General features: G+C 43.5%; 1 protein-coding gene across 1 annotated transcript; it reads right to left on the reverse strand.

The window, feature by feature from the left end:
- Positions 1–36,514: 36,514 nt before the first annotated feature.
- SLC35F2 (solute carrier family 35 member F2) lies at positions 36,515–59,229 on the reverse strand. Its single transcript, XM_042868455.1, has 9 exons — positions 59,224–59,229; positions 55,189–55,724; positions 49,961–50,136; positions 49,297–49,424; positions 44,018–44,177; positions 42,654–42,810; positions 41,811–41,863; positions 41,024–41,178; positions 36,515–37,798 (listed from the first exon to the last, which is right to left on the reverse strand). Exons 1-9 carry the CDS (start codon positions 59,227–59,229, stop codon positions 37,580–37,582), a joined length of 1,590 nt encoding a protein of 529 aa, XP_042724389.1. The 3' UTR covers positions 36,515–37,579.
- Positions 59,230–72,089: the final 12,860 nt, after the last annotated feature.

The following is a 72,089-nucleotide window of genomic DNA, read 5'->3' on the forward strand; positions in this document are numbered from 1 at the left end:
ATCTGTGCTATTAATGGTGCCATGAGGGAACAGCTGTTCCATTTATGGCCCATGAAATGTTTGCAAAATAAACTTATGGAAAGTGATAAGAACATTTAATAGTATGTCACCTCCTGGGATTAATGGGGCACTGGAAGAGCTGCAGGTCATAATCCTGCTACAGAGTGGATCTGAAGGAAGGCTCACTGCTCCCTTCAGCTGGTTTGGCTTTCATTGCTACAGCACATGGTCAAGAAATCATTTTTGTCAAGCATCATTCAAATACAAAATGAGCAACGGGCATATACACAGACTGCCATGGTTTTATGAATTTTGTTATCCACATCATAATATGGAGTGCACTGGGAGTTAAAGAGTTAATGCTCCAGTTCCATGGATGGTTGATAGTTCTGGGTATACCTGTCTCAGAAGAGAAGAACTACGTATCCCAGAGGACTGTTCACTATTCTGTTTCTGTTTTCTGTTCAGAGGGAAAGATAAAACAGGTCACAAGACATCCCCCTTGTCCCTTTTGGCTTGTCTGCAGTGTGTGCTCCCTAGCCATCTCGTCTTCAGCATTAGAGTAAGACCTTTGGTTTTGGACCCTCTCTCATTTTATTTGATTTATTAGCCTCAATTCCAATTATACTGTGTTCTCTTGCATTCTGCTATCATATTAGTAAATTAGCTTTCCTCCTCAGATCGCTGCCACTGTTCTGTTTTTAGGCCCATCTGCTACCTTTTCCCCTTTTTTCCCCTTCCCCCTTTCCTGGGGTGTGGGTCACACCCCATTAGTCACAGAACTGGGCCAAACTGGGGGGTAAACCGTTGACATTTCTGGTGGAGATTGTGGGCAGGTTACATTGGCTGGGAAAAGAACAAATTTTAGAATAAATCTCATTCTGCTCTCAGAGAGTTTTGTTGGAAATGTTATCTGTACTGCAGCACTTGTACTGAAAACAGGGCCTTGAAGTCCGGGCGGACTGCCAAGATTCTGGGATATTTGTAAACTTTCTAAGTGCTGCTAACTTGCTTCAGTGAAGAGAAAAAAAATGTATTTGCTTTCTCTCATGAAACTGTTCTTTAAGAGATTGCATGCAGTCATTTTTTCTCTTTTAATACCCAGAACGTACTGGGCCTTAATTAAGACTGCCACTGCTCTATGGAGCTATATGTATATATGATAAATTGAAAACTCTGATGGAAGTATCAATCCGGTATCTGCATACAATGTGGCATATGACTCCATAGGGAGCTGCTAATTTTATAGAACCTGCTTTTAAACAGGCTTCCAGTCTCGCCCTTGAATCCCTTATGCATTTTTTGAATGCTCATCAAAGTGTATCCATCATCATTTCACTCAGTATCTGTATTTATAATATTTTGAGAAAGCCTTCCCCAAAACCAGAGAATATTGAGTGGCAGGGAATGTGGAGGGACTGGAGAGAGACTTTAGAGAGATGGGAATCACCAGTGTCATGGAACTTTACTCCTGAACACCTGCAAGATCCTGAGAGCCTAAGCAGATATCTGAGACAGGGATGTAGTGGCTCAGACAGATCTGAGGAACCACAAATGATTTGGGGCCTGGCCTATGCTTATAAGGCCTTATTCAATACTATCCCAGAGAGGGAGAGAGTCTCCAAAACTGAACAAGAGACTTTCAGAGCCAAAAGGGAGAGTCTCCAAGAGAGAGTACAAAATGAGCAAGAGAGTCTCCAAGCTGAAAGAGAGAGTTTTCAAGAAAGAGTCCAAGCTGAGAGGGAGAATCTCCGTGTCCAGAGAGACTCCTAGTCGAGAAACAGAGTCTCCATGTAGAAAAAGAGAGTCTCCAAGCTGAGAGGGAGAATCTCCAGGTCAAGAAAGAGAGTCTCCTAGTCAGGAAAGAGAATCTCAAAACCTGGCAAGAGTGTCTCCAAGCTGGGAAAGAAAGTTTACAAGCCGAAAGGGAAGATCTCCAAGCTGAGAGAAAGAATTTTCTATCTCAACAGGACTCCAATCCAAAATAGACAGTCTCCAAACTGAACAAGATAGCCTCCAAGCCAAACAAGACATACTCCAAGCTGAACGAGACAGACTCCAAGTCCCCTGTGAGAAGATGGAAACTGAAACAAACATCACCTCGTTTAGAACAGAAGAGGTGGCAAAGAGCCTCAGGAAAGATCTGAGGTCGACCCCTGGGATTCTGGAGTCAAGTGTACAGGGAGTCTGAAGAGTGCTACACTCCAACTGAGAAGGAGATCTTAGCCGCGTATGAGGTGGTTCGGGCTGCTTCTGCAGTAGTTGGTACTGAAACTCAGCTCTTTCTGGCACCTCAACTGCCAGTGCTGAACTGGATGTTTAAAGGAAAGGTTCCCTCCACCCATCATGCTACTGATGCCACTTGGAGTAAGTGGATTGCACGGATTACACAGCGAGCTTGGATGGGGAACGTCAGCCATCCAGAAATCTTAGAAGTGATCATGGACTGGCCTGAAGTTAAAAAGTTTGGAATATGACGAGGAGAAGAGACACTGTGTGCTGAAGAAGCCCCATGCACCAGCTTCTAGTAAAATCAAACGTTACAATGGGTTGTTAAAAACCATGTTGAAAGCAATGGGTGGTGGAAAATATAAGCATTGGGAGAAGCATTTGGCAGAAGCCACCTGATTGGCCAATACTCAAGGATCTATCAATCGCGATGGTCCCACCCAGTCCACATACCTACATTCTGTACAGGGAGATAAGGACTCTGTACTACAAGTAAAGAACATGTTGGGAAAGCCTTCCAGCTTCTGGAAAGGGCAACTCTGCATGGAACTGTTTTTCTCTGGGACCTGGTCCACTTGGTGGGTGATGCAGAAAGATGGGGATGTTCAATGTGTACCACAAGGGAATTTGATGTTGGGGGAGTGCAGTCAGTAATTCCATGTGTATATATGTATATTGATATGTGTGTGTGTTTAACGAATGCTAATTATTGTCTGTCTATATATATAATATATCAAGCATGATGTAGCAATGTGGAATAAGATGTGGAATTTCATGGTTTTATGATTTTTGTTATCAGTATTCCACATCATAATATCATGTAGTGCACTGGGAGTTAAAGCATTAGTGCTCCAGTTCCATGGATAGTTGATAGTTCTGGGTATACCTGTCTCAGAAGAGAAGAACTACGTATCCCAGAGGACTGTTCACTGTTCTGTTTCCATTTTCCATTCAGAAGGAAAAATAAAACTCTTCACAGGTCACAAGACATACCCTTTCTTCCCTTTTGGCTCATCTGCAGCCATCTCGTCTTCAGCATTATAGTGAGACTTTTGGTTTTGGACACTCTCTCTCATTTTATTTGATTTATTAGCCTCAATTCCAGTTATATTTATTGTATTGTGTTATATTGCATTCATATTTAGTAAATTAGCTTTCCTCCGTTGACACAGACTTAGGATAGGGTCTTTTCCTTTCTTAGGGAATCAATAGGTGTTTGAATGCACCTGGCTTTCATACACTCATGCAGGATACAAGAGCCTCCTCCCAAGGTAGGCTATGAATTCATCCAGCCTCCCATGCTAGTATTCAGCCTTCCTGAGACAGATGGAGAAGGGACTCACAGATTAGCCCCGGGACAGCTGAAGCAGACAAGGTGGAGTAAGGCACAACCCCAGCATCATTATGTTCTGCGCTCTAAGTACCACTGGGCTGGGAACAGGCCCACACTGTTGACACAGCACCTCAGTGGAGAAAGGTATTCAGTAACTCAAATGTTGCCTCCGTGTCCCTTGTAAGCAACACACTAAGGGGACTTTTCAAGGGGTATAGTCTCTCATTGCTGTAACAGCCAGTTTTAAATTAGTGCTCACCTGCTTGGTGCATGTATGAGAGAACAAACTGTTTCACCCAAATCTGAAGGAGATAAACATGAATGCATTCACTCTTGGCACAACTAAGTCAGATCTGAAGACACAGCCGAAGCGATGCAAGAAGGGTGCAAAAGATATACTAAGAAATAGGGGAGCTCTGCTCTTACTGCATAGGTGTTCCTCATAAGACACTAACATTGTGTAGCTACAGGTATAAAGCAGATGACTTCTTGCCAGTGATGACTGCTGTGTCCCTTTTTCTGCATTCTACATAAATCTCCATAGGGGTCATTACCACATATGGTGCCTGCAGGACTGATGTGAGTGTGGGCTGATCTGAAGGGGACAGCATGCGAGCCATCGAGGGTGAAGGCTGCTAAAGGGAATGGGAAACTGCCCAGTGTTCAGAGAGTCTACCTGATGGTTTCATGGTGGTGTAAAAGGCAATTTCTAGCTCAGCTATCAAGGCATTTTCTATCAAATGGCATTTTCTCATCTCTAGTGCAGCTACTAAATGACATCCAAAAGTTCCTTCCAACTTCAACCATTCTGCAACTCGATGTGATGCACTAATGAATGCATAACTGAGGAGGCAAATCATTCACACCTCCACTTCCAATTCCAAACATTTATAAAAGGTAGCAGTGTTATCTGGGTGGAAATTTGTACTGGAAGGCTCTGCACGACAAGAACATCCTGGCCACAGAAAGTTCGTACAAGCAGAGCAAGGACCAAATGAACCAAAAAGCCAATACCCACCCAGCATTCAGCCCAATATGTACATCACAGCCTGAACTGGGCCTAGTGGGAGGGAGTCAGTAAAAGGAGGCAGGTCCAGAGGTGTGCTTGCTTAACTTGCACTTGGACTGCATCCTGATTTGCCTCATCTCATATAATCCCAGCTACCAGAGAACATCACAGGTGTTAAACTGGCACTGTGCTTCCAGTACATCATTTCCCATTAGGAAAACTTTACCAAACTGTTGGTAAAGACTATCTTTTTTAAACACTGTTCCATTTTGCTAAAAGCTAGAGCTAAGAAAGCCCTGGGGAAAATCTCCAGCACCTTGGGTGAGATTTTAAAATGCCTCTTCTTCTTCATAGGGTGGGGAGGAATTATTTACAGTTTAATTCTCACTACACATCACGAGAACTGTTCATAGAGGTAATGAACATTTATATCAGCTGTTCTGTCAGTATGCCACTTTGTTTTCCTGTAGTTTATTTATGAGTAAATGTGAAAATTGTAGTAGAGAAGCAGTTAATGTTTGCTGCAAATAGCAGTTTCAGTGTGCTGAGGGAGAAACAGCTGCAAAATAACATTCCTCAAGGGTCTGACTTAAATCCCAGGAAAGACAGAGAGGCACTTCTATGCTCTTTGGTTCAAGTGATGCTCATTCTGCCTATGTCTTGGACCACTTACACTCTTGTAAAACTTGGATGGACCTGCAGGCCAAGAAAACACGCACACAAAAAAAATCACAGGTCTCCTTATTTCATTTGGACAAAGATCTTTGAAATAGGATGTTGGATTTTTATTGCACAGACAGAAAGAGGAAAACTTGGAACTACTGCTACCAAAAAAAAAAAAAAAAAAAAAACCCTTTAAAACAATTATTTATTTACTTTGCATACAGCAATTTCCTTTGCTTGAATTTCAGGTTTCCTTATTATTACTGAAGACAAAGCTCCGTTCTGCTATCAACAGTTTGCAGACAATGAAACAGTGGCATGAGATGTTCTTTATTGCTAGATAATTCCAGAACAAAGAGAGGACAAAACGATGACATTTACACTGAAAACCAGCATGATACTTTCTTTGCTCACCTGTCTTCATGATTAAGGCTTAGGGGCATACAGCCAAAGCCCATCATCAGCCCACAGAGACCAACCTTTGTGATGCCTCAGCAGTCAGCGGAAGGAGGGAGACCTAATTCAGTCTCTTTGGAGCTCCAGCTCTCAGCTGATGCAGAACACCAGCCACAGGGAGGTGATGGACAAAGAAGTGATGCTGTGGGCACATGAATGCCTTGCTCCCAACCACCCATTGCTGGTAGAGTCTATAGCTGCTTGGGATTGGGGAAGGAGTTCCTGAGTGCTCCTCTAGTACCTAGTGAAGCCCATCACTGGGATAGGAAGCTCCCTGCCTGCCTTGCATTTTCAAGGAATGAAAATTCTTGCTGCAATTTGTAGGTTGCCCAGAAAAGCCAAAAACAAGTCCTGAGAATGTTGAAGGCTAGCATAGCTTTGCTTTAATGCCATTGCTGCGGAGGCAAGTAAGACTGCACAGAGCAAGGGACTTAAAGCAAAAAGGCCAACCAAAAAGCTCTTTTTAGGGCTTTTTTGAAGCCACAAAAGCATTGTGCTGGGGAGGGGGCTAGCAGCCTATAGGCAGGCTGCTGAGCCAGCAGGAGTAGAGCTGGCAGTGCCCACTCTTATCTCTTGAGTTTGACCTTGACCCTTTACTGTGAGGCTAAAAGCAGGCCTTGAGAACTAGCTTCTGCCTATGTAATGTGCCAGGTGAGAATAGGGTGCTACCGTCCACTGACAGCAGGGAGGGAAGTCAGAGTATGAGCACAGCCCATATGTTACTGCAGCAGCAGATGTTGGGGGGTGGGTCTTGTGGCAGACCATGAATGCTTTTGTCTTTGCTTAGGAGACCAGCTCTCCTACTGACAAGCCCTGAGACTGCATGTTCAAACATGGTCTCTACCAGATAGTGGGCTTGCCCCAAGAAGAACTGTGGCAACTCAGATAGAGGGCCTGCCCAGAAATGTGACTGTTCAGGTATCTGGCTGCAGAGGGTGCCTGAGCCTGCTGCTGCCTGGGGAGGATGGGAAGGATGCCACCTGTATGAGGTTTGAGCAGGTGGATGAGCTGCTCAGCCTGATGGTTGAGCTTAGGGAGGAGTAGAGAGATTAAGGACCATCAGGAAGTGTGAGTGAGAGATTGACTGGTGGAGTGATTCTCTGCAAGAAAGACACAGGGATTGCATCCCCTGAACTGTAGTGGACCCTCTCTCTTGCTGTAGTTGATCAGAGAGAGCCAACTTGAGAGGAGGAAGAAGTCCCAGCTCGGTGATGCAGGCAACCATCAACCAATCCCAACCTACCTTGGTTCCCCAGGTGCCTTTATGTAATAGGTTTGAAGCCCTGAAAGCAGAGGGAGAGGTGAGTGAGGATGAGGTGGGAGGACTGCTTCCAGGCTTGTCTAAGGTGAGATGGTCAGCTTTACATTTGAAGACTGCCTCCTTCAGCAAAGAAAGGAGGGTGGTAGCCATAGGTGACTCCCTTCTAAGCACACCACCCTGTAGGGAGGTGTGCTGCCTCTCTGGGGCCCAGGTAATGGATATTTCTAGAAAACTTCCCAGTCTGATCTGCCTCTCTGATTTTTGTCCTTTATTGATAGTTCAGGCTGACAGTGATGAGGTCACTGACAGAAGCCTGAGGACTACAAAAAATGATTTTAGGGGACTGGGGATGCTAGCTGATGGAGCAGGCATACAAGTAGTATTTGCCTGTATTCCTACAGTGGCAGGGAAGGACACTGAGAGGAGCAGGAAAGCCCATTTTATAAGCACATGGCTGAGAGGTTGGTGCAAATGCAAGAATTTTGGATTCTTTGATCATGGGGCAGTCTACTCAGCACCTGGCTTGAGGTCTGGTGGTGGGTATCACCTGTCTCAAAGGGGGAAGTGGATTCTTGCCCAGGAGCTGGCAGGGCTTGTAGAGAGGACTTTAAACTAGAGGTGAAGGGGGAAGGGGATAAAACCAGGCCTACTAGAGGTGAGACTGGGGGAGCAATAAGGGGATTGGGGCTGAGGTGATGGGCTCAGCTGAAGTGCGTCTACACTGGTGCACACAGCATGGGCAACTAACAAGAAGAATTGGAAGCCATTGTATGACTTCCATAGGTAAGCTAAGACCTAGTTGCCATTATGGAAACATGGTGGGACTGCTGCCATGACTGGAGTGCTGCAATGGATTGCTACAAACTCTTCAGGAAGGATAGGCAAGGAAGGAGGGGTGGTGGTGTGGCTCTCTCTGTTAGAGAGGGCTTTGATGTTATTGAGCTCATGGCTTGGGATGATAAGGTTGAATCCCTATGGGTAAAGAACTGGGGAAGGGCTCACAAGGCAGACATCCTGTTGGGTTTCTGTTATAGACCGCCGAACCAGGATTAAGAGACAGATGAGGTGTTCTACAAGCAGCTGGCAGAAGCTGCGCAATTGCCAGTCCTTGTCCTCATGGGGGACTTCAACTTCCCTGACATATGCTGGGAATACAACACAGCAAAGAAGAAGCAGTCTAGGAGGTTTCTGGAGTATACTGAGGATAAATTCCTGATGCAGCTGGTGAGAGAGATGATGAGAGGAGCTGCCCCGTTAGACCTGCTGTTCAAAAACAGAGAAGGTCTGGTGGGAGATGTGGAGGTCGGGGGCTATCTTAGACAGAGTGACCATGAAATGGTAGAGGTCTTGATTCTTATTGGAGCCAGGAGGGGGAACAGCAAAACTGCTACCTTGGGCTTCTGGAGGGCAGACTTTGAATTGTTCAGAAAACTAATAGGGGGAGTCCCTTGGGATTCAGTCTTAGAGAATGAAGAGGTCCAAGATGGCTGGTTGCTCTTCAAGAAGGAAGTCTTAAAGGTCTCCTGCAGGAGCAGGCTGTCCCCATGAGCCACTAAATAAGCTGTCAAGGAAAAAGACCGGTGTGGATGAATAGGGAGCTATTCTTGAGGCTCCAGGAGAAAAAGAGAATCTGCCTCCTATGGAAGAAGGGACGGGCAACTCAGAAAGAGTACCGAGAAGTTATTAAGATGTGCAGAGAGAAAATCAGAAAGGCAAAAGTCAGCTTGAACTCAACCTGGCCACTAGGGTAAGAAAGAACAAAAAACTCAAATACATCAACAGTAAGAGAAGGACCACAGAGAATCTTCATTCTTTACTGGATGAAGCTGGGAATATGACCACTGAGGATAAGGAAAAGGCAGAGGTTCTGAATGCCTTCTTTACATCTGTCTTTAAAGGTCAGACCAGTTATCCTCAGGGTACTCCACTCTCTGACCTGGTAGTCTCGGCTGGGGAGCAGACAGAACCCCCCACGATTGAGGAGGACACAGTCACAGACCTACTACTCCAGCTGGACTGCCACAAGTCCATGGGGCCGGATGGGATTCACCTGAGAGAGCTGAGGGAACTGGCGGAGGTGACAGCCAAGCTGTTCGCCATTATCTATCAGTGCTCCTTGTTGACTGGTGAGGTCCCAGAAGACTGGAGGCTTGCCAGTGTGACTCCCATCTGCAAGAAGGGTTGTGAGGAGGATCTGGGGACCTGCAGGCCTGTTAGCCTGACCTCAGTGCCAGGGAAGGTTATGAAGCAGATTGTCTTGAGGGAGATCACACGGCATTTGCGGGACAACCGGGGATCAGGCCTGGCCAGCATGGGTTCACAAAGGGCAGGTCCTGCTTGACCAACCTGATCTCCTTCTGTGATCTAGTGACCCATCTGGTAGACAAGGGAAAGGCCGTTGGTGTAGCCTACATGGACTTCAGCAAGGCCTTTGACACTGTCTCCCACAGTATTGTCCTGCATAGGCTGGCAGCCCGTGGCTTGGACAGGTGCACTCTTGTCTGGATAAGGAACTGGCTGGAGGGCTGGGCCCAGAGAGTGGTGGTGAATGGAGCTAAATGCAGCTGGCGACCGGTCACGAGTTGTGTTCCCAGGGGTCGGTGCTGGGGCCTGTCCTCTTCAATGTCTTTATTGATCACCTGGATGAGGGCATTGAGTGCATCCTCAGTAAGTTTGCGGATGACACCAAGTTGGCTGGAAGTGTCAATGTGCCTGTGCGAGGTCCTACAGAGGGATCTGGACAGGCTGGATAGCTGGGCTGAAGCCAATGGGATGAGGTTCAACAAGACCAAATGCCAGGTCCTGCACTTTGGCCACAACAACCCCAGGTAATGCTACAGGCTTGGGGCAGAGTGGATGGAAGACTTCGTAGAGGAAATGGACCCGAGGGTATTGATTGATGCTCAGCTGAACATGAGCCAGCAGTGTGCCCAGCTGGCCAAGAAGGCCAATGGCATCCTGGCTTGCATCAGGAATGGTGTCGCCAGCAGGAGCAGGGCAGTGATTGTGCCCCTGTACTCAGCTCTGGTGAGGCCGCACCTCCAGTACTGTGTCCAGTTTTGGGCCCCTCACTGCAAGAAAGACACTGAGGCCCTGGAGCGGGTTCAAAGAAGGGCGACAAAGCTGGTGAGGGGTCTGGAGCACAGGGCTTATGAGGAGAGGCTGAAGGAGCTGGGATTGTTCCGTCTGGAGAAGAGGAGGCTCAGGGGAGACCTCATTGCTCTCTGTAACTACCTGAAGGGAGGTTGCAGTGAGCTGGGGGTCGGCCTCTTCTCTCGTGTAACTGGTGATAGGACTGGAGGGAATGGCTTCAAGCCGCACCAGGAGAGATTCAGGCTGGATGATAGGAAATGCCACTTCTCTGGAAGAGTGGTCAGGCACTGGAATGGGCTGCCCAGGGAGGTGGTGGAGTCACCGACCCTGGAGATGTTCAAGGAATGTTTGGATTTTGTGTTGAGGGACATGGTGCAGTGAGAGCTATGATTCTAACACAAGTTGAGATCTCCAAGCTTCACAGGGAATCTGCTTCAGTCTTAGATGGAGATGAATAGAAAAAAGGCAGTAGTGTGCGTGTATATGAACAGAAATTCAAATTTCTGGCTGCATTAGTCCAAAATAGAGAAGTCATTTTTATTGTTATTCATGGAGGCAGAGAAAAATCAGAAGGGCTGGACACCACTAAGGGCACAAAAGTAGCCCTCAGCTGCGCATAACAAACATCATATTCCAATGCGAGCCTTCCTGCCTGAGAACAGAGAGATGGCAGCCATGGAGAGAAGGAGATCTCAGTATGAAGGCTGTGAGTTTGTGCAGGGTTTACTGTGAACCCATTTGTAATGGCTGAAATAACTTTGTTTGGAAATTGCAATCCCAAATAATCAGGGATGAGTCTTCCTTGCCAAAGTTATGTTAATAAGTATTTTGCATTGTGTATATGCTTTGTGTACTGTAAATGTCTTCTGTAGTAATAAAGATTTTATCTATTTCAGAATTATTTTTAAAAAGAAGAAACGTACCATTCATAAATTCTCTGCCCTTGTACTACTTGGTACCATTGATTCCCCTGTTACATTGGTACCACAGTCTTCTGTGTTCGTGGCCTGGGGTCTTTTTACTACAGTCCTGGAGTTCATCACGGATGCAGATACTCTGAATCCGATGGTGTTTTCAGACAGGTAAGCAATAGTTTACTGAGGATTGAAAGTTAATCTTTATGGATGCAGAATTCCGGGAGAGCTTGGCTGTTCAATTGTTAGTCCATGCTGGAGCAGCCTTTAAAGTATCCCTTACAGCGCGTGGTTATATATATATTCACACCATCCCTGTATCAATATGGGCTTAAGGTCTGGCAGGTTTCCCAGATCACCATAAGTCTCAAACAACAAAGGCACAATGTGCAGCCAGAGAAAGCTGTGAGCCAAGCAGACGGGGTCATGTTGTGCCACCACTTGCTTCAAAACCTCATAAAGGAAGGGCTGGGCATTGTCTGATCTCAGAGGGACTTGTTCGGATAAATTATTTCTACAGAGAGGATCCTGCAGTATACTGTTTCAGCTGTCCTTAGTCTTTCAGATATGGAAAGCAAGAGAACACGTCAAGCAGGATTAGACAAGTCCTCACTCAGAGGACTGGTTAAATAATCCACTGTTATGTTAGGGTAAAGAAGGTCATGGTCTAGTTGCAAAGGCAGCGTCAGAATGGACAAAGATGATGAAATTGATTTAACACCAAAAAATCACCCTGCAAGTGGTCTGTGTCTGAAAACTCCCTCTGTACACAGTGTAAAACATGTTTCAAGGCAGTTAAAAGGTCCCTTCATTATTCAGTGGAAGGAAGGTGGATCTGCAGTGCAGCCCGTTGGGGGCATGCAGCCAAGCAGACACTGATGCTTGCATTTAAATCCACAGAAAGCTTCTTTCTTTGAGAGCCTTCTGAGAGCTGCAGACCTGTTTGAACTTAGAGATGATGAGGAAAGAGAAGGAAAGCTCAACAGCATCCCTAGCTTTTAGATACCAACATCTTTTCTGCCCAGTGGCACATGATGATAATAATGAGTGCATAAGTCTGGCGGGTGGCCAACCCATGCACCCCCAGCCTAGCTGTGCACCGAGCCACCATAGCATCCCATCCAGTGCTTAAGTGCTTACTTCACTCTGCATGAGTCAGCTGCTGATTTCAGAAGAGCTCTTCACATTTAGGAAGTGGAAAGCACTTCAGGGGTTCTGATGAATCAGCCCCCAGGGAAATTGTCACAGGGATGTTTTAAATTCAAATAGGGACCTTTTTAACAAAAAGATTAGTCTTATTTTGGCCATTTGAGGTTTTGCCACTGACCAATATAGGAGCTCTCTGCAATACAAGAAATGACAGGGCAATATAAATGCAAATACAACTGAAGTGTAACCGGTCTCGTTATTTTAAAAGCTTTTTCTGTTTTGTTAGGCCTAAGCTGCACGTGTATCCGTTGTGTCAAATGGTAGCAATGAGGAGTGCGCCGCTCTGCTCTGTCTGTGCATCTCTGCTCATCCAAAAGCTGCATCATTTGTTGAAGGGAAACACAGATGGTCTGGTGTGAAGTTGGTACATTTTGTTTCACAAAAGGACTGCAAATTCCTCAGATGTACCAAGATGCTTCAGTTTGGAAACTAGACACAGGGGAAAGGATGGAGTGATGCAGCCGTCTGTGGGTGTGGGGTGCCTTTCCCAGCACACTTGCAGGGGTCTGTGCTTACCAAGTGGAAGAGATTAAACCAACAGGATTTCTGGCTCAAATATCCTCTTTCTCTGCTGATATCACCCTTCCTATCATCACCTTTTTGGGCCAAATCCTGTGATCCACACTCTGCAAGGCTGAAGAAGCAGACCCTTCTCTGGGGGTTGAAGGATGCTGCACAGTATTAACTCCCATTCTGCAGGTGGGTTACTTTCTTTGCTGAGGAGCTGTAGCTCTGAACTGGCTGAAACTCACTGCTGTCCTTAGCTTCCAGCCCTGGCAGTAGGAGGAAATGCTACATAACTCAGAAGCTGACTGCTCTATGAAGAAAGAGTGTTTTCAGTTTTCTATTTTCGAAAAAGAACAATCAGGGGTTTCATCTAGAAAAGGTATGAGGTCAAATGGAAAACAATACCTGGTCACCTCCTTTCTGCACTCAGCACATGCCAGCACTTCTGTTGAGGTGAGATGTATTTCCTCTCTGTATTCCCAGAGAAAGAAAAGCACTGAAGTCTACTGTAATCTTTGACAAGCTCACAGCTGAAGAAGGATCGCAGAACCACAGAATTTCAGGGATTGGAAGTGACCTCTAGAAATCACCAAGTTCAACCCACTGCTAAAGCAGCTTCCCTACAGTAAGTAGGTCTCACAGGTAGGCATCCAGATGGGTCCTGAAGATCTCCGTAGAAGGAGACTCCACAACTTCTCTGGGTAACCTGTCCCAGTGCTCTACCAACCTGACTGAAAAAAATGGTCTTCCACATGTTTGTATGGAACTTCCTGTGTTCCAGTTTTTGGCCATTGCTCCTTGTCCAAACACTACACACCACTGGAAAGAGGCTGATTTCCTCTATATATCTGTGAGTCTTGCTCCACGTTTAGGCTGTGATAACATCTCAAGGAAGTGTAGAACAGGAAATATGAAACAGACACCTAGCATTCTGGCCCCACGCTCCATCAGGTATTTAGCCAAGCCACTTGAAGGACACTTCTGTCATGGATTACTGTCCTGACATTCTCCCAGTACCTCTCATTTCATTAGTCCCAAATGCCTTGCTTTGCACTGCTGGATGAAAAATGTGCCTTATAGTGGGTGCAGAGATCAATGTGTGGATCCCCAAAGGACCCACATGGGACAGCTGGAGAGCTCCAAATGAGTTGCAGTGCCAACCTGCACATCCTGCACAGAGTCAAAGTTCCTGCACCCAAACAGTATGGAGCCTGGTGAGCATGGGCGGTGCACAGGCACTTACTGGGGCATGGCTTGGATCACTCTGATGGACACTTCAGGTCTCAGTTTTGGGTTGTGGTGACTCAGTTCTGTCTCAACTCCTCTCCAGATCCCAATGATGACTACCACATGTAGCCTGCAGGATATTATTTTGGGATCCCAGAACGTTTTTCCACAGGGCTTCGAAGTCGTTCTTTGTTCTGGGTGCCCCATTCTGGTGGTGGATCAGGAAAGGAAGTTACTGCCATTTGGACCACTGCTTTATCTGCTTTAGCACTGATACCCACTAGAAACACCCAGGAGGATACAAGAGGTGAATCTAATGCTCTCTCAGGACAAAGTGCTCCAGAAAGTCACACAAAGAAAAAGCTCCCAGGAGTCTCCATTAAGCTTCAGAAACAGCAAGTCCTGCAGCCAGGCTGGTCTTGCCAGAAGAAGGAGGCTGAAATTGCTAACAGAAAATCTGATCATGGTTTCTAATTGATTCAGCCTCTCCTCAATTCTTTTTTTCTTTGTGAGTCTTTGGATTCTGATGTGTTTTGTGTTTCTGTTTTTTAATTACTGTTGTATCTACTTCAGTCTCAGCTTCTTTACTACCTTAGTTATAGAAGGGCATAATTAAACGTTCAGGTTAAATCATATCCATATAGTACAGCACAGACAAGATAGGGGCCTGTGGCATGTACAGAAGTGCACTGGTCAGGATATAATTGATATTACTGTGCCTTCATCATGAATGATAAAATGGTGTAATAAACAACAGCATACAAGACAATCACAAGGACCTAGGAATAGGTAGGACAAGCAGTATTAATAGCAAGACAAAAGCAAATGAGATAAGCAGTATAGGAGCAAAGCCCCTTTTTGGAGAGGGGCAGCAGTATAAAAACATTAGGAATAAACAAGAGCCCCAAATTCTCCTACTCTCAAACCTGATCTTGGTGACTCTGAGTGATGAGGAACCACTTCCGAACTATTAGCTCCTTGGTGCTGTGCCATCACAGCTAATTTAGGCTATGATTGTAAAGGACTAAGAGTTTTCTCCATGTAGTAATGATGGTTAATATTGTGTAAGAATTGCCCATTAGGAAATGTATTGCTAATGAATGAATTAACAGGCAGTTTAACTGAAGAGTTTAAGGTTGGCCTGATCTGTCAGCCTCCTGAAGGTTCCCATCACAGAGATCTTCAACAGACTAGCTAATACAAAGGTGTACTCAGATGTAAAGGTAGGACCTACCTAAGCTGCTGCTGAACCTTGTTTCAGCTATATATAAGTACAGTTTTATTTGCACACTAAAAGCTGCAGTGCAGCCAGAAGCAACCTGTGAACTTCCCAGCGTTATTATTGCTGCCCCTTGTTTAGAACCTGAAAGACTTGAAAAGTGAAACACCAACTGCTGGGGCAGGAGGTCATTTGCTTGATAGTTTCATGCCCTAGGAGTCCTATTTTCAAGCTCTTCTAACTACAGTAGATGCATATTTGCTTTTCAGTTGAAGTGGAGTTTTCTTGTTTGTTAGAGTGACTACATGTGATGGAGCTGCAAGGAGGAATTCAAACACGCTGTGATCATCATTGTAAATCACATGTATTGGCAAGTCTATCCCAACTAAAAACCCAGTTTATTAAAGATTTAAACTGTTCTTTGACCGACAATGAGATTACAACCGTTACATTTTCAATCTCTTTTAAGAAGGGCAAGAAATGTAAGCAATCCACTGACTCAGCCTCAAAATGAAGACAATCCTTTATTTCAGACTAAGCAACGCATGTTTCAGACTCAGTCTTTTATGCTGGGAGTTCACGGATCAGCCTCCTCGTGCTGCCCTGCCTACCAGCTTGTCTAGAAACCTTGTTCTGCTGCACTGCAATTAAGCACAGAACTTTTTCTTATGCTCAAGGTGAGCTCGATGTTGCTAAAGATGTTTTGGCCCCGGTTCCCCATCAAAGTAACTGTAAGCAACTGTAGCACACCTTCAACATTTGCAAGAGAAAATTGATAGAGAAGAATGCTATTTAAAAAGGTGTTATGCTTGTGTAAAGGCCAGCTTGAGCTATAATTAGGCAGCACTCAGCTGAATGTGGAGGAGGTCCCTGAGCTGTAATATAATACCTGTGTGGAATAAAAGTAGAAACAAATCTATAATGACGGCCCACAAAACAAATAAAACTGAGAATAAAATCGAGCAATTAAAAATAAATAAATGCAGGACTGCAATCTGCATCAGATTTACAAACCATATTTTAGGCCAATGCTTCCTTTTAGCTGACAGATGACCTCCTTCCATGTTTGAATGTTTCTGTCACAGCGAAGAAAGAGAAGGAAAGACAGAGGCAGTTGGGGTGGCTCTGGGAGAGCTGAGGCCACACCAAGGTGTCATGAAGCACTGAGGGCACTGGCGGAAGCACAGTCACCCTTGGAAGGAGGCAGGAGTATGGCAAGGCAGAGTCCTGCAGGTCCACCCCAGCTGCCCAGCACCGTCCCTCCTTCCCAGGAAATTACTGCCAGCCAACAGCACCACAAAAGCTGTGCATTGCTGGTTGGTGTGATTTCAACCAGATGTGAGTAGCTCCAAAGTTCATAAATGGGTTCAGAGAAGACGAGAATTAAGGAGGCACCAAGGAGAAGCCCCATTCTTAGCACCTGCACCTCCTGGTGGCCCTTTGGTTACTCATTGATGTCCTGCTCCCTGGAGATTCAACTTGGTGCAGACGAAAGGGAAGAATGGGAGCTGAAATTCTTAGTCAGCAGGGTCACTCCTACCAGTTTGTAGGGCCTGTGGGCAGCTGGAGCTGGCTGGGAACAAGCATGAGCCAAAGAGCTTCATTTCCAGGAGTCAGAAACCTGCTTGGACCAGCACAATCTATGCACTGATCTCAGGTCTGAAAAAGAGGTCTGCAGCACTGTGCCTACAGCTACCCTGCCCACACATACCCTGTGTTTCATTAGGAAGTGTGAAGAAATATCAAGTTGCAACTTCCTTTTTAGTCTCATTAACTATTTCACTTTACCACAGGATACGTAAATAAAAAGGCATCTCTAAGCTGTACTGCTGTCTTGTTTCTGCCAGGCCAGGGAAGGCTCATGACATCTCCCCACCACAGAGAGGTCTCGAACCACATGCAGCGTACAGGTCGCAACACATTTGGTAAAAATGGTGATGAACCAGGAGAATGTGTACTTAGAGACTAAATCCCCCATTTGTTTTATCTCTGTGATTCAGCATATTGCACATTTCTGACCTTGGATCAATGTCTGGTTTTAGTGAGGATGGTGTTTACAAGAACCAATTGTAACTTGACCTACTTATGCTTTCTTGGTCTAAGAATAGCAAGTCCTGGACTGCTGCTGCCTGCCAGGACTGACAGCTGCTCATGAGATCACTACCAGGCATACTTCAAGGGTGTTTTCCACTTAAGGAGATCTACAAGATGTCTTTCGCCTTTTTTAGGTTTCACTTATTGAGAGGGAAAGAAAATTCATCTAAAAAGGATTGTGGCCTAAAAATGGCTTTACAAAACATATCCTAAGGGTTAGTAAAGCAAAGTGAGAAAGAGCAGTGGCAAAAGAGGAGAAATCTATGCCTATGTCTGCTTTATTTTTGATTTCTAGAGTTTCATTATCAGCTGGACATCTCTGCAGCCTGTTCCCTTCCCAGGCTCCTCAACATACAGAGCTGTCTGTGTGTGTAATGTGGGTCCATTTTGGGGGACATTTGTATCCTCTTTTTCCCGCTCTCCTAACCCAAGCCCACGCCATCCACACAACTCTGGCAAAACGTGGGGCACTTCCACTCAGCAGTCGTGCTTGGACCCTGCTGGTCCTGCCTCACTGCCCACCTGATGCCAGCAGGGAGCAGTATGGGGCCCATGGCTCCCATCACTTCACTGCAGGTTTCAAGTTTTTGGGTTTTTCAACTGCTGCCAACATGTTTTTCCAGAGCGTGTTTGCAGGATTTCTGGTTATAGCTGAATGTCTTTGATTTTCTATTTTTTTTAGTTATAACTTTTATTAATTTCCTACCCTTGGGGTTATAACACACCTCCTGGGTAAGAAAAGCCCCACTACGCTGCCAGGACTTTCATGGAAGCTGAACCACGGACATCAATAATGAATAGGACTCTCACAAAGGCTGTCACCAGCTTTTCACCAGGGAGCACAGCTTAAAGCATTATCTGACCCTGTTCAGAGGTCTCCTGATATCAGGAGCTGGGGTGTGGTGCTCCTCCAACTTTTTCTTCTTGCTTCCACTGCTTTGTAGAGACTCAAGGCGGCCAAGCACATATCCTGGTAGGCCATGGCTAAAAATCCATCCCAACAGCTAAGACAACAGCGGGAAAGAAAGACTGTATTTAAAATATGAAGTACTCATCAGCAGAATGTGAGATTTATTAACGTGATATTTATTTGCATTAAGCCAGTGATATTTATTAATACTCATCATTCATATTAGACGTGTTTTGCAGAAACACATTTTTAACTACTGTTCCTTGTCCCCTGACTGCTGTTATTGACTGCTGTGGCTTTGTGATTTGCTGCTTTTGCATATCGTAAATCACTTGAATCACACATGATTGTCCATCTTCTTAAATGAGCACTGCAGATTTATGGACAGGAATCCCTTTACGTTCTCAAGTACATGAGAATAAATTCAAAATCTTAATGGCTATTTCTAATTTATAAAGTCTCTCAACCATTTGGTAAATAAAAGTTCTTCACAGCACCTGAAAAGCAATTTCCACATGTGCCCTTTGAAAGGCACTATTTTATCATTATATTTTACTGCAACAATTTTCATCATTATATTTTGTCAGGTCATATCTGAAGATCAGAACACCACTTGAAAAAGTGCTGAGCAGTTAAATAACAACATTCCTAACACAAAGAATTTAATATGTATGCCAGAATAAAAATATACAGAACATAGAATATAGAGAAGTTATTTGATGCAAATATGTCAATGAGGGAACAAAAGAAATCTAAAGATGCTTCTGGTTGTGGGACTGGGAAATAATGCTTTTCTACTGACACAACTGAATATAGCATGCTTCATTCAAATCACTAAGCACAGAAAACCTGTACATTCAAATATCTGGAAAATATGCAACTCACCTGATGTGTATTGATAATATCTCTCATATCTTTTTTTTTTTTGCTCTGTTTTATCAGTCCTGATCTTCAGGACAGTCTTTTCTGCCCCATCTGACACTTACCACACTTCCAGAACGATCTCAAGTAGTGCAGGGCTAGACTGTGGTGACGAACAAGAGAAATCCACCACTGAGGGCCCTCTCTGAATGTCCTGATCTGGAAGAGACCCACAAGAACCATGGAGTCCAACCCATGGCTCCACACAGGAGCACCCAGAATGCAAACCCAGTGTCTGAGAGCGCTGGCCAAATGCACCCTGAGCTCCAGCACTTGGGGCTGTGCCCACTGCCCTGGGCAGGCTGTTCCATGCCCACCGCCCTGTGGGGCTTCCATGAGGCCTCCCCTCTGCCTGCTCTGCTCTGGGCTGAGCACATCCAGAGCCTCTCAGCCACTTCTCACACACTTGGCCTTCCCCATCTACAGCCCTCTTCAGAATGCTTTCTAACATGGGAAGCAAGTCTGCGCTGAGGTATATCCAAATGTGTGCTATCTCCCTGTATTTTGGTGTGAGTTTCTTACAGCAAAAAGACAGTGAGGAAGCCCTTAACATTAAAACTCTTGTTCTGCTTTCTGTTAACAATTAATGTGAAGCTCAGTGAATGAAAACAAGCCTTCATAGAATTACATTATGAAAATTGTTCTAATGAAAAAGCATATGTGCTTTATTAGAGTCTATACTGGCTGCTCAGCAGTCATGTACTTAATCAGACTAATTGCTCTAACTTCTGCAGTTTAGAGGAAAGCGAGAGATGCACACAACTGTTAATGTAGATGAAAACTAATTTACAACCTGAAAATCTGCACCATGTTCTGCAACAGCTCAGCTGAGCTACAGACACCTCCCCTCCTCCGCTCAAGCTTGATGAAATGGAGAGAGGCAATGGTTTCTTGCAGGAATGCTGCAGTGTGGTTGTGCTAATGCCCTCGTACGCTTTTTTAATATAATCAGGCTCTCTCTCACAAGATGACAAGAAAGTGCCCCAGGAGTTGAGGAGGATGTGTGTGGATGTCTGCTGGATACAGAGTAGCAGCACTGGGTTAAAAACTGGTACCATAGATGATGAGAACTTCTGAAACAAATTCACACATGCAGAAAACTGCTGTGAACTGGCACAAGCACAAGGTGAATAAACTGAATAAACAGACAATTGTCCCTCCCTGCACTTGTATGTATGGATATGGTGATTTTTATTTGGGAGTGTTGACAAAGAGTGCTACTCTGGAAGAGCTATGGTAGTGCTAATCAATTTGCCATGTGCAGTAGAAGCATCTAAGTGCTCACATACGTACTCAGTTTACCTAAAAGGACTTCAATACCAAACCAAGTCTCTCTGTGGGCCTTCCATGTGAGAAACAAAAGCCAGCTCAATAACTTTGGATCTTTTAATGCCTAAGTATGATACTGTAGTGATATTTTATGTGGCAATAATCCTAACAGTACTCATTTGGTATCACCAAAATAAGTTATCTGCAAAATGACAAATGACTGTCCTTCATTCTACTATCTGGCACTGAAAACAACATGAGAAACTTTTTATTTCCTACATACAAAGTAGGCTTGCTGCTAGAAGAGCTGGATCTCCATTCGAGACATGAAGAAACCTTCAGGTCATCAGGGCCAGCCCTCTGCACTTGCAGTAATTTACTTCCCTGGATCACGAGGAGGTCTCCAAGCCAGTAAAATCACCATACAATCAGAGCTGGAGATTAGCTTTGTTTTTCTTCTCATTCGGCTCTCAAAACACCAAGGTCAAGGATGTGCCACTACTGTGAATTCCTGCACAAATAGGGAAGACTCAGGTCCCTGCGTGTCGTCAGTACTGTGATTGCAGAGAGCCTGTGAAAGTTTTAAGCACAGAAATAAGAGATTGAGTTAGTCCCGCTAGCTCCAAACATTTAAATACCGTAAGTCAGTTCCTCCCAAAACCAAACAAATAATTTTCTTCAAAGAGCAGCAAATATAGATCTTTTTTGAGTTAAACCATTATTATTCCTTTGGATCACATTTCTTCAGCAAGCACAAGAGCAAGAAAATTACTCTTTTGAAAAGGCAAGACCCCACCTCGTCTCAGGTCACCAGAACCCACAGGTGTAAAAAATTACAAGAATTAGAATCGTAGAATTATAGAATCCTTAGAGTGGGAAGGGACATTTAAGGGCCACATATTCCAACTCACCTGCAGTGAACAGGGACATCCACAGCTAGATCAGGTTGTTCAGAGCCCCGTACAGCCTGACCTTGAGTGTCTTCAGGGATAGGGCATTCATCCGTGCAAGTGCCTCACCAACCGCACTGTAAAGAACTTTTTCCTTATATCCAGCCTAAATCTTCCCCCTTGGAGTTTAAAACTATTTTGCCTTGTCCTAACAGACTCTGCTAAAAAATCTGGCCTCTTGTATTGCTCCTTTAGATACCAAAAGGCCGCTGTCAGGTCACCTCAGAGCCTCCTCTTCTCCAGGCTGAATAGCCCCAGCTCCCAGCCTGTCCTTGCAGGGAGTTGTTCCATCCCTTGGGTCATTTCTGTGGTCCTCCTCTGGATGCACTCCAACAGCTCCATGTCTCTCCTGAGGACTGTACTGAGGACCGCACGTCTGGACGCAGTACTCCAAGTGAGGCCTCAGCATCATGGAGCAGAGGGGCAGGATCACCTCCCTTGCCCTGCTGGCCGCACTGCTTTTGATGCAGACCAGGATATGGTTGGCTTTCTTGGCTGCGAGAGCACACTGCTGTTCATTCTAGCTTGCCACTCACCAGTACTTCCAAGTCCTTTTCAGCAGGGCTGTTCTCAATCCTTTTTCATCTCTCATCTTGCATTGATAGTGAGTCTTGCCCACTGGGCCCACTGCTGAAGCCTATCTAGGTGTCTCTGGATGGCAATTCATCCCTTGAGCACATCAGCTGCGTCACACAGCTTGGTGTCATCCTCAAAATTGCTGAGAGAGCACTTGATCCCAGTGTCAATGTTATTGATGAAGATATTTAGGAGTATTGGTCACAACACTGACCCCTGGGGGAGCACAACTCTGGGTTTGATCCTGCAGCCAGTTCTTTGCAAGTTAGTGCTTATTAATTGCTAGATTAGTGCTAAATAACTTGTCTCCAAACAGTGTTTTTGTTTCCAAGTACACTGAGTTGGCTCCTATTTGTCTATAAAACTGGAACTTGAGGGTTGGGCTTCTTTTCTGCTCTTCAGTGCTCTTCTGTTTCACATATAGGAGAACACTCATTTTTCAGAGGCAGTGTGATAGCTTCCTTGCAGGTTGGTCCAGAATCTCTTTTTCCCCTTTGAAATGCCTTAGATTATGAGGTAGTTTCAAGTTTAAAAATTGCCAAGGAAACTTCTTCAGAAGCATTCTTTAGTCAAAGATAAAAGCAATGCCCAGCAGGAACAGGCTAACATAGCCAAAGAGAAGATGAACTCCCAGCAGAAGCGATGAAATTCACTCCCTTTAATTGAACTACTGTGTAAGTCTACACTAATCTCTATTAATATCTTTTTTTCTTTTTTTCTTTTTCTGTGCACTGTCTACACCAATAGATAAGCAGTAAATCTGCCTGTGCTTCTGCCTTTTTAACCTAACTATCATGGTGCTTATGATGCTTTCCCTGAGAACAGGACTTAGAGCACTGCACACTTCATATGGTAACACAGAAGTCATCAAAAGACGACACATCTGCACACTTCTGCAGCAGGCAAAGGACACCAGGGCTGTGCAAGAGAACACCAGTCTGGACATCGAGAAGATGATCTTCTGGATTTAGCAATGATCTGCTGATACATAAGTGAGCATTTAGCATCTTCTTCCTCAATAAATCTGAGATTCTCACAAAGTCCACTGATGTGGAATTATGTATCTCAATTCAATGCTGTGATTGCAGAAAAGCTAAGATCCTTTTGCAGAAAGGGGGAAATTAATGTGGAGAGGCAGGGTAAGCATCCAGACCAGAGATGTTGGTGGTCAGAGGAGTGTTTCTGAGGAAACAACTTTTATCTCCTGCAAATCTGTACTACCATTAAGCCCTTATTGCTTGATTGCCCTTATGCCAATCATGCTCATAAGTTACGTCTCATTTCTACCTTCAGAAGCATTTACAGAAGAAGCTGATATCTTCCTATGCCCCTCTAATACCTGAGAAACATGAGTTTGGAAGATCAAATGACTTTCCTCAGCCACCTAACAGTCCTGTGACACAGCCTCTTGGATCAGCTCCTCGGGAAGTGGCCGTCATCATGGTTCTTCAGGCTGCAGCAGATCCACTGTGTTACTGGAGAAGTTGTAATAAAATAGCTTATTTCCATGCTTTCTGAGTAAACCTGCACTTCAGGCACCTCCTTTGTGCCTGTGTGTATTGCGGGCCGTAACCCAATAAGCCTGTGCAGATGTCTGCATCCCCAAACAGCAAGTGAATGATGCCACAACCCCACTATACAAAGTGGCTTTAATGTATTTCTTCTGAGTTAACTAAATGTTGCCAATATTCTCTGATAAATAAAAGCCCTAAAAACTGTTCCCAGTGGTGCAGTACTGATCAGGAAGAAATGTATCTCAAGGCGACTCTTCTACACTGAAGTTTTCTATAAAGAACACTCTGAAGCTTTGCCATAAATAATTGAACACCATTTTAAAATATTAATGCAGATTGTTGATGGCTTCTGTTTTGTTTACATTGCTTCCAAGATGTTGATTGTAGGCAAGCACAGATCTTATCTCTGATGAAAAAAAAAGCTTTGAAAATAGTCTAACACCTTTGCAGTTGAAAGTCTTTCTCCAGACAGGGACTTTTAACTAAAGTCTGCTGTCAGCAAGGCAGCACTCCTGAGGAGGAGAATCTATCGATAAAACAGAGCACGGCAAAGTCACTGAAAACAAATCTGCTCAGTGTTTGACCAGCTAATGTCAGCTGTTTACAAATGCCAGAAATTTGGCTCCGTAACGCTGCTGTCAGCAATGTGCGAGCATAGACAGAGATGGTCCGAGGCAGTAATTGATACTATTTCCAAACTAATACAAAAAGTGGTTATTCAGGGCACTGCAAGGCACTGCTGAGAAAACTGACAGTAGTTGTAGTGCATCACTCTCCTTATTATAGTTCTCTTCCATTTAGGAAGAGCTTATGGGTATCAAGGCTGATGGCATCTAACAAATGAGTACTATCCCTGTTTGTGGAGCCAATCACAAGGCTGCAGGTAATTAGAACGGTATTTTTAAATTCATGGAAATGTGACAAAGTTTTTCCAATTGTTTTTCTATTTGGAAAGATTTAAGGTTTCCAACCAGCTGATGACAGGGCACTGCAAGGAATCTGAAGCATTCCAGTCTCAATCTCCCACCAAGCAGAGGACACGAATGCCACAGCTCTGGTGCCAGCTTTATGAGTTGAATACCTCTCAAAGCTCACTCTTCAAAGAATGATCCTACTTGGCCAGGAGCAACTTTTGTTGTGAGCCTCATGCCCTCTGCTTCCAACAGTTCTGAGCTGATCCATCACTGTTATTTCTGTGCTGTTTGTTGATGCAGCTTGGTAAGAGTAGGAGTCCCACTGCCTGAACTGAACACTTTCCCTTAAAAAAAATAAATAAAAATAATGATAATAATAAAAGGCTCATATTAAAGGAAACTGAGAAAAGTGAAGTACAGAATTAAAAAAAAAAAAAATCTTCCTTAAGGTTAAAAAAAGTGATAACTGCTAGCTTATAAGTGGGGTCCCAGTCATGGAAAAACCCTCCTACATCCTTACCTTTGTGCCAACACAATAAAATAACCACTTTTAAAATATGTGAATTAAAGTGCCTCCCATTACTGCAGCAAACCTGCAGATGAAATCATGAAATCTGTTGTACTGAATGCAGGTATCCATTGTTTCTGCAATTATCTGCTTAGCACATATTCCAGCACTGAACACAAATGCAGGGCATTGGTATGCTGGAGCTCCTGTGCTCTGCTGTTTATGTCGAATGAGTTCACGTAAGTACTACTGTAAGTGGTGAAGCTCATTATATCCTCATAGGTATGTGCTCTTGGTTTCAAAATGAGAAGGAAGAGCTCCTGTTGATTCCCACAGCTTCTGACACCCAGAACAGTCTGCTTGCCTGCAGACCTATCACTGCAACATGGCCTTCAGTCAATTAAGCCATTTCAAAATTTAAAAACAAAAAAGAATATTGAATGTCACTAGCAAATGGTGAAGTTCTCTATTAAGTAGATAAAGTCTGGATACATTTTCAGGGAAAAAGAATGAAAATAATAAGCATATAAAACTGCAATGTTGCTGGTCCCTAGTGCAGAAGCGCGGCTTTCTGGGCATGTTCTGCCTCAGTTGAGCATGGTGCAAGAGGGGGCATTTTCCTGCTCTGGATCATGGTCCTGTATGCACCAGTGAGACATGCCAGCCTCCCTTCAGCAGTGTTGTAGTGGCACACAGGTCTTTTACAGGTGACTGGTCCACCTATCAAATGGGGCTCTTTCCAAACTACTGTAAGACCTTCAGATTGCTATTGCATAACACTACAGACCTTTATCTTAGCAAGTTGTTATTAAAATGTCGCAGCATGATCAAAGCACTGAAATTCACACTGCTTTCCCTCTTTGCTTGAAGAAGTGAAATTATTAACTAGGTCATTAGAATAAAAATCTAGCACTGTATGCATTCACAATGTTTTGCTTCCACTAATTAATTTCCAACTGAATCCCCTGCCAGAGGATCATCTTACTATAGTGAGACAGAGGTCACAGTATGCAGAAACTTAATTGGAGGGGAGGAAGTCCCAGAAGGATATAGTCCTGCTGCATCTCCACACTAGGCTGGACCAAGGGCTATGCAGAGCTGGAACTCTGTGAGCTCCTGCAAATGCAGTTGTGGGGCACTGTTGCTGTGAGTCTCTGTCCTCATTGCAAGCATCAGAGCATGCACAGGAATGTGTCGCCTTCATAATTAAGACTTTTAATTAGCCCTTCCTATCCCTGACATAGGCAGGATTACATTTCATAGAATCATAGAATCATAGAATCATAGAATCACTAAGGTTGGAAAAGACCTAAAAGATCACCCAGTCCAACCGTTCACCTATTCCCAATAGCTCCTACTAAACCATGTCCCTCAACACAACATCCAGTCTTTCCTTGAACACCCCCAGGGTCGGTGATTCCACCACCTCCCTGGGCAGTCCATTCCAGTGCCTGACCACCCTTTCTGAAAAGTAATACTTCCTCATGTCCAGCCTGAATCTCCCCTGCCGTAGCTTGAAACCATTCCCCCTGGTCCTATCACTAATGACACGAGAGAAGAGGCCAACCCCCAGCTCAGGAAGTTATACCCTTCAACCCCTTCAGGAAGTTATAGAGAGCAATAAGGTCTCCCCTGAGCCTCCTCTTCTCCAGGCTGAACATTCCCAGCTCCTTCAGCCTCTCCTCATACGGCCTGTGTTCCAGACCCCTCACCAGCTTTGTTGCCCTCCTTTGAACACGTTCCAGGGCCTCAATATCTTTCTTGCAGTGAGGGGCCCAAAACTGGACACAGTACTCGAGGTGCGGCCTCACGAGTGCTGAATACAGGGGAACAATCACCTCTCTGCTCCTGCTTGCAACACTGTTTCTGATGCAAGCCAGGATGCCATTGGCCTTCTTGGCTGCCTGGGCACACTGCTGGCTCATGTTCAGCCGAGCATCAATCAATACCCCCAGGTCCATTTCCTCTACGCAGTCCTCCAGCCACACCGCCCCAAGCCTGTAGCGTCGCCTGGGGTTGTTGTGGCCGAAGTGCAGGACCCGGCATTTGGCCTTGTTGAAACTCATCCCATTGGCTCCAGCCCAGCTCTCCAGCCTGTCCAGATCCCTCTGTAGGGCCTCGCTACCCCCAGGCAGATCCACACTTCCAGCCAATTTGGTGTCATCTGCGAATTTACTGAAGGTGCACTCGATGCCCTCATCCAGGTCATCAATAAAGATATTGAAGAGGACAGGCCCCAGCACCGACCCCTGGGGAACACCACTCACGACCGGTCGCCAGCTGGATTTGACTCCATTCACCACCACTCTCTGTGCCCGGCCCTCCAGCCAGCTCCTTACCCAGCCAAGAGTGTACCCATCCAAGCCTCTGGCTGCCAGCTTCTGCAGGAGAATGCTGTGGGAGACAGTGTCAAAGGCTTTGCTGAAGTCTAGGTAGACCACATCAACAGCCTTTCCTTCATCCACCAGATGGGTCACTAGATCATAGAAGGAGATCAGGTTGGTCAAGCAGGACCTGCCCTTCATGAACCCATGCTGGCTAGGCCTGATCCCCCGGTCACCCTGCACATGCCGCATGATCTCCCTCAAGACGATCTGCTCCATAACCTTCCCTGGCAACACTGGCAACTCCGTAACCTTTCCCTGGCAATTTCAGCAACAGGATGGCCAGGTGTTCAACAGCACCATGTTCACATTGATACCAAGATGCTCGTAAGCCTCCAGGCACATCTGTGCATGGCACAGCCCCAGGTCTGGCTGCGGGAGCAGTGGCTTGGGTGAGTGACCCTGGATCCCACCACAGTGTTCTTGCAAACAGCTCTTATCTGTGTGGCATTCAGCAGTAAAGGCAGAAGGTGGTGGGAATAGAGGCATGCACTGTGTCCGTGATGCTCCTCCATGAGGCCACTCATGGCCACTCACTCCTCAACCCACTGCCTGACCATAATGTCTTGAGCAACCCCAGATGCCCGTGCTTGCTCAGCCAGTATGTGTAGGCAGGATTTGCTGTCAGGAAAAGGGGAGAGCAGCACACACACAAGTTAATTTTAGTCAACATCAGTGAATGCGACCAGCAATGAGACCAAAATGTATCCAACAAAAGCATCCTTAGGTCAGTCCTTCACTGACAAAAATTAAATGGCAGCTGTCATCCGCTCTCTCTTCCCTTCTTATGGAAAGAGTGTGAAAGGGTTGGCTTCAGGGACATTGACCCATCAGCGCTGTCTACAGGTTGTAGAGCACAAACTTCAGAGGAACTCCTCCCTGAGGCTACAGGTTGACCCAGTAACAAGTAATCCAACATACAACATCCCCAATTTACAATAAAAACTGAATATTGGACCATTTTAATAAAATATCACTGATCTGTCACTTCTGCTAACTGAACTAGGGACAAACTGAGACAGTCCCTGTGAAAGACTTCATAGCGTTACCAACAAACTTGCCCCTAAATTCTGTCAGCAGCCTTATAACACTTCTAAAAGACTTTTGTACGCTTTAGGCAGAAACAAAAAGTAGCAGTTCTGCAAATTCTTTTCTTTCAGTACTGAGATGAAAGTTTCTTTTCTTTAAAAAAGTTGCCAGCTCTTAGTAGATCATAATTCTGGTAATGGAGCCTTTAGGTTAAGTCTCTGGGCCGGAGTATTTTGTCTTTTGAAATGTCTTTCACGTTTGGATAAATCATTATCTTCCCTTAATGTAACACATTTTTTCTCAGCAGTCATTCAAGCACTATCAGAAAATCTGTGAAGGCACTGTAAAGTAGGGAAAGTAGAGAAAATAGACACCTTGAAATGGGCAGGAATTTTGAAAACACCTTTAAGATAACCCAGATGGTTTGGTGCAAGATTTTCTCCAATCATGTTCAATTAGCAGTAGTCACAGCAGCTCATTAGAGCCTCTGAAGCAGCCACCCCAACCACTGCGTCCCATCACGGTGCACACAACAGAACTTGCAGAGTAGCATTAAGGGATGGGAATGCATGCTCTGCAAACTGTCTGACTGTCCTCTACTAAAAACAGACCTCACTGAAAGAAAGTAGGACCAGGTATGCACATGGGCCAGACATTTAAGAAGCTGCCATCACACTTGCATTAATGAATCTTGCACTAACACTCATCATTGTTGCTTCCAGGATGAAGTATGTGCAGGTTCCTGGAACCCAAATGATTCACTGCAGAAACCATGCAGCAGAGGGGAGCAAAGGATGCTTAAAAGGCACCTGGACTGTGGGTGGGGTCTTCTGAAATGTCACAACAACACTGTGCTGCAATCGAATAGAAAGCAGAGGCTTAATTTGGTGTGTTTTTGTGTTTCCCAGAGCCCTCCATGTACTACCGACAGTGAACATGGCAATGCTGTTCTCTTCGTAGATGCAAACTCTCAGCTCTGGCTGAAGCTGCAGCCTCCATTTGTGCAAAAAACTCAACAGACCAAGGCACAAGCTCAGGCTTTGTGCTGCAGCCATGTGTACCAGAGATTCTGTCTTGGCTGCTGGCGTGGTTTTAGCTCTTCCATTCCATTCCTGGGGCAGGTCAGGGCTTAGCATGGGCTACCACCATTCCCTGCAGGCAGTGGCAGTGCAGCCATTCCACTGGACATTAAAATGCTGAGCTATATGGGTCTGGGCCTTGCTGTGCCATTTGCTTGGGAATCCAAATCTACCTCTTTTAGTTATCGGTATTTGGTCTGTAAGATACGGTACGTACTTATACAGCCAGAAGTGATTGGCTCTGGGACAGCCTACCAGCTCCAGGAGCACCTCCACATCTGTAGGACAGAGGGCTGATGTGGCCCCACAACCAATTGCATGGACCTCCCCACTGCCTTTCCCACTGCAGCTACCCTCCTGTGAGAGCAGCAGCTGAAAGGGACACTTTAAAATTTTTGTTTTTATTTCGGGAACTCCTGCAAATATTTGTGATTAAAGTTTTAAGATTTTTTAAATATCCCATACAGTAAACTTATCTCCTGTGGATTTCATAGCAGACTACAAAAGTGAGGCTGGGCCCTGCTTCAGCTGGTACATAAAGGTGATTTTGGGCATCAGACCTTCAATCCATTCCCACAGGCCTGTTTGGTGGGAGGACCCATGCCAAACAACAGCCCAAATGCTGCAGTGGCCACCAACTGCAAAGCCTGAGGGACATCTGACTTTGACAGATGACCCTCAATTGGAAGCTGAGACCTGGAGAGAATCCTCTCACTGAGTGTCCCAGCTGGGGCCAGGCCTTGTGGCTCCTGCCAGGGCTGCTGTGGGCACAGCAGTGTTCTGGTGCAAGGAGAGCAAGCAGATCCTTCCTGCCTGATGCCTCAGATTAAGGAAAACAAGCAGAATAAAAGCCAAATCTCTCCTGCTGAACACAGCATGTGTCACCATTTGCAAGTTGGTGCAGCTCCGAGATAAGAAGGCATCTAGTGTATGGACACATGAAAGCCTGATTGATTCTCAATAATGCAGACATTTCTTATGTTTGCACAACTAGACAAATATCATAGGGAGGAAGGCACCAGATCTTTGTGCACACTGAATCCTGTTTGACAAAATTCATAACCTTAATATCACATTAACACGGCATGTGCATTTAAGCTGTAATTGCATTCCAGCTGCCTGAACGCTCCCCTTAATTTAGTCATGCTTCTTTAGATTTGTTGTGAGCTATAAATCATTCTTGCTCTCAAAAAATAAATTAATTTACAGATGTTACAAGAGATAGGATTACCCAGCAGGATATCTCTTTTTTTTAACACATGCAACATATAAACTTTATTAAATGAAAGTAATTTCTTCAGGGAAGGCCGGGAGGCACTGGCACGAATGGCAGAGGGAGACAAATCACAGAGACTTTTTAGCTTGAAGGAGCATAGCAGTCTCCTCACGATTGATTTGAAGGAGCTCTGCTGTGAATAATTCACCAAAGCAAGAATGCTGGTATTATCCTGCACTGGCTCAGCTTTTAAGTACTGACTGATTTTTTCAGGGCACAAATATTATGCACATATGCATATTATCATCACAAAATGAAGCGGTGGCTTGTTTAAGGTTGGTTGGCTTTCTACTCCAAGCAAGCTTTTTTAGCAATTTCTAATTTTTGGCATGATTTTGGTTAGTTTTTCAAGGATAGAGCGTTGTAGTAGCTCAATAGTTTGAGGAATCTAAAACATTCTGTACTTTGTTACAAACATCTGTGTATGGATATCGCGTTCCTTAAACAACAGGAATAATGAGCTAAAGCAACACGAATCTTTTCTGGAGGACTGAGGAGCATCCATGCTCATGTGCAGACCACATTTAAATTGTTTCCAACTATCTCTTTGGTTACGTGCAGTTGAGTTACATTGCAGTCTACTGGAAGATGCACGTCTCCCTGTCAGAGTGCTCTGTTGCTGACAAAATACCCAGGATATGATGAAGATAGATGAAAAGCAGCAACATCGCCCTTGACTGTCATAGCACCAAGAATTCTCCTAGAGTTGCTGTTTACATAAACTTTCAGTGACCTGTAATTCTGGAGATATTGCTCTGTTCCCAGCCCTCAATACAAAATAAGCCTTGGTATTTCTATAAAGATACTTTGACATTCTTAAATAAACATAACAGTTTCATTTTGTACAATAATACGTCTCCATTATTTTTCTTAGCCATCTTTTGTAATGCCTTCTTGGGAAGTCATCTGTAATACAGCTTCAGTACTCATTGCCTGCTCCCTCAAAGTACTCCCAATGCTCTGACAGTGGGATTTTGGGGAGCAAAGTATACCTTTATTACAACATTTCAACTAGCTATTCACAGATCTTACATGTCTTTGGAGACATAGAAGTTAAATACGTTTTTTGCTTTAAAAATTTGGCAAAAAAAAAAAAAATCCCAACCAACCAGCGACACCTGATGCAAATAATTATTCAAACATTATAGAGAAGGGGGCTTGAGCTGTGTTTTGGGAGTTGCTCACTCCAGAGATGGGCTGGTTGTGGAGGTATCTTCACTATCCCTTTAGTTTCTCTGCTTTTGCCTTCTGGAACATTCACGCAGCGGTCCTGCTTTATTCAGATATCTCATTCTTTTTATTCTCCACAGCATATTGGATTCTCTGTGGAGCCAGAAGCTGGACTTGAAGATCCTTTGGATCCCTTCCAACTTGGGATATTCTACGACTCCATGATCTGTGATGATTATAGGGGAGGGACTCTTTATACAGGCATTTAGCAACAGGACAGGGGAAATGGCTTTAAACTGGTAGAGGGGAGATTTAGACTAGATATTAGGAAGAAATTCTTTACTGTGAGGGCAGTGAGATACTGGAACAGGTTGCCCAGATAGGCTGTGGATGCCCCTTCCCTGGAAGCAATTAAGGCCAGGCTGGATGGGGCTGTGAGCAACCTGTCTAGAGGGAGGTGTAGCAGGGGATTTGGAACCAGATGATCTTAAATGCCCTTTCCAACCCAAGCCATTCTATGATCTCACTGCTTTCTGCTGGCATAGAGATATTCTCACATGCAAGACAAGCTGCATTTCAGATGGGTGGAGAAGGTAAGGCATGAAGTGGCACAGCAGGGGGGAATATGAAGAGTGCATTTCACCTGGCCTATCTACCTACAGATCTACAGACCTACCTACATCTATCTACAGGTGGGATGTGGGCCAGGCTGTAAGCAGCCTTACTCCCGGCTTTGAGCTCTGTGCTCTGACCCACCAATCAGTTTATTTTGAATACAGTGATGTCATGAGCTTGAGTTTGCCAATACTGACCCCAGTCCTACATCTTAGATGAAAAAATCACAACTGTTCCCAGCTGGTGGTTTAACAAAAATACATCAGTGTTGAAGGGCATGGGAACCTGCTCCCAGAGGCTGCTTACTCCCAGAGAGCTCTTCATTCTTTTTATGACCAAAACACAGCTCACAAAAAATTCAACTCTGCTACTTCCAGAATTGAGTATTTGGGAATGTAATATCAAGACTTTGAAGAGATGCTACAGCTTAACTAAAATAAATTTTATTCTGAAACAACCAGCTGCAATGTTTAGACCTCTGTTGTACAAGAAAGAATTTTCCTTTGGCTCTTTCCTATAAAAATCCACAACTTGCAGTTTTGAACACTCTTATACAAGAGAAATATTAAATTGTATCTAGAGAGGAGTGAAGGGTGCACACAAATCCTGCTGAACTTGCTATGGGCTTCCCATAGCTGCTAAGCTTATCTTTCTCTTGACTTCCCCATAAATGGTTAATTCCCTACCTTGGATAATCCATTACTACAGACGCTAACACCTGTGAGAATGGGTTGGTTCTACCCAAAACTAGACACCCTAAATAAGAACTTCTGATAAGGAAATATTTGCATCTCTATAGGAGAGCTGCATCGATCCCTCCAAGGACTGTAAATCAGGATGGTCAGGCTCTGACACCTCCAACGCTGTTTGTCCGATAAATGCCTGTTTAGGTGTAGTTAAAAATCACTGCTCATCAGATTCTCATCAGATCTAACTCTAAAGTTGTCAGTAACTTAAATATTTTGGTGAAAGACCAAGACAGACGCAGGAGACTTCGCTTTGGCTATTTAGGAATCTTCTGTCTGCTAGTCCAAAATTGCTCATGACTGATCTCATAACTTGTGCTGCTTTTCTCTGTCAAACTTCTTAAATTGACTGAAATGGATATTTACAAGACAGATATTTATAACTCAATGAAAAAGCACACAATACGTAACATGAGAATGAATGCTGCTGACAAGAACTGATATGCTTGTCCCAGACATCATATCATATAGAACTGAATGTGTGTGATGTATGAAAGGTCAAAAACCTTAAAATAGCTGATGTCCAAAAGCTCATCATCTCCCTCAAATTCTAGTGCAGATAATGTCACCATTAAATTACTGCTGCACTAATTCCTTCTTTTCCAATACATCACGACATTCTGATGCCAAATAATTTTTGATGTCCTTGTAACCAAATTGTGGAGGAAGGCTGGATGTCACACATTTTTATTGAAATATTTCGGTTTAACGCAAGTGACAACTGCATTATTTCTCCAGCTTACTCCACTATTAACAAGATACACGAGAAAGAAACTTCCATGCACCTTCTCTTAGAAGCTCCAGATGATCTGTCATCTGTGATTCATTAACTGAATATTTACTTCCTCAGGAGCAATGTAGCTGTCGTTAACTCTCTTAAGCAGTAAGTCTTTCTCAAAGAGCCTGTACCTGCTTCCTTCCCAACCACAGGACAGACAGTGGACAGTCTAGCACATATCTCATGGAGAGCAGGCTCCAGGGTTCAGTGCCTTTTGCTTTGGACATTGCAAATCTAGGCTTCAAATATCTGTTCTGTCACATGGACACACACAGGCAACGCAGCAAGTGCAATCACTTCTTTTTTCTTGATAAAACTCTTTTTCTTGACTGTCAAATCGTAGAATCACAAGGCTGGAAACAACCTGCAAGATCATCTAGTCCAACCGTGCTCCCATTACTATTGCTATCACAAACTACTAAAGCATACCTCATAGTTCCTCATCCAGACACTAGGCAGTAAAGAATGGTAGGATGCCACAATCACTTGTGGCCAGACACTGCCCCAGCACAAAAGGAGTGAGCAATGAGGAAAAGAGAAAGTTGTGCCTTTTTCTCCCTAGCATGATTTCCACCTCTTGCGTAGAAATGGCTCTAAAAGATGTTCTCAGATCAGGTAAGATCTCTCTGATCACAGCTGCAAAAACACCTGTGCACCCAGACCATGGGCTTGCTCCACCCTGAATACTGAGTAGCATTGCTGCAGAAACTGACACATTTCATTACTTCAGTTTGGATGATGCTCCATTTGTACTGCACACACCAAGCTGTTTTAATTAGATGGTTCTCCTGTACCATCACTGCCACGTAGCAAAGATCACGCTTGTCAGAGTGGAGTACGTTACATTTCTAGGTGTGTTATTATTTCCATATATTCGCCCAAAATGCAAGTTGGAAGCATGGCAGCCACCAGCTGAACACTAAGAAGCAAAGGATATACACTGTTTTCAAGACAGTGGAACTCAGCAGCTTCTTCATCAGTAAGGTAAGCTTTCCCCTGTGGAAGCTGTCACACCCCCTCTGGCTCAGCTCTGCCACTCGGCCACTAAGGGACACCAGCTGGGTGTCTGGTGGGGCTGCTGACACAAGTTGGTGGCACAGCATCCCCTTTGAGGTCTGTCTTTTGACACGCAGGCAAAATCTTCCCCCTGGTCTTCTTGCAAAGGGAAATATTAGAATATATATTAGACACTGGCAACTTAAGAGCTAACTTACTTTTCCTTTTCCAAGGTTAGCACACTTTCAGCTCACTGCTGCCAGCCTGGCTGAAGGCACACGCTGCGTACACAGCCCATCTCACCACCAGACATAAACCTGCTTCAGCAAACTCCAGATACTGAAATGCCACCCAGCGACCACAGAAAGAAAATGCAGCAGGTTGGGCCGCAGGCTTGCTTCACCTGGGATTCACCGCACCCAATTCCAGCTGTGTCAACATTAAATACTTAGAGACCATAAGTGGCACAGAACAGTCATCAGGAAAGCATCAGCAGCCTGAGGAAAGGCCACAGTGCTGTCCTGCAGAACCTGGGATGTGTCACCTGGCCTCCACGTACTGCTCCAGGCCAGAGGCCTCCTCTCAACACTGGCTCCTATCTGCTAGGCCCTACAGATACCACAGACTGCATACGGTGCCTTTTGACAGGACCCCAGGAAATCTTTTACACAAACTATATAGCCAGCTACATCTAGGAGCTAAATTCCACCCTAGGCCAAAAGCTCTGCAGTTTTGGAACATTCACCTGTAGATTCAATAGGACAAGAGGCAACAGCTTAAGTCACGGCAGGGGAGGTTCTGGTTGAAAATAAGGAACCATTTCCTCTCACGAGGTGGTGAGGCAGTGGTACAGGCTGCCCAGGGGGGTGGTGGAGTCACAGACCCTGGAGGTGTTCAGGAAACACGGAGATGTGGCACTGAGAGATGTGGTTAGTGGGCATGGTGGGGATGGGTTGATAGTTGGACAAATGATCTCAGAGGTCTTTTCAACATTAATGATTCTGTAAGTTTTACTTGCCATTTGTTTTATAACTGCACATAGTTAACTTATGACACAGGTAGCAGTGGGTGGCATTTAGCTCCAGAATGTAGGCATCAAAAGTTAGGTACAGAGAACTACTTCACCCAGACGGCCTCTCCTAGGTATCCACTGCCACCAGACTTTTCCTCACCTGGTCTTTAGTTTTCTGTCCAGCTTCTGATGTACAGATATCTACAGATGCACCAACTGAGGTGCCTTCATCTATCACCAGAATCTAACCCAAACTGTAAAGCAAGAGATAACTAAGCCTAAATGCTTTTCACAAAAACATCAGTATCTTTTTACCCTCCCAAGCACCAAACACTCAGTAAAAAGGTGATGTCTGTTGCTTTAGTATGAGCTGAATGTTTTGCTGTTGCTGAATAAAATGGAGTGAGATTTTTTATTAAACATTTCACTCAAATGAACTACACCAAAAGCACAGGGTCTGTGTCATTTGATTATCAGTATCTTCAGGAATTGACATGTTTACTCATTATCATAAAATTTTGTCATTAAAGAAATCATTGGGTAAAGAAAATTAAGTAAGTTTAAGCACTAGAAGAAATTTGAGCTTAAAAAATAAATAAATTGAGAGCCAACTCTTCAGCTGCTGAAAACTTTATTCAGTTACTTTGCACACCTGAACTGTGAAGATTTATACAAAAAAAGATCCTTACATTATTTTACTGATGTTAAAATTGCAGCTTCAAGTATTTTAATCATTTTACTCAAAATATAAAGACAGGGAAGAAAATTACCAATGAATCTCCTGAAAGCATCTAACCTTATGAAGACTATATCATTACTGTTGCAATGAGGATTGGCTAAAGCCTTAAACTGTTTTATGAAATGCCACTTGTATTCAAATCTTTCTGCATAAATGTGTCCCATCTCAGAGAGAACTTCGCCAAGAAGTGAACTTCAATTCAAACTTCTTTTTGCTGTCTCATCCAGAAGAAATAAAATCAGTTCTTATGGAACAGAGTACTGATTTTGTCTCCACCTAGTAGGAGCGCACCAAACAGCAAGCTACTGAGAGAAAAAATTACAAACACACATATACAAGCCGCCCTTACAAATAAAATAGAAAATAAAATACTTATTCTCTGCTGCAGCCCCAGCTGCAACAAAGAATGCAGCAATATGAAGAGACAAACATTAGCTGGAATGTAAGACGCAAATGCCTCCAGTGAACAAATAAGGTCCATCAGCACGTGGAAGGTGTGTGCACATAACATGTCTTACAGCACCAGATCCCATGAGATCCCATGCTCCTGCAAGACACCGAGGGTTCCTGGCACTGAGATGTGGGAACCAGCAGCCCTCAGATGGCACCTTGCAGATGTAGGTTCCTAATGAAATATAAAGCACATCTACTCCATTTAGTGACCTGAGTACTTTCTTTGGCTTAGTTTTTCTCCCCAAGCATTTGCTGCTAAGCTAATTAAGCATTTAAAAATAACAGTCTCTCACCTTGTAGAGACTCCACATAAATATTACTCTGTCTTCTTCAAGGGCCAGATTCTCTGCAGGAGAAAATCGATATAGTTTCACTGACTGAGGATCTGGCCTTAAAAAGTTTATTCAGTGCATTAAAAACAGCCCAGTACAACATACGCTCTGGCAGTAGAACAGTTCTCCAGATTAATATTTGAAGGAAATTTTGGCAATAAAATAAAAGCTCTGTTTTGAAATGCTGCCATTTTTCAATCAGTGCTGACCACCACGGATTCTCCTCTCGTAAACTGTACGGTTAGAGCTGGCGTTTCGCTGTCATTTTCATCAAGCTTCAGAGCAGCATTGTCCAAGCCAGCACTGCGTGGCTGTGGCACGGTGGTGGGCTCTGCAGTCTGAGTTGGAGTTGAGCAATACAGGATGAAGCCCACCATGATGATGACAAAGGACAGGATATAAAGACCTGAAAACTGGCAGAGGAAAAAGATGTGTTAAGTCTTTTGTCATGCAAAAAGGTGCAAACACTACCTTCTTTTAAGAAGGCAAAAGCCACCCTTTCTCTTAGACATATGTTAATATGCTTGATCATCATGCTCTATACTCAAGTCTGGAAATCAAAATTCACCAACTCTATTTACCAATAAGCTGCTGTTTTCCTCTGCACCTCCTCCTCAGTACTGTTGGGCAGGGAATATCTATGATTTTCAACAGAAAGAACAAATGGCCCTAACTGTGGTGATACCTAAGGGAAGCTTTTATACATGTGAAGGCTAAAACACTGCTCTCCAGAGAATTTCAGTTATCACAAGTATTTTACCTCCTGGCAAGAAATGAACCTCTCCCTCCTGCAATTCACCAAAGCATCTGGCTCTCTGCACAGCTCAACCATCTGCAGAGCCAAGTAAGTGGAACCAAAACTGGTTTCCTCCCTACATTCAGCAAGTCCTTGAAGAGAGGATGACTGTGGCACCTTCTACAAGGTGGGTGCCTGGGTGCCTTACTGCAAGTGAAGAGTTAGTGTGTGAGGTAAGGTCACAAACTGCTGAGGTACGTCACACATTTGATTCACTATCACTCACTTGCCTGTTCAAAGTCTAACAACTGCCAAGATTCATCTATCTTGAAAGGAAAATAAATGCTTTCTTCATATATCAGATTCAATAATACAAAGTGCTGAAGTTATACGCAGCCAAGAACACTTTTTCATCAAGTTTGTTAAGATCTTCTGCATTGCCATTGCCAAACCACAGATTAAGAAGTGGGACGATGGACATAGCGCATCTTCAGAGAACTACAGAATTGTAGCAGTTGGAAGGGACCTCTGGAGATCATCTAGTCCAACTCCCTGCTAAAGCAGGTTCCCTACGGTAGGTTGCAATACTTTCTACTTTCAACACAGCCTGCCAAACTCCAAAACGTACCCAAATCATAGAATCATAGAATCACAAGGTTGGAAACGACCTACAAGATCATCTAGTCCAACCATCTCCTCATCACCATTGCCACCACAAGCACTAAACCACATCACACAGCACGTCGTCCAGATGCCTCTTGAACACTGCCAGGGACAGTGCCTCCACCACCTCCCTGGGCAGCCATTCCAGTGCCTGACCACTCTCTGAGAGAAAAGGTTCTTCCTTATGTCCAACCTAAACCTCCTCTGGTACAACTTGTGGCCACTTCCCCATGTCCTGCTTGTTGCCTGGGAGAAGAGGCCAAATCCCTCTTCACCACAACCTCCCTTCAGGAAGTTGTAGAGTGCAATGAGGTCTCCCCTGAGCCTCCTCTTCTCCAGACTGAACAATCCCAGCTCCCTCAGCCGCTCCTCATAAGACTTGTGCTTCAGACCCCTCACCAGTTTTGTTGCCCTTCTCTGGACACATTCCAGGGCCTCAATGTCTTTCCTGTAGTGAGGAACCCAAGACTGAACACATATACTGGAGGTGTGGCCTCACCAGTGCTGAATAAAGGGGGATGATTACCTTACTGCTCCTGCTGGCCACATTATTTCTAATGCAGGCCAGGAATCTCATCAGCTTCCTAAGATTTCCTTGAAAAATATGTTATATTAGTCAAGCAGCAAAGCTGGATGAAATGAATGGAGCTGAAATAGCAGAAGATTGATCCAAAAGAGACAGAGGGAACCAAAATTAAGTCACTCCAAATCCTAGCTGGTAATCACTTGGCTAGGGAATCCCTGGAAATCACCACACAAACGGAAAAGCAAGCTAAAGCACGCCAACCTTGTGATATCTGCTCTTCTCCTTCAGTCTGTGTCACAGCACCTGCAGAGCTTTTCCAGAGTAGAATCTAAGGATGTGACTGAATGTCACCATACGCTTCTGCTGGGAAATTCACAGTCACTGCCAGACCCCTCTCACAGCGTGCACAAAGAAGTGGCTGCACTTGATGCTGATGATTCCAGAGACTGTTGAGAATTAACCCATCCTTGAGCAGATTCTGATTTTAGTCCATACAGGTCATATCTCCTTATTCAATACCAAGCTGAAAGAATACTTGAGGTATTACCGGAGGACTGTAACTCCATCTAGCGTCTGCATTTTCAGTATACTCTCTGTAAAGGAGTTTATTCAACATAAATGTTTGAAGGCCACAGGTAACATCTCTTGAGGGCTGTGGCATTATTATCGCTCCCTTTTTTGGCTGCTTCATTGCTTCTAAACACAGGTACAAATTTGTACTTTCCAAAATATATTTTTGGAAGTGACTTTGAAAGGATATTTTTAATTCTTAAAATGTAAGTACAGTTCATTTTCTATACTCATTTACGATGGATGCTCTGTAGTTTTGAGCAGTTTGGAGCAAATTTTGGAACCCAAAACATAGAGGAAAACTGAGGTAAGAGTCTCCTGAAAATTAACATCTAGCTGTCACTGGGTCCTACCATTCCAAAACTGGTTCTCCATAATGCTGAAGAGAAAGTAACCACATATAAATTAAGTAATTTAAGCAAAGTTCACAAGCTTCTCATTGAGCCCCTCTAGTCACTGAGCAACTGATTTAATTACTCCAATCGCTGTAATTTGCTATGTTCCCACAATGATTCTGGATGGAAAGTGTTGGGTGGGATGAAACGTTTTCAGCACTGCCATTAAGCTTGAACAAGCACTACAAAAAGTATTTCAGAGAGCAGAAAATGTAATTACCTTTTGGACAGCAATCAGAATAATACATTTATCTGCTTTTTTTGCTTTTTTTCAATTCCTTTAGTTACTCCTCAGCAGTACTAAGAACTCGAGTCCTCTCCTTGTTATGTTTGTAATGAACACATTACATTTTTAAAAGAAAATGTTGATTTATGGAGATCAAGCCAAACTGCTACTCTTTCAGAACAGTCAGATGCAAACCCTTTCTTTGGATGCTTGCAGAGATGAACCAAATCAACCACAGAGCTCCGCACAGGGAGTACGGCAAAAACTCTACCATTTACCTTGGGAAATTATTATTATCTCTCAATGAATACACAGCCCATGAAGCATGAAATTGTTTCTAAAAAATCACTTAACTGCCTAATGGTGCAATGCTAGGTAATTAACTGTGAGTCCTGACTGACATCTGTCAATGATGACTGATACAGAAATTTACAACTGCAAACAATCGTTCAAGGGCTCATAAAATGTTTTATCTATATTTTTGGAATAAAAACATTAACTATAGTGAGAGAAATTACTTACTTTATAGTAAAACAAGAAGAGTCCAAAGAAAAGACTGTAGAGGTCTGCAGTAAGAATGCCCAAGTTGACCGAGGTTGCACTCGTAACTTTAATCACCACTGGCATGAAGCTGTACAGCCCAAACATACACAGGGCAAATACTATGAACAGTAATGCTGAAAAACAAAATGGCAATTTACTTCTAAGGCAGAGAATAATAATCTTACAGATCACTGACATTCTTCAGATGTTTCAAAACTCTACACGTTTATCTTTCAGAATAAGGACTGCTAAAATATAAGGAAATGCCAATTTAAGAAAAAAGCAACAAAATACTTATTTTCCACGACCACCCACTATTGCAAAGATGATTGTATCTATGCAAGGTTGTGCTTGTTCTTCCCTACTTAACACAGCAGCTGTCTGAAGACATTTAGAATCACATTTCCTAATAACGTGCAGTTCTGTTGAGATCGAAATGAGTCACAAAACCAGTTCTCCCAGTATTTCACGTAGGAAGGACAACAGAAAAATGTTCTTGCAAATTTCCAAGGCCAAACATGTTTGTAATTAAGTGAGTTGGACTTTTATAAGGAAAATGCAAAATCTGAACTCAAATTTCCATGTTCAACGCTGCACACCTTGTGTCTTTGCTGAGTGCTTCAAAGTTTACAGAAAATAAATTTGTGACAATATAATAAGAATGTTGCTTAAAATTCAGAGAAAGAAAACGAAAACATCAGCGTGTCAAATCTAAATGATTATCATTTTTTCAGTGTTCTGAAACGTCCTTTTGCTACACACATACCTATTTTCCAGTTCCACTGAATTTTCATTATATCCTTTTGCTCCAGAATGGCTCTAAAATTACAGAAAAGATATAACAAGTAAAAAAGAAATAAACAAACACACCTACTTGTGTTCAAGTAGAGAAGTTAATGAGCAGAATATATAAGAAACATTTTGATTTGCAATCCTTTAATTTATGTTTAAAATGTTTTTGAATGGCACTAACTCCAACATCTAAAAAGCCTGAAAAAAGACTTGAAAACTAAAGTGCCTGAAAGTGAAGAGCACTTTTATTTAATTCTTATGCCTTCTTCTCAGACTTTTTCATCCTTCAGAGATTTACTTTTATTTCATACACCACTTGAGGAAATCATTAACTATAATGATGAGAAATTAAGAACATAAAATTAATTAGTTAGACTTAAGTGCATGTGGTCTGTTAGGGTTATCTGTAAGAGTATCCATGGCTTTATTTTAAACCAAAGTTTAATACAGAAGACCTCTAACGATTACCTCCTAAATCTTTCCACAGGGAAAAGCCATTAAGAAATACGTTCCTGCAAGCAGTCCTCAGTGTACTGCATGTCCTCATGAAGGTCAACCAAATTCAAAATAAAGCCAAGTATCATACCTATTCAGGTGCAGGAGTTGAGCTTTAGAATTGCTGTAGTAACAGCAGAACAAACAAAAAGGATGTAAAGTGAATGCTGACCAGCCACAAAAATAAAATTCAAATAGGAGTCCCATGTAGGCCAAATGGACAGGCAACAAAGAATTAATTTAACAATGTAATTTCATTGAAGACAAGCAATCATCTGTAGAATAGTCTTAATTAGTTTTAAAATAAATATTAGATCCTTACAGCTGCAGACCGCTGATAATAGTCCCAAACAAGCCCACCATTCCTAGAAACTCGACTCTGCTCAGATTTTTCACAATGTATTCCTCACTCACATTAGATATGGCATACAAAGAAGCACCCAGAAGAACTAAGACATCTCCAATCACCACGTCACTTCCTGTACAGAAATATTAATCCACAATAAGGGCAATGCTGCAAACACTTTTTTAAAAACAACTTTCCTTAAATAGACAAGCAAATGTATCTCTAGTATCTATTTTCTTAGCAAGCAGGTAAGGAAATGCCTGTGTGCAAGCAGGTTGCTGGCTGACCCTGCTAACTGCTCATACCTCTGGCATAATCTGGAAGGAGCTGAGCTCAACACTTACCAAGCCACTGCTGTACAGTGTGGTCCAGTCCTGCTTCTGCCAACATTAGGCAGAAAAACTGGAGAAAAGTACAGATTAGAGATGCTCTACACTTTTCTGAGTATCACCCCTGATTTTGCTGTAAGGCAAAAATGCATCTGTTCATTTGAGTGGCACCTGGACTGAGTTTCAGGTTTATGGCAGATCTAAAGTAGGTACTGTAGATGGGTGGCACACGTGTCATGCTGTGATGTGTGTGTACCATGCGAGTGGGACTCCCTGTAATACAACCGTTATCAATAAATGCCATCACGGATCAGCCATTCTGCAAGGCAATTGCTGTTGTTTAAAACCTTGAATTGATTTCAGACTTCCTTCCCTAAGCCAGTTGGCGATCACTGCAAAGACAGATCTGCAATATGAAGGCAACCAACAGTAACAACAAGCAAGTCACTGAGTAATGCTCAGGTGCCCTGCAGGCAAAGAGCATTTGTCTCCCTTAGGGCCAAGATATTTGTGTCACACAGAATTAAAGCTGAACCTGAATTTATCTTTCTACCTTACCTGAAGTCCCAAAATAATGCCAACAAGGCTTAGCTGTACACTGCCTGATCATGGTAACGACAGTTTCCTATCCTGCTTTTTACGCACATAGAAAACTGCACACTAGAAAAGTCTGCTCATAGGCTGACAGAGTGCAAATAAGATGAAGTCTGTAGGGAGAGGAGGCATCTTTTCTCAGACCATCTCACATATGAAATGAACAAGCCTTCAGGAATAAGTCTTTTCATCAGGTCTGATAAACAGCAATGAATGAAATGTAGCACCAGTGTTTCCCTTTTAACCCCAGTTAAAAGGGCCTTCCTGGAGAAGAAATTCAAATAGCAATGTGTTTTCTTCATTTTTAAAAGAAAGCTACACCCTTCCCCCTGCATTTGCTTCTCTTCCTCCTTTGCAAGTTAGCCCACTGTGGAAGCCACGACCCCATTTTTCCCTGCACAATACAGAATTCCTTACCTTCACTGTCCTGCCTCCCTGCCAAAATGTCAGCACCCACCATCGTTCCGACACCCAGCAAGCAGACAGCAACCGCAATGAAATGGATCAGCCGGTACCTTGCACGGAGAATGAACCAGGACAGAGCCATCAGCACAGGAATCCCAAAACAATCCAGTAGCTGTGTGCACAGAAATGATTTTGATTAGAAGGCCACTCCAAATCTGGATTTCTCTATCCTGAAAACAAATGCTGAGGATTTTATTTTCCATCACAACCAGATGTTACCGAAAGACACAAAACAACCCTTGTGGATTCATTTCAGTGCAAGAGGGATCACACCCACATCTTATCATAAAATGCATTTCAAAAGTGAGGAGGGGCTGGTGGGCATTGCCTCTAGGAAAAAACTCACTAATCTGGAAACACCTGCAGTGACGGATCTAATCAATTCCTGCAGCTTCACAAATTAGTGCTAGGACATCGCACTGAAGCCACGCCGCTTCCTGTGACACCAGTACAAGGAGGTTGTTCACTGACTCCCTTTTTTCCCCTCCACGTTTTGTCTAGCTCATCTTTCACTCCTCAAATCTGTGATTAAAGTTTGGGATGCATTTACACAGTGCTAAAGTCCAAAAGTGCTGAAGGATATAGATGATCCAATGTTACACCAAGGCAAAAATAAGGCAAGGCAAATAAGGCAAAAATCTGCAGGTTTTTTCTTTCCTTTCCTTTTCTCTTCTTCCCTTTTCTTTCCTTTTCTTCTTTTCTCTTTTCCTTTCCTTTTTGTCTTCAAGTGGATCTTACCAAAAAGCATTGTAAGGTGCTGAAAAGCATGTGCAAAATCGGTGAAAGAAGAACAAGATGAGAAAAGCAGCTTCCTTAAGTCAGCTTCTCAACCTCCCAGCTTCCTAAAATTATGTACAATTCAATGCTTTTTCAGTTCATTACTCTGCTAAAGCTGACACTCAGAAAGAAACAGGTAATTCAGTGATTTGTCCATGCCACAACAGCAAACACACACAAAAGCAGGAGCACAGAAGCATTTCGGATGTGTTTGCAGACATTGCCCTGAGCAGATTTTAAGTTCAAGGATGTCTGCACTCCATGGCAAGCAGTGACACTGGCTTCTGTTTTCTTTCTTCATTACTACCTCCCTGTGTGTTCCTAAAATCTTACACACCTTTGCCTCACTTGTGCTATACTCATTTCTCCCTTGTCGCAGTGGAAAAAAATAAGCAAGAGTTAGCTGTATATTTAATGCAGAAAAATGGGTAGCAGCATTAAATGGACATAATGTTCCAGGATAACCAACTAATATCAAGAACAGTCAGCTAATCATAATTGGTTCAATATTTAATTAACAAAACAGACATTGTTTCCTAATTTGACTATAGAAAAATGAAGTGGATTTTCTGACCTGCCTCAGTTGAGTGCCGTACTTTAGAGACCAGTTTACAGCAGAACATGTAGTTAGCCTTCCAAAGCCTGCTCACAAATTAGTCTTAAACCCTTAAAACCTGGCTTCCTAAAATCAATGCAAAGGATGGGGTTCACGTCACTGGGGCCATGGCTGAGGCATTACAAATAAAGGCAAGAGCCAGCAGTCCTTCCATGGTCAGCTTTTGCCAGCTTCTACCTACCACCATACTCTTGTGCTCATTAGTTCAGCCACTGCCCATAAGGATTTTAACAAAACAGACTCAATAAAGCCTTGCAAGCTTGAACTTTCATAGCTACAAATATTAAAGCCTTACCAATACAGCATGAAAGAGGTTGTTACAGATTAAACCCTAATGGTGCTCTCTAATCCTTCCACCTATTTGTCTCTGTTCTTTGGACTGTTTCCAGCTTGTCCAGCTTGGGAGGTCTGCATAAAGGAACAGGCGTTTGCCCAGGCTGTATCATCAGACCTCAGAACCACACAGGTTGTAATACATCCTATCACGTATTTCAGGGCAACTTCGCTCTGCTGAAAAAGTAATATTCTATGAGTTTCTGCACTTTATCTCACCTTTTGTCTGGGCTCAAAACACAAAACAAAGAAACAAACAAACTCAACAACAACAAAAAGCCCTGTGATTTTCTGGCACCTCCCCCTACTTTGACTTTTTTGACAAGTATCAAGAAGAGTCATTTATCTGTTTCACCAACAAGTACAGTTCAGCTCTCATGAATCAAGATTTTCCACTTCTGTTCTGAATCAATTCTGAAATGTATTTGAAAGCACAGTCTTAAACAAAGACTTCTCTGAAATAGGAATTTCTCTGTGAAGAAATACTACAAAAATACTAATTAAAAAAATGTTTTCACACACATCTCCCCAAGAGTAGACATCTCCTCTGTTAATAAGTAAGCTTTTGCTTCCCTGTTTATTGAGATGTTACCATGCAGCTTTCTAACTTCCAAGCTGTTTTCCAACTCAAACAGAGAATGGAATCAAAACCTTTGGGGAAAAAGAAAAAAAAAAATGATGTAAGGAAGAAGTAAATAATCAGCCATGATCTCTTCTGGTAACATCAGATAGGAAATTGCTGCATCCAGACCAATAACACGTTGTAGAGTTGCAGCATCCCTGTTAGTGGACTTGCAGCCATCACATCCAGTCATCAAATGATGAAGAACACACACTTGCAATCTGTTTCAGGGGGCAGTTACACTCAGAAAAAACGTATCTGATTTCCATGTACTGATCTCGCCTGTTTTTCATTTACCACATTACAAAGCTCTTTGGTAGAAAATGCTCTCACCTGCACAGGATCAAGATTACAGAGGTGCAAAGCAGAAACACCATCACAATGAATTGTGTCAGTAGAACTGTTTAAAAGAATGAAGTTTGTTTATTCAGACTTTATGACATTTATGGCAGTACTGTGGTACTGACTACTACTGTCAGTAGAGCCTCAGCAAACTCACCTTACTCAATTCCAGCCTGTATTTTCACACAGGGGGGAAAAAAAAACAGTAACATCTTGATTTGATTTATGAGTGTTTTGACCCAAGCCAGGTTATGGCCACACTGCTCATAGGAAGGTTTTAAGGGTAGAGTGAGTAAATCATTAAAAGATGTTTTAATACATGGTTAATCAATTATCACGGACTGCAGGAGGTCACTGGTTTGTTATAACTGCTGGCTCCAGCACTAAAGCTAAGCAGCTTAGCCTGCACACTCTCCCCCATGGTTCCCAACAGGCAGGTTCCTGCTGAAAGCCAAGCTTCCAGCCTGGATTTTCTCCTGTGAAGGTTCATACTCTTCCACAAACTGATATTCTACCTATAAAATTTCTCCACCTGAATTATCAACAGAGAAAATGCTAGTTGTGCCTAATAACTTTGGCAACACAAAACCATAGCTGCACCACTTCTAGTTTTGCTATGAAATACATGGTCGGACAGCAATACAGCCATGTCCTGCCTCCAGCCTGGAGCACACCAGCACTGAGGAAGTCTCAGCCACAGCCCAGCAGGAGATCCAGCTGTGCACCTAAGTCTTTTTCTGTATTTACAGAGAAAGGGAAGTTGCCATCCTGATATTATCTCTAAAAATTTTTCCAACCCCTCCCTGCAATGCTAGCATTTCATAACTAAAGGAAAACCAAGTGGTTTGGTTTTTTTCCTGTGTTTGTGTGAAAACACATGGAAGTCCCTTGCTGAGCGGAAACCTACATTTAAACAAAAAGATAAAGCTAAGGGAAAGCTCCAGCCAGCCACCATTTTTATAGTAATTAAACTGTATTCAGGAAAGTCTTGAATACTCCTGCTTTGCTCTTACACACGCTGAGCTTCCACTTAGAGCCACTACTGAAGCCAGAGGCTCAGAACCACAGATTCTAATGTAACTGCAGAAGATGCTGGCTGCTGACAGCAAATGCTTTGCATGGGAGTAAACTGCAGGTTTTTTTGTCTTGAATCCCCATTTGAACCCCGTGACTTCAGAAAATGTGCAAGAAACCTGACTGCAGCTGGTAGTTACAGTAAATTCACAGTTACTGAACTGGCACTCGAAGCAGCTGTCTGGAGGTTCTCACATGCACATCTAGTAAATGTTTGAATCTGGCAATTGGACTCCATGACCCACTGTATCTACTCTTTCTTCTGACTATGAAAGATATCGTGGGAACACTTCACCACTTCTGAGAAGGATCAAAGTCCCGGCTTTTTCAGCTGTAAAGCGTATGATCAAACAGCATCTCAATGATCAGCTTAGCTTGATCTTGAGCCTGAAACATACCATTCTTAAGTCTGTAATTTCTGAGGCATTATTTGTAAGTAAATTAAAGACTTAATGAGCCATAATACATAATTATGAAGTGGCAATGCAACAAGAATAACCCCTAAGGCACATTACTGTTCCTTCAACAGTACAAGAAAACACTACCACAGCTCTCTAAAGGAAGCCTACACCACAGGTGTTCATTGCTTTATAGATATTTCTTTTAAATATTAACTTTTGTTACTTTGACTCAAGAACAGTGATATCTACACATTCCTTTTCAACTAACAGCTGATTTTGTATGATACATTATGCCTTTATTTAGGTAAATGGGGCCAGGACCTGATCCACAGGTTCACCATTGTTAAAAGCAGGCATAGGCTGCCACCCTCCATTCTTGCTTCTGCACTGTCCCCTCCCTTGTCCTGGCAGACATAGTTCATGTCTGTGGAGTGTGGCAAAAACTGCCACCACAGTCTTGCTGTTATTTTAGAACAAATGTGCCCCAGTGCAGCAATGAAGTATCAAGCACTGGCACTCCTGAGGACATGACTGTTGACTGATATTTGGCATACTGACCTCCCTCCCATCTCATAGAGAGAGTTCTGAATTGCCACAGCCAAAAGCCATAGCACTGGCTCTTCACTGCATGCTCAGAAACACCAGCTGACTTCCAATATGTCCTCACACGTGGGGTTACATCTTGCAAAGATTCCCACTGCTTCCAGGCTGATCTACCTCACTCCCATCATACTCAGAGCTCAAGCTGAGCCAGTGTTATCTGGTCCAAAATCTTTACACTGTGTCATGAAAAAAAAACCCTGAGTGGCTGTCAGCAAACTCTTAGAAGTGCTTTCTATCAAAATAATTAGAGTTCAACTCAAGAGTTGGCAATGGATAATATCAGCCAATTTTCTCTGCTTCCTGGAAATGTTGCAGAATGCTCTTCTCTGTACTGCAGAGAAAATAGATCCTGAAAGGCTTTTTCAGGTTTAAATAGCTTCCATGTCTGTCCTATGAATCTCATTTCAGAAATGAGTCCAAAACCGCAATCAAAGCAGCAGTTCAAAATAGAGATAGTCCTTACCTGAACGCTCGTGAGAGTCGTGTATTGGTAGGCTTTTACAATCATGTAATTGGCCTCAACATCAGCCAGTCCCAAAAAAATATACTTCCACCACCTCTGCTTCAGAATTTGAAGAAGACTGTCACCGCCTGTTTAGAAAAGAGCAGCAGTCAGTGTGTTTCTTTCCAATCAAATATTGCCCAGGAATCTTTCTTTTAAGAAGTATAAGTAATACTGTGATGCTGAATTTGGGTTGCCTCTGCTTAAGGAAAGTATAACAAAAGTACAATATAGCCAGAGAGAAGACCATAGAAATGGTGAAAAGCAGAGACACTGTCTCAAAGATATATATACATATATAAACTAGAATGTTTAAAGAGTAAATTAATACAGTATAGCAACCATATTAAGCAGACTCTTGCTAAGAATTTTTTTTACAATGCCAATTTTCCCCTAATATGACACAGGACTTGAAATAAAAAAGAACAATATAAAACAAATATGAAGTGAAAGCAAGTTACATGCACATTTAACAATGCAATTCACTCCCATGTGTTATTGCAAGGCGGTAATTTCAGCAGGATCTTTACAAAAGCTAGGCCAAGTATTGAGTAAGTTCTGTAATTTCAAACTGTGGGGAAAAAAAAAAAAGGAAGCAGATTCTTTCATCCCACATTTTACATACCAGTCCTAAACGCCAGCATTGTTGTATAAACTAGAAGAAGTAAAGAATAGTTGATAAAACTTTGAAACATTGGAGTATTCACTTGGTACTGTTCTGCCAGGTACTGGCTTGTAACAGCAGTCCCACAGATAAACAAGGACAGCATCTGGCCCAGGAGGATTGTTTTCAAAATATGCCTGTAAATATGAAAGACAACAAAGTAAGCTTAGAATTAAACATTCCAATTCATTAATTATTTTACAGGGAAAAAGCCATTTTATAGATTGATATTTCTTTTTTTTTTTTTTACTGCCTATCGATGTTCTTTCACTTCACCAGCAAGCAGCATTGTGTCCATACTGAAGGTCTCGACCACACAACAGCCAGCAAAAATTGGTAAGGCTGGTCCAAATCAGCTAATAAAGACTGCAGTATGCTGCAAGCACCTCCACTCAACTCAGCTGGGCAGGCTCAGCCCAATGATCTATTCTCATCACATTTTGACACGCGCATTCTGAGTTACACCTCCTGTTCTCCACTGCCTCATCTCAACTTTGTTCATCAGGAATCCGCAGTGTGAAGAGTGGCACAACAATTATCTCAGAAGATTTGAGCCTTTGCAAGTGAGTTGAGTCCCTAAGATGAGCAGTGCTATGGAAATACAAAAACATCAATACTTATTGTGGATTTTTTCTGCTACAATTCATTACATTCTGGTGCAGCTGATGATGGAGTTAAGAGCACATCTGTGCCAACAATCACGCTATCTTCTAAAGTGCAATTCACAGCTAGGGGAAAAGAAAATCTCATGCTCTTTCAATAGCAGCTCCTCCCATAGTATGAAGTGACTAACCTACATGTCCCTACACAGAGAGCCATGCAAAGCTTGCTGTATATCCTTTTCCTGCCACTGAAGCTATGCAGAGTCCTACCACCTTACTGCTTGCACACTCACAAGCAATGTACAGCGAGATCACCTCAGTGCTGCATTGCCTGCGTGGGTCTGTCCACCTCTAAATTTGTTTACTCTGAAGACTACCAATGACAATTTATCTGGTTGCACAACGCAGCAAATTTGTTCCTATGGAGTAATTGAGAAAGGAAAGAGTATCTCATTAGGATTCTACATCTACCCAGTGCCCACAGCCCTCCACTGACAACACAGGGCAAGTCATTCCAGACACACTACCAGAAAGTAATACCACTTGTTTTTTTTCTAACGTGTCACTTAAATGTAGTAATCACCAGCTAACCCAGCTATGATGTGCAATCCAGCTACAGTGTGATCCAGCTACAACGTGCAATCCAGCTGCCAATGTCATCTACAAGAAGGGTGTGCTCTCGGGAGACAAAGCCAACACAAACCATGCCTCCCTTTGGATGCAACATGACTTCTTTGCGCTGAAATTTGCTGCAGTTGCTGCAGTTTGAATTGAAATTCATTTTCAGTTCAGCCTGATCTCAGAGTTCACCTGACTTTAACTGCTGCTAAACACATTTTTCTCCAAACCCTCTTAGATGAGACAGCAAATCTCTGGGAGCCCAGCGGTACTTTACTTCCAAGACAGACAAGTACTACATTCTGCTATAGCTTGCCTTGAGCACCCCAGTAATGGTGCACATCCACACTGTCAGTTTATCTTGTGACAACCTTGTAAGACTGTCAAGTGTGAATGCCTCATTCTGGTGCTTGAACAAGCAGTCTCATCTTCAGCACTTTTAGTGCTGAAGTAAGGAGAGACCGTGTTTCCCATGTTTCAGCTAGAATTTTTTCATAGCTACTTTGTAGCACAGAATTAACTGCACACACTGCTGTAAAGCACACCTACATAAGGAGCGATTGCTGACAAAAAGAAATAAAAAGCAAAAAAAATCTGTGAAGCTACTCTACTTCCGTAATACTGGATTACTTTTTATTCTGGCAAAGATCTGACTGTATCACTTGGTAAACATATGAGCAAAGATCTGGCACACATCCTGGCCATTCCTTCTGACTGATGCAGAAATGTCTTTTTACATTCACCTGAAGAACTCAGGCCACCCGGCACCACTCAGAACATAACACAGGCCAGCTAAATTTTCAAAGATGAGATTTCCCTCCTCCCTCCAGGAAGCTGAACACTGCTCCCAGCTCTCCTGTTGCCACCCCATAGGCAATGAGAGGAGAAGTCTCACTACAATATGGAGGAGGAATAACATGGTGAACAGGAGCAACGGGAAACATGGTTCCAGCAGCACAGGCAGGAGCACCCTGCAGGCCTGCGCCTGTTCAACATGGGCCTCAGTTGAGTCAAGATGGTCAACACTCTCACAGGCTCTGCAAGAGGCAGCCCTCACATCTCCCAAACACCTGCACTTCTCTAGAGCAGAGGTCTCCATATGCAGCATTTTGGCACATGGATAATAACCCGGCAAAAAGAAAATCTGCTGACACTCACATCTGCTAATGACTGATCAGCTTCAACCACCAGTTACCAAAACCAGCCTGGTTCTCAATAGGGCTGACCCTCAGCTATCCTAACAACTAAGTTTCTCCAGCTTGAAGCACTCAGGAAATTACATTCTCCCATTGTTACAGTGGGAAGAGCAGCAGGCCCAGAACCTGCAGAGCTGCTCACTTGGTGGCTGCCACATCAGCGATTGCCACGTGGTTAATGTATGCCAAGGCACTCCTACTGCATTCCCTTCTACAGCACTGAAGGCGGATGCAAGGCTGTGTCTCTGCCTCACTCTCTTTATTTTTCTCCTACTCACAGATTTTCATGCCAAAGTGAGTTTCTTCAAACCAAGAAACCAAGAGCACATTCCCAGTGCTCAAAGCAGCAGTTCAACACGGTAAGGCTACCCCCATGGAACATGTGCTCAAGTGCTTTCCTTGTGTTGTATGAGTTCAGTGCCCACCAAATTTACACAGCAAATTAACCTTACCCAAATCAACCTTACCCAAAGTGCTTTGTCCTCCGCCAAATTTCAGAGTAAAATTTAAATTCTATTGGTTACATTTTGCAAGACAACTTCTTATCAGAAAAATGCATGCAAGACATCTGTTTCCATTCACTTCATGATATAGCTATTGATTAATGTGATTCTTAATAATTCATCATGTTGTTTGTTTTTGTTTTTTAAACATTATTAATAATTAACTCTTCCATGTTAGAAATTGGTCTTTCTTTTTTAATGCATTGGTAAGGACTAAATCATTCTGGACTCTGATGACACAAAGTGGTCTGAGACAGCCTTTTAGTTATAAGTTTGTTTTTTGTTGGTGATGTGGGGCTTTTTTTGTTGTTGCCAGAATTATAGGTTTTTTGTTTGCTTTTTTTTGTTTTGGCTTTTTTAAACCGCTTGGCAAGTGGCTATTGAGTTATCACTTCATCTCTCCCTTTAGAATCAAGGCTGATTTAGGCTGGAAATAACAGTGTAAGATCACCAAACCGAACTGATATACCATCAGGCCACACATCCTATCTGACTATTCCTATAAGAGCTGAGAGACATTTTTGGAACAAGTGAGAACTTGGCACAATGTGTTCCATGGCCACTGCTGGTCCAGCCACTTGGCATACAGCCTCCAGCATCTTGAGAACACCAGGCTGGTGGCTCTGTGGCTCCAGGTGAAACACAGAGGAAGAGCATATCAAAACAATAAAAACATACTTAGTTCATAGATTAGAAAGTTCAAGAACCTCTAATAGGCCCACTGCTAACGGTTTTATTGGTTATTATTTTAATAAACTCTGTAATTTTCATGTGATCTTTTTCCTCACAAAAAAAAAAAAAAAAATACCACTCTTCTAAAATTAAAAATTTTATTGATGTCACCAGTTAAACACCAACAGGTCAAGCCTGGCAACCTCAAACAGAGCATTTACTCACATTTCAGCTTCAGCTACTGAACCCTTCCCAAATGAGGGAAACAGAAAGAGAGACCACTTTGTTTGAACCACCTCGCATAGTTATGTGAATCAGTACAGGAAACACAAGTGCAAGATGAAGCCTATTTCATTATTATGAGGAGAAAAAGGTTCTTCTAGGTCAACCTTTTCAGTGTTTCAGTGTTCTGCTTTGAAACGGAGATCAATTAATTTGTAAAAGGCAACGAACTGGAGTGGAAAAACAACAAAGTCCATTTAGTCTACTGCACACGTTAAACGTTTGTATAACTCTGGCCTCTAAATCTCAAGTGGCAGAGCCTCCAAACACCTGGAAAAAAAAATTAAAAATTCAGTAGCAACAGAGAAGCCTTTGGAGAAGACAGCCAGAGCTCTATTTTCTTTGAAGCAGCACCCAGACTAAACAATACAGCCCTCTGGCAACATCTGGCAACATCACTACCTGTGAGATTACTGAGCACTTCCTGCTAGTTCCATCTTGTATTTTGGGGCACTCCTGAAATGCAGGAGGAACAGAAAACTTGTAACCAGAAAAAGAGAGGCAGGTTTCACACTTCAGAATAGGTCTGTACTTGACCAGCACAAATCCCCGCACATCCCTGCCATCACACTCTGGATTGTAAGCACGATGCTGGCAGGAGCCAGCGCTTCCTTGTTAGCAGGGAATGCCCGGTGCAGTGCTTACCTGAAACCACGTCCGGAGCCCACAAAAAAGCTTTTTAAATTGACACTTCTTTATTTTCTCCCTCAGACGCAAACTGAATTTGTAAGTGAACGGAAACTCCCGAGGGCTGAGGGCAGGAGGCCATCTGCACTCACTAAGGCAGCGCTGACTAGCGCAGGGACACGTGCCATGCCTGCACCGCTTGCTTTCCGCCAGTTTTTCCACGCTTCACCAGCGCTGCCGCGCTAAGCGATATACATCAGTGGGACTCAGCCCCGAGCTGATTCCAGAGACGAGAGGAAGGGAAGTCCTTCTAGACTCCGCACTCACGTCAGCTATTTGGTTCTGTTACCTTCTTCCCTCCTGTTTCCCTTTCCTTCTTTGCCGCAAAGTTGACGGAGACGAAAACAGAAAAAATAATACTAAGCCAGAATTGCTAAGATTAAAAATAAACAAATAAATCACGGTGCATCAACGGACACGTGAGATGACACCCACAGCCCCGCAACCCGGCACACCTCCGGCTCCGCACACCAGATTCCCGGACCCTCGGTTCCCGTTCCCGCCCTCACCTCCCCGCCCAGAGCTCCCAGCCCATCGGCACGAGCGCAACGCAGCCCGGCCGCGCTACCGAGCCCGTTCTCCAGGACGCGAGCCCGGCTCCACGTGGAAGCAGCAGGCCGCGCGCTCACCAGGTGCACAGCTTGTCGCCCAGCAGCGCCAGCAGCCGGCGCGGAGCAGCAGCGGCGGTCCCGGGCGGCGCCGCCTCGGCTCCAGCGGCGGCCCCAGCGGCGGCCCGAGCGGCATCCTCGGCCTCCATGGCGCGGCGCTGCCTCAAACCTGCGCCCGCCGCGCAGGAACGGAGCGAGCGCCGCGGTAACGCGGTCCAGCTACGAGCGGAGGAAGGGAGGAGCCGCCGCTTCGCGCCCAGCGGAGCTTTGTGCCCGCCGAGGGGCCGCCCCCGGGAGGGGCATGGCTCGGCCGGGAGCTCTCGGTGCCTCGCTGCCGTAGCGAGCTCGGCCCCGCCGGCGCGGTGGGCCTGGCCTGACTGTCGTGGGGCGTCCCGAGCCCCATCCTTCTTCAGTCCCAGTGGTTGCCCCAGACCTTCACCCTTTGATTTTTCCCAGATTTCTATACGGCCTTGAGCTCCTCCGGGCCTTCGGTCCCCACCTTTGGCGACGAGTGCCACCCTAAGGATGTATCGAGCCCGGATGCCGCCACCCACACCCTAGCAAAAAGCACGCAGCTCACCCGGAGGAGCCGGTGGCGTTTTGCACCATGTTTTAGTGGCTGACTTCTGATGACACCCTGCCTGCATCACGGGTGATGGATTCAAACCCGAGGTTCCTAATAAAAATGAGGAAAAAGAGGTTCTGCTATAACTCCCACAAGAAATCAGTCTGTGAAGATTAGCTTCAGTGCTGTGATAGTTATGAGTCAGGTAACGCTGGTCATGCAGAAACATAATTTAGAATACAAATAAGATAGCGGAGCTGAAGCAGAAGTAGCAGACATTGCGTATGTTGTCACGACTGCTCTCCACAGTTGCAGTCTATTCTCTCATCTGCGATCTGCTGATTCTCCAGAGGTGGGAAATGAGTCTCTGCTGCCTTTTGCCTCCAGTCAAGCTCTTCTCTTGGAATCAGCCTAGGTGGGCTGTGTCTTACAGGTACATTTGTTAGACTTTGGGACTAAGTTCAATTCACAGTGTGATAAACTTTGCTACCTGAGGAAGGTTTTATGGCCTGTGGATAAGCACAGCCATGAACACAGAAAAACCTGAGATATCTAAACGTGACTTTGCGTTAAGGCAGTCCTGCTTCAGGCTCCTGCTTTTACTGCGATTCTGTGTTCGCCTCAGGTGTGACCACATCTGCACATTCTGGGATGTCAGCCGTACGGCTGCCTTGAGCCATGCTGGTGGCTCCAGGGACACCTTCCATGCAGCCCAGGAGCTGGTGGTACAGCTCCCTCCTGCTGCCTCACCGATGGAGACTGCTTTTGTTTAGAGAAGGTATAAAAGTATTAGCACAGCCATACACATGAGACACAGCCCTATCTCCTATCTTCATCTGCTCAGTGTCTGCAGTAGATCAACTCTTCCTCTATGCTATTTTTGTAATGTCTGTAATGGTAAAAAACAAATAATTTTTATGTTGACAGCATCTGCTCTAAGTAAAGTGAAATGCTATACTGCACATACAGACAACTATTACTGCTTTCTGCTTTTACTTTATCTACAAAAGGAAAAACAAAATGTCATGGGTGAACTTAATTTGAAACTGCTGAAGTGATTCCAAATAGAATTTCAAGCAAGCAGAACTGTGAGGATTTTTTTTATTGAAAGTATTTATACCACTAGAGGTCCTTCGTGGTCAAATTATGATTTCTACATTTTTTTACTATAGATCTTTAAGAGTGCTAAATACAAAGATTACTGCCTACAAAGAAATTTATTTTCTGCACTATAATATAATCTTAGAGTAGCAGTAATTTTCCATGCTTCTTATGGTAAAAAGTTGAAGAATTTTTTTCAGAAATTTTAATGGAAATTTTTGCTTTATTTTGAAATACGTCATTTTATTTTTTAGTTCAACAATTGCACATGTAACATTTCTAATTTTTCATTAATTTACACTATTTCTTCACCATAACTTATTTTCTCTTAGAAACAAATAAAGACTAACTACCCAAATCAGGATATGCATTTCAAACAATAGAACAACATAGAACGCAGATTTCATCTGCTGCTTCATGAATGTCTTCTTACTTTTCCAAGTCAAAATCCAGTTAAAAAAATGTTTGAAAGCTGTTTGGAAGAACTGTGCAACTTTGGGAGCTTGAGTAGTAGGACTGAGATTAAATTCATCTCTACAAAACATGATACCACTTATCTGGAAAATAGTAACAAATACTTGTAGCATATGCTCATTATTTGGAAACAATTAGGAACTAAGACAAAGAAGTTCTTGCTGTTCTCAGAATGGCCATGAGCTAGAAATGTCTAGCAGCAGCACAAAGGGCACACAATGGCAATGGGCACAAAGTGGCACCCAGTTGTCTCTCTATGAACAGCAGGAGCACTGCTGTGCTGTGCGGTTGGCAGAGCATTGGCACGGGCTGCCCGGAGGCTGTGGAGTTTCCTTGGAGATCTTCCAAAGCTGCCTGGATGTGAGCCTGGGCACCCTGCTCTGGGTGTCCCTGCTGGACTAGGGGCTGGGACAGGTACCTCTAGACGTCCATTCCAACCTCAGCCATCCTGTGATGCTGAAATTCTGAGATAAGCTGGAATCAAGACATGTATCTGAATAGATTCTGAAACATGGCGCACATGCTAGTTAGTCATGTTCAAGACAAATGGACAAAAAATGCAAAAAGATTTGCAGGAGACCATGAGAGTATGGCTTATTTTACTAGTAAATAATGCTGATGTGGACAAAGCTGCTGTTAAAAAATGCACTGAGAACAAACGCTGGAAAATGAAATAAACCTTTCAAAATAAATTAGATTGGTAGTAAAGAAAAAGCATGTGTATTTTAGTTTATTAATTTTAGGCTGAAAATGAGAAGACAGTCCCTCATTTATGTTTAAAACACAGCTGCCTTTAGTTGGACAATCAGGCCCTGAAACAGATGTTCTGTAGGAGCAGAAGTAACAAGAAAGTAACCTGGGAGCCAAGCATTCACCTCCAATGACATCAGTGTGCTGGGGCTGGCCTGTTCATCTGAGGTGCGACCCAGGAAAAAAATCAGTTTTTGTGGCAGACATAGTGCCTTAGAGGCCTGAGTAAACCAACATGAACATTAATTTCAGTCATAGTCAGCAAGATCTCAAAGGTCACTTGGCGTCACATTCAAATACAACTGCCTCCAGTGTTCAGTCCTCCAGCCCTGGCACTGTCATAAATGACATTAGAAGAGCCAAAGGGCAGATGGAGATTATAGCCTCACTGGAAAGGCAGACATAACAATGCCCAAGGATCACCAACATTTGCATCTTCTTAGAACATGTTGATAGCATGACTTTGTTCCAAACACTCTGTCCCAGAAATGAAGAAAACTCCTCCTCAGTCCTCTGGCAGACTTCGTTGACTTCTTAGAAGTACATTTTTCTGATGTCTGCATGGAATAACATTTAACACTTCCATCTGTGCAACTGCAGCCTATAATATGACCTCTCCAATACACAGCTTCTGTTCTTTGGACTAAATAAACTAGTTTGGATTCTATTATTTTTTTTTTTTAAGTTGATCACTTTAATGACTATGGAAATAGTGCTTGAAAAGACACAGCCTAGAGTTTTCTGTTTGCAGACTGGGTTGCACTTTATTCAGGAATCATGGTATCATAGAATTGCTTAGGCTGGCAGGGACCTTAAAGACCAACCAGTTCCAACCCCCCTGCCATGGGCTCCAGCCTGATGAATGTGCCTTTCAAAGTATTTTTTATTAAAATATGTTTATATATACAATTAGAACCACAGAATAATTTAGGTTGGAAAGAATCTTTGGAGGTTATTTGGTTCATCTCTCTGCTCAAAGCAGGGTCAGCTAGAACAGGCAGTTCAGGACGACATCCAGTTAAACTTGAATATGTCCAAGGTTGGAGATTTCACAACTCTCTGAGCTCCTGCCCCAACTTATAAGTACCCTCACAGTAACACAGATGGCAGCTCCACCACCTCGCCTTGCTAGCCTGTCTTTCCTGTTGCAGTCATATGAGCTGTACCACCATGTCGTCGTGTTTGCAATGAGATTGTGGCCTGTGATCACACACAGATCTCTGGTTCTTCTTGTTTATTTCCCATGCTGTATGCATTAATATACAGGCACTTCAGGGAAGAAAAGGGTGTAGGTATACCTAGAGGAATACAAGAAGATTTCACATAGGCATACATACTCCTAAGGTGGCTGGCCTTCTGATTTTGTCACTGGAAGCAGCTAAAGAACATTTATTGCTCTTACAGTTGTAGCTTATTCTCCAGTCAATTGCAATGGCATGAGAATTGCCATTATGGACCCCACTCCCTGATTCTTTCAGTTTAAAGCACACCTCACTAGCTTAGCCAGCCTGTTCCCAAAAATTGGTCTGCCCCTTCTAGACAGGTGGATTCCATCCTTCCCTAACTGATTATAATCTTCACAGAAGGTCTCATCATTATAAAACCCCTAACCCTCACAACAGCACCAGCCTCATAGCCAGGAGCTGACATGTATTATGCATATTTTCCTGGCTTCCCTCTTTTCTCTATCTGGTAAAATGGAAGAGAAGATAACCTGGGCTCTAGAGTTTTTCACTTGTGCTCCCAGAGCTTTGTAGCTTTCTTTGATTCTTCTCACATTCCACCTTCCAGCATCATTTGTACCCACATGGAAGAGCTACAGGCAATAGTAGTCTGTGCTCTTGATACAGTGGAGCACCCTTCCAGTAACGTCCCGGATCCTGGCTCCCAGGAAGCAGCAGAACTCTTAAGACTCCCTGTCAGTCCAGCAGAGGGAAGTGTCAGTGCCTCTTTGCAGGGAGTTACCAACTGCAAGCACCCCACATTCATTTTTACAGTACCCACTGCAGGCCACGGGTGGTGGTTTCTTCATGGAGATCTTGGGAGTCAGGAACACCTATAGCTGCAAGAGCTCTGTACCTGTCTTTGTATCCTGCTAGTGGAGCTGGATGGTTGGGACTAAAGCGGAGCCCCCGATCCAAGGTTCCTCTCTCTCAGTAATGTCTCCAGCTGGAACATGATTGTTAAACAACCCGTCTGTCTCCCTCTCAGCACATCTGATTTAGTGCAGGTTTTCTCCTACCTTATCAGTAGGAGAAGGTCCCGGGGCACTTGTAACAATCACCCACCCGAACTGAAGGTCTCATTTTTTACCAGCTTTGCCTGGACAGATGCATCTAACATCTCTAACATCCTGCATATGCAAAACCCATTCTTTTTCATATTGCCTACTTGAAAAAAAACATCTATTCAAATAACACGATCATCAATTCTCTTAGGAAAAAAAACAAAAACGTTTTCTCAAGAACATTCAATTTCAGTGTTAAGTATTCAAAGATTTTGTTGTAAATATAAGCCTGTTCTCTTATAATTGGATTTTAGGTTTGATATTTTTATTTTGAAAATTTTTGTAAGTCCTGAAGTCTTTCTTGAAGTCCACTTTCTTGAAGTTCATTTAAAGACTTTAAGTAAAGACAGAGCAGTTTCATGAAAGTAGAACAAAAGTTAAAGACATTAGGTGTCAACCAGACTTGTTGAACCACATTCCACTCTTTGTTTTAATCTTGGCAAGACATTCTACTAATGAGTAAATGATGTGAGCTGCACCTTTAACATAACATTAATTTAGCTGAACTTTCACCACTTGGAAGATATTGGAAAACATTTTGTATCTACAATGTAACATTTCATTAATATTTAGAATAATACATAGAAGAACACAAAATGAGCAGGGCTGAGTTGTTTTTTGTTTTGTTTTGTTTTGTTTTTGTTTTGGTCAATAGGAGTCTCAGAAAATATGACTCTTCCGGACATTCAAGCAAAACTTAGCTGCCATGTTAGCAAAATGTTAAGTACTTTATGTGCTGGCATGCTTTCCTATATGTTTCTATTAAGATATGCAATCAGGTTACTTTAGGCATTCCTTTTCCTATTTCTAGAACTGAAATTGATCACAGAATTCTCTTTATCTCTCAGTCTTCATATAAACACATTAGTAAAATCAATATTATACTGAAAACCAAATTAATGAAGAAGGAATCATTCTTGGAGATTTGTAAAGAGGAGAGGTTTTACAAAATAAACTGTGTTGCTGTCCAAAAGCTTATCTGTTCCATGGTGAGGTGCACTCCCTGGTTCAGAATTTTATCTGATTTAAAACACTGTAATATAGAAGTGCTCTATGAAATTCAGTAGTCTTATCCAAAGATATTCAACTTCCAACATTGACTAGAACTTTGTCCATTTTCTTCATAGAACTTTTCCTTATGCTCCTGGCCATCAGTCATGCACACTACAAGTTAGATGTCCAAGACTGACTGTCCATGTAGCAGCATGCTGTGATTATTGCTTTGCCATTCTGTTTGAGTATGCAATACACCATACAAGATAAATACTTTCTATTGCATCTGTGAGAGAAGAAAATGAATGTCTAGACTGATTTACAGGAATTTTACTACAAAATGACTATTTCATGAAAGTTGTCATTTGTTGTGTCTGTCCAGTTCATTATGTTCAGTTTTGTTGTGCTTGTTTGCTTGTTTGTTTGATCTGTGTGATGCCTCTTCAGCTTACAAATTTTTCAGGCACATATGCCCAGCCACTTGACCCACCAGCATCCCTGAGTCCTCCATTACTACTCAGCCCACTGATACCACTAAATCCTTTGCTACAAAATCTGCGCCAGAACTTGAAGATGAAAAATGGCTCACAGATTTATCATTTTTGGTGGATTTGGGCACTCATTTAAATGAGTTAAACATAGGTCTTAAAGGGGAAAATCAATTTATGCTGTGTTTCAAACCATAATAGTGTTCAAAATGAAACTTATGGCAAGCTCCAGTTATGGCAAATCATTTCACGCATTTTGATATGTTGGCTAAACACAGTCCTGTGAACAGCAAAAAAAAAAATGCAGCCCTACTTTCCATTCTGGTAATGGAATCTGAGAATAGGCTTCAAGATTGCTAGAAAATCACTAATTTTTTGGTATATTTGTGTCTCCATTTTCAGTTGACATAAATACATTACCTGTGAACTTTCAGACTGAATGTAGATATTCAACTCAAAGAAAAATCTGACCCTATCTCTTTACCAGACTCTTAAGAGCCTTGTCTTACCAGAGAAAACACCTCTTACTTCACAACCCCACTTTATTCATGTCACTGCATTTCCTCTTTCAAGAATGAAGCACTGGAAGACTAAGCTTCCATCAGAGATCTCTGGTGAGCACCATCAGAGCTCACTGAGAACCGAGGTGTTAGTTTCACCAGTTTTGGTGTTAGGCCAAATAGCCCACTAGTTTTATGGTTTATTTTTTCCCCTTATTCTTCAGTCTTAATTAAAAAAAAAAAAAAAAAAAAAAGTTTTGTTACCTACATACATGAAGTATATAATACATATTTATATGCAGCCTATGACAATTCCACTTCACTCAATACAGCACAGAAAAGCCAAAAGGTTGGACACCTATAGGCTAAACAGAACATGCTTGAAGGTGACGCGTAGTCTTTGCCAGGCATGAAATGGGCTTCTTCTACCACTGTGTGTGAAAATGCTTATTTTTAAAAACTCTTCCTTGAACTTCAGGACGGACTTTCCCCTGCGGAGGAGGCTCTGCGCTCCATTCGTGGCAGCAGCGGGCGCCCCCTGGCGCTCAGATGAAGCCTTTACCACATCGCTCAGCGGCGGGGGAGGGGCGAAGAGCGCCAGCGCGCCAACGCGCCGCCTTTTCCGCGGCCCGCATTCGTCAGCCGGCGCTCAGGAGGGAGGCGGGCGCGTGCGCATGTAATAATGACAGCGAACGTGTGAAAAGCAGCAAATGCTCCTCTGTTAAAATGCTCCATCTGTTATTCTGGTGTCGGTATAAAATGTTCAAGTGTGGCTAATGCTAAATATTAATCACTTGATTAGTAATGATTGGTTTTTAAAGGGTAAAGAGCCATTTCCTCAGCATGCATCACAGTCGCTCAGCATGCCAGGCCATGGCGTATGTGCTGAGCAAGGAAAAGCAGTTTCGCTGGTTGTGGCTGAAGGGCAGGCCACGACCCTCTCCTACATAGCTCACCCTTGTATCTGCCCTGTTTCCAGAGCTTCCTGTTGCATCAGTTTCTTTCCATCTGGACAGCTCAGCATCTTTCTAACCAGAGGTCATGTTCAGGCAAAAGCATTTTCAGCCTCACCTCAGCAGCTCCACAGGCCGGACTTACCCTGTCTCCCACTGCCACCTGGTGGGTAGTGCCGCTCATCTGATATATCAGGCAAGGAGCTGCCTTTCCTTCAGCCCGTTGTAATGTCGCCGATAAAAAGAGAGCTATGCGCCCATGAATGTCAGTGTATTGTGTCAAACCAGTCATAGGATGTGAGCAGCAGCATTACAGGATTTGAGCGCTGAGAACCCCTACAAATCTTTGATTCCAACAAGGATCTTTTTTCCTTGTGAACCCAAACAATCTCTGGGCCATAAGAGCTGAAATGCTGAGAACAAAGATGTTCAAGTGGTCTTTGAGAAACCTCAGGCAGATGTTAGTGTGAGAGTTTCACCTGTTGATAATAGTTTTCATTTTCATCCCTGAGATCATTCAGATTCGTCCCTGGGATTGGGAGCAGAACTTGAAGAGGGTTCACTGAAAAAAGGCTTGTCTGTGTATTTTCTGAACCAGAACAGTTTAGTTTGAAGGGACAAAAACATCCCTGATGGTAACAGAATGACTCAGAAAGGGTAGTGAAAGTGAAATCTTTCCTTCCTGCGAGGGGCCACTGAGAGTTGGTTCTGCAAGGGCATGCAGACCCTTCAGAAAAACAATCCTGCTTCCCTCCACACATATCTCCCCTCACTTTTTGTTCTCCCATCTTCCATGTCTCTCAGTCCTTTCAGAGAGATGTCAGGCAGTGCAGGAGGCTGGGATCAGTGCATGGTGGCTTCTCCATCAGCAGCAGTTTTTTTAGAGTCATGTCTCTCATGTCATGGTCTTCTTTCTCCTGCTCCAGCCTGTTTTGTTTTGTTTTTTACTTTTGTCCTGGCACTTTCCACCCTTTCTTAAATACATCTTTCACAGAGACACCAGAAACCCATCTGATGGGCTTAGAGCTGCCACCAGTTTGGCTGATGGACTCACCTGTGTGTGACAGTCCCTGCAACCAGCTGGAACCAGCTGTGTCCTGCACAGAGTACCCCTGTCCTCTTTCCACAGGGGGCTCACTTCAGCCCCGCCTAAAAAATGTATATATATATATCCTTGCCAATTATGTTCAATACACATATATACACAATTTTATAAGCTACATGATATCCCTGTGCTATAGTGCAGCCAGGGATAGGAGCTGCGTGGGTTGGATTTGTGGTTTCTTTCACAAGCTCCTCATCCTGTGGAAATGATGGTGTAATCCTGGAGAGATTGTGAGAGTCAGTGTGGTGCTTCCTGCTGTGCTGTATATTGCACTGACAAGGGGTCATGAGATTGAGTTGGCCTCTGTTCTGCTTCTTGTGTTCCCCAGAAGTTGCGCAGATGATCCTGGATCCTGGTCATGGGTCTTCCCTCCCCATAGTGTTTTTTCAGAAACATCCAGTTACTCTGGTACCCTGCAGTGTTCTTAGTTACAGAGTTGGTTAAAGAATATGTTGTTGATGATAAAGCCATTTCTTTCTGATTTGCTGTCACTGTCTGGTTGCTCCAGTCATTTAGGATGCTTTTGCAATCCACGGTGATCACTGGGTTGTTTGCACAGCTGTCTGTGCTATCTTGGCTAGCTATTTCCCTGAGCACACCAAAACCACTCTGTTGTTAGGGGCAAGTGGTTGATCATGCTTTAACTAAATGAATTTTATTAATTTGTTGTCTTTCACAGGGCCTCTCATTAGTTTATTTATTCTTCTTTTTATAGGCTGATCTCCCTTTGGGATCATATACCCAATCTTAGATTTGGGATCTTCAGAAAAATGAGTGTGACTTTTACAAATGGAGAAACCTTAAAAATAGCCATCTGTAGGAGGATCTTCTGGGTTTGTCAAAAATGTGGAAAGCCTGGGAATTCCCGTGGGGGTGGGAGGGCTTCCTGCCTTGGAGGTACTTGATCCTCCAGTGCCAACAAGGTGAAGCTCCAACTGTCAGCACAGGGGCTGGCTTTTGGGTGCAAGACCCTGGGATTTACTTGCAGTTCCAAAGCCTAAGACAAGCCTTTGCCCTAGAAGTAAGGATGCAGAACAGTTGTCAATTTTTTGGAAAGAAAGTTGCCTGTAATTTACCCTGTTCCTCTATTGGTCACAGGGATATTGGGTGGTGTGGTTCTGTACTTGGTGATAAACTACCTAGATGTATTAGTCTACTTGGAAGGGTGAGTGTAGCAGATGGATAACGATTCCTGTTCAGCAAGCATACATGTCATACACAGCTCAGAGATTCACTCCATCAGTCTAGTTTAACCACTCCATTATCAGTAATCCCAGAGGAGCAGGTCACTCATTCTGGTTGGCATGCTGGGTCTGTGGCTAACAGTTTCGCTGTGGTATGTAGCAGTTCTCCGTGCGCTTCAGCTTCTACATTCCATCAACTGACCACATGCAGTGGTCTCCTCACTGGGCTAGCATCTAAAGCTGTTTATTATGTTTTGTATTAGATCATCAGTATAAACCAGCCGTGGTTTTATTAAACATGCGGCTTGAGGCCCAGTCTCTTTCAAGTTCTCCAGCCCGGAGCAAATTATCAGTTGCCGCTGCAGCTTCAGTAAACCCTGCAACCGTCCTCTCAAATAATTTACAAGAAAATAAACATTAGTTGTGTTATCAGACTTTACTGGCTTAATCTGGTCATTTCAAGCTCAGCAGGTATATTCATGCCTCATTTGCCTGGACAATTCTTCCAGGTAGGTGAAATTCAATGACACCTAAACGACACGGAAGTTCTTTTTGTTTAATTTTTGTAAAAAGTGCAGGGAGAGTTATCTTCCCATCCTGGCTCAGCAACTACATTCACGTATCATTGTCTTCTCTGTACTTTGTGAAGCTTGCAATGGTATAAAGCATAAGGAGAGTCACAGGATAGGACAGAGACATTGGGAAGGCAATTATAGCTAATATTCCTCTTCAGAAATTATCAGAATGCATCTGGGGCAAAGGTGAGTATCTGAGAAAAACAGAAAATCATGAGAGGGAGCAATAAATTGTAGGGTTCCTTCAGCAATGCAGCGCTAAAGAAAATAGTAATAACTTTGACCAACACACTCACAGGTTCTATAGCACAACACTGAGACAAAGAACATTCTTTGTTAGCTGAAATCTGCATTGTTTCATGCACTGGCATTTCCCAAACAGAAGATGTAGGAGGTGGACTTCATCATACAGAAAAATGTGTGGAATCCCACAAGGAGTCATTCCAAATGACAAATGGAAAACGTGAATGAAGTGTAAGACTGGCAAATGACAAAGAAAAAAGCATGAGAATACTTGAACTTGACTTGTTTCATGGTAGAATAAATTGTCATGTGTCAGATGCCATATAAATATGAGTTATTAATTAAAACAACAATTAAAGAAAATGAGGATGTACCCCTGGCAAGCATATCTCCCTGTGGCCCAGCACCAGGCTGAGCACTGTACCCACACACTGCTTCCTCTGGCCCCATCCTGGCATCTCAAGGCCAAAGTGCATGAGTTCTGTTCAGTACTTTGGAAGAGTAGATTGGATATTCCCGTGTTTTCCTAATACTTTACTGAATTAACTGTACTTCAGTAACTATGACGTCTACAATGGCAAGATTGCGGAGATAGATGCTGCTATAAATGCAGTAAACAGACACTTGGGAAGAAAGTGTCATTGTTGCTGTAAGGCTGATCTAGACACAGAAAACATCAGGCTGGTAGCAACTGCACTGGGTATAACACTAACAAGATTTTGAGGGAGGAGATGGTTGGCAAAGAGAGGCATCCAGTGGGACAGATGATGAGCTTGTGGATCAGGTACAGGCAGTTTATTTGTGTGAACAGGAATGGCCTGATAGTTGGCAAGCTGTGAAGCAACTTACCAGTTATAAAACATTCATTAAGCAAACACATAGTTCCCAGGCTTTAATGTTAAGAGCCACGACTTTTAGTTCCCAGGCATCTCTTTGAAATTATGATGTAGTTCCTTCTGGAAGATTGGGTTCGAGAAGTTAGAAGTGTTCCTATCTCTGTCTGGGTGTTTCTGTTCTTTACTGACTGCTTCCATGAGTTCATTCTGCTGAGGGGTTGTTTCACTTGCATCCATTTCGCAGAGCCATTAAAATGCCTCAAGCAGATCTGTGATGATATGTATATATGAATATGAATATATACATATGTATATGTAGGACCCATGGATTTTGATTATTCAGTGGTGCAGCTTCCCTCCCCCCGCAATGTTTGTACACATCTATGTGAACAGCACAAGGAACATCTTCACCTTAATCAGACAAGGACATATCCTAAGAGAATTAATTGTGAAATGTATATAGGAAGTCATTAATAATACCATAAATTGAAATAAGCTTATAAATCCTACATTTTCCTGTAAAAAAAAAAAAAAAAAAAAAAAAAACCAAAACAAAAAAACCAACTTCCAGTAACATATAACAAACCAAGACTGTGTTAAGCAATAAATACAATTTTTTTCCCAACATATTTCCCTTTATTTGATGAAGGTTTTATGACACATTAGTTTTTTTCTCAACCACCTCAGTTCCTGCTAACACATCCCTAATGAGAATTTGCCACTCATAGTGTTCCATAAGTCTTTGGCTTTTCTTTGTTATTTCCAGGCAAGCTGTTCTCTGTTCTGAAGTCTGAAGCTGGAGCTGTATCAAAGCTGAAGAATATGCAATCTGTGTCTGTATCTTCCAAGCAGAGACATGTTGGCATTCTGGTAACACAGTCATGAGAGCTGCACGCAAACCAACATAGAGAAAAGACATCTGAAATTGCTGGAGATATAAAATAAAGCAGTGCTCTCATTACACACAAACTGTGAAATTTAATCAGGCTTCAACAAAAGTTCTTGTTTTCATTTAGCTTTTAATTTACCTGTGAGTTGCTGAGCCCTACAGAACAGAAGAAGGTTAAAGGAAAATGTTATGGTTACACAGACTGAGCAGAATTGTTTAAGTCCAGAAGCTTACAGGTAGTTTCCAGTCCTGCAAACGCTGCCTCTGTGATCTCACACAGAAAACCTGGATGTGGGTGCCTCAGCCCCACTTCTCGACGTGCAGATACCACTGTAGCACACTAAATATGGCTACATTGATATTTCTTACATAATTCCCTATGACTTTGATAGGGGTTCAACAATCATCCGTCAAAAGTGTATTTCTCTAACTTACCAGAACATAAGTTGCTAGCAGTACATCATCTTTACTTCTTTTTTGATACTTCCATGCCTGAGGGTACTTTTTATAACTTTTCTTTTAAAAGCACATTTTTAACATCATCTTCAATGTTAGAGGGGCGTAAGACTTGAGGTTCTGATCTTACAATTTGTTCGTTTTTTTCATTGCAGCCAGAAACTATCCTACAGCCAGTATCATTTAAAACAGAATCTGAACAGTATGATTGCCACAGCCCTAATCATAGTTTTGAGAAGAGGTGCATAGCAAGCAAGTCAGACAAGAGGCTGCTTGAATCGGCATCAGCATTACCAACTAGAAGAAATGTTTTCTTTGCCACTGAGTCTCTTGTAAGCAAATTCGGTGACACTGAGAAAATGTATTAGTTTACACTAATAAGAGTGGTTGTATGCAGCTTTGTCCTCATCAGCATTCAGCACTGCTAGCACTTAATCCCAGTTTCCACTGATGCAGGCAGGCATAGACCTGCTCAGCAGCTACTGCAGAACTGTCCCTATATTCATAGTGCAAAAGTGAACAGGTTTTTTCAACATACTGTCAGGTGAATATTTACTCAGTGTACCATTGGCCTGGGTTTCTGTTTTCTTTCACTCCTTAGAACTCCCTAGTTTTATGCATCATCTTCTAATACTTTTTTTTCCTCTTAATTAATTACTTCAGGATATTTCTATCTGCTTCTTACTGAGAGCAGAAAGTTCCATAAACCATAGCTGAAGTTTATGTTAACTTCAGAGTGACTCAGCAGCACTTAAGAGATTTTAGGGCAGACTGAACATATCAGCATAGTGCTACTGTACTACTCAGCTACTAAACTTCTATGCGTGCATCAAAGAAATCAGTGAAGAAACAGCAAAGAATGTCATGGTTTAAGAAATGTCCTTCCCATTACTGTGTGAAACCCATCTGGCTCCATGGCACTGAAGGAGAAGGTGAATCACTGTCATTAGTAGGACATATCCCATCTCTAGTACTGCTCTACTGTGAGAGAGGGAGAGCTGACAGCATCTTCCAACAGCTTATCATAGTGAGCATTTCTCTGATGAAATCAGCAGCTGTGAGGGCCTCCAGACTGATAACCTAGGCCATACGTACAAGCCTGCCGTCTTATTGGTGCCTCATTTCTCTTAGGCTCTTTGGGAAGCAGTTTCTCAGTCCCAAACCAGGGTTGAACATTGATTACCATGGTTTGTGTTGTTCATCAGTGTCCTGAGCTCTGTAATCCATGATGACCTACCCACACCAAAGAAAGCTAGGAAGTCCACGTAAAGTCAGTAAAGGTGAAAAGAAGCCAGTAACTTATAGGCTGCAGGGTTCTCAGTTATACCTTCATGCAGCCACCTATCTAATAATGCAGTAGATTTAGAGGTAGGTGTTTTTATTATTATTTCCCAGAATTTAGGTCTGATTCACCTTGGGAAGATCAGACTCAAGCTGTCAGTGCCATAATGGTGGAAACCGAAAGAAGGTCAGGCTCAAGTTGCTGCTTTAACCTCTCTGCTTTAGCTGTTTCAGCTCCTCAAATCAAAACAATTTCTATCTCTTTTTTCAGCGGCTGGTCAGAGATCTCTGTGACAGGCTGTATGCTGTCAGCGCCTCTGCACTCTGTCAAACTAACAAAAACTGCATGATTTGGAGATAAAATTCACCCACTTTGTCCACTCCATACCAAACATAACACGGGTTTCTTAGGTAGCATTTCACATCTGGCGTTCAAAAGGTCCCAGATGAAGATATAAGATTGTGGTTTGGATATATGTGAATTTCTATCCTCCTACAGCTGGTTTATAGCTGGACCTTGGAAGCCTGCAAATAGAAACACATTTAGCTCAACTGTAGACAAGCTGACTTTTTCCATGTGTAGGAATGAAGCGAGCTGTGCAACTCATGGGTGTGAGGTTCTTCCAGTCTTGTCTGCAGAGGACAACAACCTGTTGTGCCTCCTCACCAGGGCGTGCAGTCTGAGCCTCAAGGCCTGGTGGTGTCAGCTGGGATGTGATCCAGGCAAGGCCCGGGTGCTACACAATGGGAATCATGCTGCTGATAGCACATACCTCATGCCTCTCTTTCACAAGCAAATAGTTCTTACATCCAAGTGCCACTTCTGCCAAAACACGTAGAAAGGATTGCTAGGAATGTCCTGTAAACACATCACACCTTAACCTGCAATTCCAGGTATAATTTCACCACGCTGAAGTTCACTGATATAGGTTAGCAAAGCTTTATTTTAAGTGTTACTCAAACGGAGCAACTCTGCTAGCACAAGCCACGTTCAATTTATTTTTCACGTGAGTAGCTGATGGAAGTAGAGGGCAGAAACGTGAAGGATTCAGACACATGTGGGCACACAGACCCACAGGTGCACATGGGCACACAGGCTCAGGAGTCCTGGGGATGAGCTGGCCGGCCCCGAAGGTCTTCAGAGATACGGGGTTCTGGAGCAGGCAGTATCCATGACTTCAGCTCAGAGAGCACAGAGAGATAAACCCCGCTAGCATCACCTTTTTATTAGCTGGGTTGTGTGTTGGAGTGTCCCAGTGCTGGCTGCTCTGCACACCCATGTCAGCTCAGTTTGGAGCTGTAGACCCTGATATGACTGCTACATGCAAAGCTCTCTTCTGACGTGAGACCTGCCCAAGGGCCACTCCTCCACACCGTGGAGCTGCACAGAACACCTAAGCCTGCGTCGTGTTGTCCTTATGTAGTCCAACACTTGTCACTGCTTAACGCATCAGAGTAACAAACCAGTTAGGGTACAAGAAACCTGTCCCATGGAGTTGCAAGAGAAGCATAGGTTCAAATACACCCTTACCCACCGAGAACAGTTATTTTGATAGTTGCATCTGTGACTGAAATAACAGAGGAAAACAGCCAGCTGCATGAAATAAACCACTGTCCATCTGCTCTGCCTGCCTTTGCCTGAACAAAGTGCCCGTCGCTAGCTGCCTGCTTGCTGCTGTTCTGGGCTCCCTGAACACGTCCTGAAGCCTCCCCTCAGCCTGCTGTGCTCCGGGCTGCGCACACCCAAGGCATCCCCAGCAACACCTCGTTGATGTCTGCTGTCCCGTGCGGTCCCGAGGCATTAGCAGAAGTAAGAGAGAAGACACTCTCAGCACATTTATCACAACATGGTGCTGAGCCGAAGTTCCCGGAGGCAAAGGAATTTCCCAGGTGGGCACCTACACCGCGGTACCGCTCTGCCACAAGGTGCAGGCGCTTCACAGCGGTCCGCTAAGCGCAGTTTGCTGCACGTCCCTCTCGTCTCCCGCGCCCATCATTTCTCAGGCCAGTTAGCAGCTCTCTCGCGGACGTCCTGCCCTCTGACTCTCCGTCTCCCTGTCCCTCCTCCCAAGCCCACTCTCCCTCCTCCCCTTCCTCCTTCTTCCGCATCCCCTGGCTCCCAGCCGGCCGCCCCTCCTTTCCCCCGCCCCCACACGATCCCGTTTCCCACCCCGTCCTCCAGACCTGCAGCCCACCGACCCCTCCCACGCCACCCGCCGTCGGAGCGGCCGGCCGCCCTCCC

The sequence above is a fragment of the Lagopus leucura genome, unplaced genomic scaffold (genome assembly GCF_019238085.1).
Source record: "Lagopus leucura isolate 7727_CA_CO unplaced genomic scaffold, USGS_WTPT01 Super-Scaffold_100001, whole genome shotgun sequence".
Lineage (NCBI taxonomy): Eukaryota > Metazoa > Chordata > Aves > Galliformes > Phasianidae > Lagopus > Lagopus leucura.

Bases quoted from the DNA above. Each gene is read 5' to 3' on its own strand.
- SLC35F2 (XM_042868455.1), bottom strand. The intron at 50,137-55,188 runs GTGAGCGCGCGG...TCATATTTACAG, and splicing joins GGCGACAAGCTGTGCACCTG to GCATATTTTGAAAACAATCC. The intron at 42,811-44,017 runs GTAAGGAATTCT...ATTTCTGTACAG, and splicing joins AGGGAGGCAGGACAGTGAAG to GAAGTGACGTGGTGATTGGA.